Below are 72,089 nucleotides of genomic sequence, written 5' to 3'. Positions count from 1 at the left end.
AGTGGCTTGTGAATAAATGTTCTGCCTGCCTGATGAGTGCATCAAGGGTAGCAATAATGTGCTCTTCTGGAACCCATCAGGTGTCTCTATGGGGCAGCAGGTAAAATGACCTGGCAGGACCTTGGGGGAGCACTTAACATGCAAATGTTCTCTTATTCATATTCATTGGGGATATCCTAAAACCTGACTGGCTGGTGGGCCCCCAAGACAGGGATGGGGACCAGTGTTCTAGAACACTTGCAATGAATGAGGTGACGTCATTCAAAATTTTGCTAATGCTAATTTTAGTTGCATCAGTGGGCTTGAATTGATTTTCCCTTGTGCCAGCAATTGTATGACTTTTGCTAAATCTCTTATCCCGAACAGGTCTGATTGCTTCAATGTCCTCCTTTGGCACAAAGAAAAATTTGATACCAGGGACACAAAGAACACAATGGTGTCACAGGCCAATGCATGTTCCCAACACACTGCTAACATGACATTACCAAAGTTCCTTGTGAAGGTGATACTTTTGCATGTTCAGGCTTGCATGCAATAAAAAACACGGCAGAATAAAATGTCCATTTTGAGGCATCATTTATAAAAGTATGTCGAAGCAAGATGTGTCATAAACTACAAGCAGAGTAGGCACAACAAGCTTCGCCTCCATACCTGGGAACTTTTGACTTCCAGTCAACCTGAGATTACCATGGATTAGTGGAGGAGCTCTTATAAAAACACTCTTACATATTCACGCTTACTTTCACTGCTCATTCTCTCACATTCTCACATGTCCATTTACACCTTTACTTCTGCCATTCTCCCACCAACACACACCCGCTCACGTCTCTCCCTCTTCCATACACACATGCCCACTCACTTTCACACCCATGCTCACTTGCACTCAACTCTCTCCTACTCACCTACATACACTCTCAGATCTCTTCTTCCTACACAAATACACACTCACTCACTCTCACAGACATGCTCATTCATTCTCTTTCCCCTCCTTTCAAAACACACTAGCAACAGCAGACTCTGACTTGGGCTCTTGGAGCAGCAGCAGCCTCTTCCTTCTCCTCCTGTGCTGTGGAAGTGGACGCTGCCTGTTTCTTACTCCTTGTTTGATGCACGGGCAATAAATTGCAATGTCGATTGGCCAAGGCAAACAGGATGGGGCGGGCAAGTGGCTGGACATAGGAAACAGGTTGTGCAGGAGCAGGTGATGTCATGAGGAAGCAAAGTTAAGAGTTAAAAAGGTCCGGAGATGGTAGAAATCACTGTCGAGTTCCTCCTTTTTCAGCCGCACAAGACCATTGATGTTCCTTTCTTTCCGGGTCCAAGCAGATTGGTTTTGCTGCAGCACCCGAAGGTTTCCGGTATTGGCCTGGAGACCCGATAATTCTTTTAGGATTCCGGAGTCTCCAGGCCAAATCTGGAGAGTTCCCAGGTATGTTCACCGCACTGTAGAATTTCATATCTGTAGCTCATTTGCTTATTACACAGCAGGGCAACAAAGATGGCTCTTTTTAACACACTGCACACACACATGCAAATGATGCATATCACTGGGACCGTAAATCTGACCAAAGCAAGATCGGGTCCAAATGAAACAGGGTGACTTTTGTAGAAAAAAAGATGCTCTTTCAAATGACATAAAAAAGAAAAGAATTAAAAAATCTACAGTAGAGATATTTGCACCTGAAAATTGGCCAAAATTTGCATTAAAAAAAGTGTCATCGTGTCTTTATGTAATTATATCTTTGCTTGCAGTTGCCTATAAAGCCTCTAAGTGCAAATCTTCTACGTATATGCCATGGGCCATGACTACTGGTCAGGTCAGGGCTTGAATCAAAGTATAGGTCAGGAGCATTGAGGAGTCAAAGTAGGCCTTAGATTTCTTTTGTAACATTTTTCACATACCTTGCTGGCCCATAAAAAGGGAGCCAAGCTCACGTTATGTTCCAAATTTTGCACTGGGACTTACCACTGGGGTTGTACTAATCCACAAAATTTCAGGCCCCTGAGAGGTGTTGTCGGGCTGCAGCACCTGGACAAAATGGCCATTTTAGGTTGCACAGAGCATGGTACTCAGAGGTGACCTACATTCAACTGCCTCTAGCTCTCCAACCAATGGAGATCCAGGAAAAAATGTACTTTGGTTTTGTTTGAGAACCTAGAGAACATCCCTGCAAAACATTATTTGATTTGCAGGAGGTTGAGTGTGGACCCCTGGTCCTCTTGATATGGAATGACTCATTAGTGGGGTAGTGGAGGGGCAGGGGGCACACGCAAACTTATTATTTCTTTGTCATAATCACACACACGTGCTCTCACAAATATACTCCCTTTCTCTTTCAACCACACACGAGTTACACAGGCTCTCTCACTCACACACACTCACATTCTGTCACATACACTCACACTTGGAGTGATTTTCAAAATGGTATGTGTAAAAATTAGCATATACATGTGTAAAAAGCATCTTCTCTCATACTCTGTATTTTAGAAGGGTTGAAAATATGTGCGTAATTTCACTTTTGCATGCACATATACATGCATGCATAAGGAAGGGGCGTTCCTGGGCAGGGCATTCCTGGGGGTGGTGGTGACCTTATAAACCTAAGCCCCAAATCTTTTTACTAAGCAAAGCCTCTGGACAGGAACTTAGCTACCATGCCCCTCTCCTCTCCCCTCCCCTCCAACAGCAAACAACTTGTAAAATCATCTCATCCCCGTGAACACTGGAAAGTCATCAGATTAATCTTTTCTTTACCGGAAAGATATTGATGCAAAATCGCAGCACTGCTGACTCAAATCTGCACTTTTGGTTTTCGCTCAGAAGAAGAACAAAATTCAATTATCAACAGCTTCCAATTTCTTGACTGCTGTTCAATTCTTAATAGAATTTAAGATATATATATATATATATATATATGTATATATATATTATATATACACACAATATACACACACAATGTGTTTATTTGGGGCATGGTGGTGGCGCTGGAGAAAGATACGCTATTTGGACTGAGACACAGATATATCAAGGGGGCGATTTTCACACTCGTTGCCCAGGTGCAAAGTCCATGGGTCCTTTGTACGTGTGAACCCTGTATCTAAATTTCTAATTCATGTGCGTATGTTGCTGTTATAAAAGGCACTTACATGAGTACATTTGCCAACTCATGTCTTTTACACTTGCTACTTATCTGGCGTGTGTGATATTACACGTGTCTGTTGTGTAGTACTGACTGGGGGGGGGGGGGGGAGTTTGGGTGAATTGGAGGAGTTCAGGCTGAAGAACCAGGAGGGTCTCGATGACCTGGAGAAAGACTGGGTGAACTGGTGGACTAATTGCTAAAACTGGTAATTTCCTTGAGACTCACATGTTTTAAAATTGGCCAGCTAGTGTGCATAAGTTGGGACTTTCGTGAGTAAGTTATACTTTCACACATAAAATATACGTGTGCATATTTTTAAAATAGGAAAAGTACTTACGTTCAATGCATAGACAGATATAGGTGGTTTCTGTGCATTGCATGTACTCGCACGTAAGCCTACATATGTGCGTATATGGTGGGGTTCAGATGTGCATATTTTATAACGTGCGGATGTGATATTCTCAGGTTAGAAAATACCTTGGTAAAACTGTGCACGGCCACGTATGGACGCATATGCTTCCGCGCGCATTGTTTGAAAGTTATCCTCCCTGGCTCTCACTCCAGCTCCACCCCTCTTCAGCTGCCACAGGATGGCATCTCCTGGACCTTGTCTTTGGCTGCTGCGGGATGGAATCCACGGTGGCCCGCTGCCATGCCACCAAGTCATCTCGTGTGGCACTGGCGGCAAGTGTGCTGTAGGTTACTGACCCCTGTTTTATTTTATCATGGGGGGGGGGGGGCCTGAATTGATTGCCCTCAGCTCACTACACGTTTTGAAGTCTTGGGTGGAGGCGGGGGGGGGGGGGGGGGGAATCAGCTGCTGCTCGGTGCAGTAATTTGTATTTTAGTTATTCAGATAACTTTACAATAGCAATTTTTTTGACAAGAATTAGCCAGATGAATATATCAGTATTAGCTGGATAAAGTTCAACCATGCCCTGGGAACACCTCCAGCGATGTCTCTTTCTATCTGAGTTACCCAGACAAAATTTAGCTGAGGAGCAGGTGGTGGGGGGTGTTAATTTTCAAATCACAATTTATGTCTGGGTAACTCCAAAAGTTACTCGGATAAAGCCTTTGATTATTATTCTCTATTTGTTTTTGGTTTCATGGAGAGAGGTGTGATGGAGTGTTAAATAATTTTGTAAGAGCATGGAGTGCTTCACCAAGTGGAACAGAGCTGGTGAGAGCTCCTTGAAGACCACTGACTGTGTAGGAATCAACCCATATATGATGCATCCCCTTTGCTTTTCCTGGGTATTTGTCCATGGGGTTAGCACCCCTTATAAGGACAGCAGGATCTCAGATACACTCAGGTCCTGTGCCTTTACAGGACAGGGAGTAATTATCAAAATGAGGGGTTGGGTGCTGACCTTATGAACCTGGGCCTCAAATCTTTTAAGTACTAAGCAAAGCCTCTGGACAGGAACTCAGCTACCAGGCCCCTCTCCCCTCCAGCAGCAAACAGCTTGTAAAATCATCTCATCCCTGTGAACGCTGGAAAGTCATCAGATTAATCCTTTCTTTACCGGAAAGATATTGATGCAAAATCGCGGCACTGCTGACTCAAATCTGCATTTTCAGTTTTCACTCAGAACAAGAACAAAATTCAGTTAACAGCTTCCAATTTCTTGACTGCTGCTCAATTCTTAATAGAATGTAAGTAGAGAAATATATATATATATATACACACACACAGTATGCACACACAATGTGTTTACTTTATTTTGAGGCATGGTGGTGGCGCTGGAGAAAGATGCGGGGTTTGGCCTGAGAGACAGCTATATCAAGGGGCCAGTTTTCACATTGGCTGTCTAGGTGCAAAGTCCGTGGGTCCTTTGTATGTGTGGATCCTGTATCTAATTTTCAAAGGGAAAATACGCATGTACTTTGCAAGGGAAAATAGTCTAGGGTGCGAAGGTGGCGGACATCATGCATCACCTTGATAGGATTTTAGACAGTGCTGGGGAGGAGCCGGCTTCATGGTACATGTGGGCACCAACGACGTAGGAAAATTTGAGAGGGAGGTTCTGGAAGTCAGATTTAGGCTCTTAGGTAGAAAGCTTAAATCCAGAACCTCCAGGGTAGTATTCTCTGAAATGCTCCCTGTTCCACATGCAGGTCCCCAGAGGCAGACAGAGCTCCGGAGCCTCAATGTGTGGATGAGACGATGGTGCAGGGAAGTGGGATTCAGTTTTGTAAGGAACTGGGGAACCTTTTGGGGAAGGGGGAGGCTCTTCCGAAGGGATGGGCTCCACCTTAACCAGGGTGGAACCAGACTGCTGGTGCTAACCTTTAAAAAGAGATAGAGCAGCTTTTAAACTAGAACAAAGGGGAAAGCTGACAGTCGCTCAGCAGCGCCTGGTTCAGAGGGAGGTATCTTCAAAGTATACTAATGACGCATTAGAATTAGGGCATCCCAACAGTGAGGTTCCAATAATAAGAAACGTAGTCCAAGTGCCTGTAACTAAAAACTCACCTGATGTTAGTGTTCGTGGTAGTTGTGGGTGGATCCTTGGGCCGATGGCAGATGACCACGCCCCCGGGGGAAGATCCCGAGAGGGACCATCGGTTTAGGCTCAGTGTATGGAGACAGACACACACTAGTTCATTTATTAAACAGTATATTGAACCACCAGAGGTGGCAGTAGTGAGCTGGAAGCGCCCGGCTGGGCTGTAGTCCCTCAGATACTGGAACAGCGATCCCGAATAACTGAGCTGTAGAGAAACTGAAGATAGTGAGGAGGCAGGGTATGCAGAGTTCAGGAATAGAACCTTGATGGTAACACTCACACAATAGTCTCATGAGCAGCCCAGGAGCTGGAAAGGATTAGGCCCTCGAGGAGCGAGTACCTGGTTCCAGGGAAGGCCCTGAGAAAGAGATGGTAACTCACTGGTGTAGTAGGCAGCGATGACTTCCTGGCAGAAGTGGTATTCAGAAGCGAGTCAGGGAACGAGGGCCCTCGAGGAGTGAGTACCGGTTCCAGACTGTGATCTGAAAAGCAAAGAGAAAGCGAGGCCCCCGAGGAGCGGGTACCCCTGGTAAGTCCGAGGAGACAGAGTAGCTTAGGTAGCGTAACCCTTGCTGACTCGATATGTTAGCGTTTTCAGAGACCTTAAGTATCCGGTGAAGATGACGTCACTTTAGGGGGACACTCCTGAGTTTCGTGCCATTGCTGGTACTTCAGTCGGGGCCGCACCGCACGTGCTCCCTTAGGCTCTTGTGAATCATGGCGGATTCAGTGTCGAACCGTTTGGGGACACCGGAGGAGAATGGCATGAAGACGCCGCGGCAGGCGGCAGCCAAACTTCCACTTGAGCAAGAGGGAGTCACCAAGGAGGTAAGGAGGGTGGAGTGGAGACGTCGGGCAACGACGGTCGCAACACCTGAGCTAAAAAATTCCAACATCCCTATCAATTAAAAAGCAGAATAAAAATACAAACAAAAAACACACTTTGAAATGTTTGTATGCTAATGCCAGAAGTCTAAGAAGTAAGATGGGACAATTAGAATGTATAGCAGTGAATATTGACATAGACTTAATTGGCAGCTCAGAGACATGGCGGAAGGAGGATAACCAATGGGACAGTGCTATACCGGGGTACAAATTATATCGCAATGACAGAGAGGAGCACCCGGGAGGCAGTGTGGCGCTTATGTCCGGGATGGCATAGAGTCCAACAGGATAAACATCCTGCATGAGAAATCCCTTGTGTGTTGGGGAAGACTATAGTAATAGGGGTATACTACCATCCACCTGGCCAAGATGGTGAGACAGACAGTGAAATGCTAAGAATTAGGGAAGCTAACCAAATTGGTAGTGCAGTAATAATGGGAGATTTCAATTACCCCAATATTGATTGGGTAAATGTATCATCGGGACATGCTAGAAAGATAAAGTTCCTGGATGGAATAAGTGACAGTTTTACGGAGCAATTGGTTCAGGAACTGATGAGAGAGGGAGCAATTTTAGATCTAATTCTCAGTGGAGCAGAGGATTTGGTGAGAGAGGTAACGGTGGTGGGGGCCGCTTGGCAATAGTGATCATAATATGATCAAATTTGAATTAATGACTGGAAAGCAAATCCACGGCTCTAGGTCTAAACTTTCAAAAGGGAAACTTTGATAAAATGAGAAAAATAGTTTAAAAAAAACTGAAAGGAGCAGCTACCGTTTGAAAAATGAAGTCATAGACTACGTCTTAGATTTCTTTGCTTGTCTCTTGTACACCTGTTCGGGAGCATCTCTGCGGAGTGTCCAGCAGTAGTCAGCCAGCATGAATATTTCAAATGCTCACCCTTTCTGACTGGGCTTCATATAGTACACTGCTGACGTCAGCTTACTCAGCAGCAGCATGGCAGTAGAACTGCATTGCATCAGAAAATGATGTAATAAACTCTGGATGAGGTGTGCATGATGGTATTATGCAATATGATGCAATAATTACATCATTCTAGGCTTATTTACAGTCCTACTGGATAAATTTACATGACTAAACATAGAAAGTGAACTATATTAAATATCTTCATAACGAGAGCAAATAAAAACTTTTCATGGTCATATTCGTGTTTAGCACATCAAGATACTACAGAGTAGGACCTTTTTAGGTCAGTAACACTTTCATTGTTGCCCAGTGTTACCGGCAAGGTTAAAAGGTGAGGTGAAAGAGGCTATTTTACCCAAAAGATCTTCATTCAAAAATTGGAAGAAGGATCCAACAGAAAAAAATAGGATAAAGCTTGATTGACAAACTGAAGAGTAGTAAATCACCTGGCCCGGATGGTATACATCCCAGTGTTCTAAAGGAAGTAAAAAATGAACTTTCAGATCTATTAGTAAAAATGTATAACCTATTATTAAAATTATCCATTGTACCTGAAGACGGGAGGATGGCTAATGTAACCCCAATATTTAAAAAGGGCTCCAGGGGCGATCCGGGAAACTATAGACCGGTTAGCCTGACTTCAGTGCCAGGAAAAATAGTGGAAAGTGTTCTAAATATCAAAATCACAGAACATATAAAAAGACATGGTTTAATGGAACAAAGTCAGCATGGCTTTACCCAAGGCAGGTCTTGCCTCACAAATCTGCTTCACTTTTTTGAAGGAGTTAATAAACATGTAGAAAAAGGTGAACTGGTAGGTGTAGTGTATTTGGATTTTCAGAAGGCATTTGACAAATTTCCTTCTAGGAAAAGTAAAAAGTCATGGGATAGGTGGCGATGTCCTTTCGTGGATTACAAACTGGCTGACAGACAGGAAACAGAGAGTAGGATAAAATGGACAATTTTCTCAGTGGAGGGGAGTGGGCAGTGGAGTGCCTCAGGGATCTGTACTGGGACCCGTGCTTTTCAATATATTTGTAAATGATCTGGAAAGGAATATGATGAGTGAGGTAATCAAATTTGCAGATGATACAAAATTATTGAGTAGTTAAATCACAAGCGGATTGTGATAAATTGCTGGAAGACCTTGTGAGACTGGAAAATTGGGTATCCAAATGGCAGATGAAATTTAATGTGGATGTGCAAAGTGATGCATATCGGGAAAAATAACTTATGCTTTAGTTACACAATGTTAGGTTCCATATTAGGAGCTACCACCCAAGAAAAAAATCTAGGCGTCATAGCAGATAACACATTGAAATCGTCGGTGCAGTGTGCTGCGGCAGTCAAAAAAGCAAACAGAATGTTGGGAATTATTAGAAAGGTAATGGTGAATAAAATGGAAAATGTCATAATGCCTCTGTATCGCTCCATGGTGAGACCGCACCTTGAATACTGTGTTCAATTCTGGTCGCCGCATCTCAAAAAAGATATAATTGCGGTGGAGAAGGTACAGAGAAGGGCTACCAAAATGATAAGGGGAATGGAACAGCTCCCTTATGAGGAAAGACTAAAGAGGTTAGGACTTTTCAGCTTGGAGAAGAGACGGCTGAGGGGGGATATGATAGAGGTGTTTAAAATCATGAGAGGTCTAGAATGGGTAAATGTGAATCGTTTTTTTACTATTTCAGATAATAGAAAGACTAGGGGGCACTCCATGAAGTTAGCATGGGGCACATTTAAAACTAATCGGAGAAAGTTCTTTTTCACTCAACGCACAATTAAACTCTGGAATTTGTTGCCAGGGGATGTAGTTAGTGCAGTTTGGGCCGGATTTTCAAACCTCTACACGTGTAAATCCACTGCATAGAGGGGGTTATGCGTGCCGGGCCTATTTTATAAAGGCCCGGGATGCTTGTAAGTCCCGGGCTTTACAAAAGGGGCGGGGCGGGGGCAGGATGGTCCGGGAGGGGGGAGGAGGGGGGCCAGAGGCCTCCAGCACAGCTGCCATTTTCCACTGTGTCGGAGGATGGCGTGCCGGCAGGCTGCCGGCGCGCGCAATTTGCACCTGCCCAGAGGCAACCAGTGAGAAGGGAACGGGGGAAGACTGCAGGCATCGGTGCGCACAAGATGCACTAATGTGCACTCCCTTGCACGCGCCGACCCCCAATTTTATAACATGCGCACACATGTTATAAAAGCAGGCATACATGTGCGCACGCCGGGTAGCGCACGCACATGTACGCCCGCACGTATGTCTTAAAATTTACCCCTTAGCGTAGCTGGGTTCAAAAAATGATTGGATAAAGTTCTTGGAGGAGAAGTCCATTACCTGCTATTAATCAAGTTGACTTAGAAAATAGCCACTGATATTATTAGCAACAGTAACATGGAATAGACTTAGTTTTTGGGTACTTGCCAGGTTCTTATGGCCTGGATTAGCCATTGTTGGAAACAGGATGCTGGGCTTGATGATCCTTTGGTCTGACCCAGTATGGAAGGTTCTTTTGTTCTTACAAAAGCCTGGACGACTTTGCACCCACTTTTGACTGTGGGCTAACTTATGCTGGAAAACATCATCCTAAACACATTGTCCTTCCCACCCCCTGAATACATAATGTAAAGGGCCTGAGTCAATAAGGCTCTTCTCCCATTCTGTGTCTAATTCAGCCCCCTTTCATGTCTGTTACCATGCATCCAAAACATGTGCACGGATGGGAAAAGACCTTGACGAATCAGGTCCACGTTGATGAAAGAAAATACACGTTCAGGTCAGATTACATTTCTGGCCTGGTGGCTGGATAGAACAATTTGCTGTTTTTGCTGCTGTTTCTGCATGGATTTGGTGGCATTCTTTTTTCCTGCTCATTCTTTTTTACTTTCTGTGTCAATTTTGGGAAATGTGCGTCACTTCTAGCTTTATATTTTTGACAGTAGGGGACAATTTTCCAAAGCATGCATTTTGATGCAAAAGTCTGCAGGTGCTTTTTACCCGTAGGCTTTTTACCCGTGGGCATTGCACCAGTTCTCAAAGTGAAAGTTGTGGTAACAGATCTATACATATCTCTTACAACAAAAGTATGCATGTGCTTTCACTTTGAAAATTGCTTCAGGTAAACATAGTAGCAGAAACGTGCACCTGCTCTTTTTGTGGGTAGTTTTCTCATTCAGAATTGCCAAGTACTTGCATTATTTACATTCTCTGCCACTGGGAACACCTCCACACAAGGTGCATATGTTGTAGAATAATATGCATGCTTTTAATTGCATAAAGGGTGGAAAATTTTTAAAAAGACTATTATCCAGGAAAAAAGACTTTTTGAAAATTGCTCCCAAGATGAAGGAATGCATTTCTTGTTTTATTTCTTCAGTGTTGCATTCCATGCAGAGTCTGGTTTCTTAGGGTTTCCAGTTCAGTTTTTGTCAGTATGTTTCTGCTTCTAATCTGTGGTTACTTATTCTGTATTTGGTGAGGGTCTCTCTGAAATCAATATTCAGTAAGCTAGTTAATGGGCAAAGTATCCGGCTAAAGTTAGCCAGATAACTTGTCCTGTATATTCAATGAGATAAAAGTCCTGTTGAATATACTAACCTAAAGTTATCTGACTACATATAGCCAGATAACGTTAACCCTTAACTGGCCCATGTTTGAATATGGCCAGTTAGGTGTAAAATTATCTGGCCTTATGTGGCCAGGTAATTTGCCACTCAACTGGATATCTTCAAAAGATATCTGGTTAAGTGGCAATCGTTTAAAAAAAAATCAATTGTAGACCTCCTGGCCCGATTCTCAAACCCTCCCCCCCCCCCACACTGACCAGGATGCCCCCCTCAGGCCCCTGAAATTTAAAAATAAACCAGATATTAGGGGGTGACTGGGCCTGGCCTTCTAGCCCTCCTCTCCCTTTCCTGCTAAATAAACCACCAAGTATTGCTTTCTCGGCCCCTCAAAACTCCCTGTCCCACATAGCTGCCATCACCCTGAAGCCCTTCCGCCCGCCCTGTACCTGAAGTGGGGCCTCCTTTTTAAACGCAAGTTTGCAGTCCACTATGATCTTGGGCGCTTTCCAGTGTTGCTGTGGTTAGTAGTGCTGGAAGGGTTCTCTATCAGCGGTTGTGGGGTTTTGGGTTTTTTTTTTTTAAACCGCCACTTATCTTTTGAAGATATCCAGTTAAGTGGCAGGTTTTCTGGCTTCTCAAGGCTGGATAACTTGAGGCCTGCTCTGAAGCAGACTTATGGTAAATGGCTAACTTAGCCAGATGTAATTGAAACTTGCGTAAGTTAGCCGGATAATTATGGCATGCCTCAGAATGCCCCTGGAACACCTATTTTTTAATCCAGGTAGATTATATCCAGATTCTGGGTAAGTGGCTGAATATGGGAAATCTTGCCTCTTAGATGGATAACTTGTGAGTTATCCTTCTAAATGGTTTATGAATACTGATCTCCTAGTGTTCTGTCTGTGTGAGCAAGGTGAGGAATACTGCTAGCATGTAGTTTCTGTATAGGTGCCTTCCCAGTCAAGCGTGTTATATTGTCCAATTTGGACCTACCAATAGAAGGTGTATTGTATTCTATTTTCAGTGCTGTCTTTTTATAGGTAGGGTTTTTGTTGTTTGAGCCCTGGGTGTTAGTGCTGGTTTGGTGTGGCAGGTTTGCTACATACAGTCATAAGAGCCGACTTTTGGAAATGATTGGGGGAGCTGAACCCAACACAAATTACAGCGCCATCAGCAAAAAAGAAAAAAAAAAAAACAGAACACAGTGAGTTGTAAATATGACTGACCAGCCAGGCTGAGCACTTGGTATGTCCTGAGAGGTATCAAAAAATGATTCCTCCTTGCCCCCAGGATCAGAATAGCAGGGTTGCCTGTAGGTAATCATGGAGAAATTAGCTGTAACTCTCTCTTGTGTTGGGAAGCAGGCTGTCGATCAGTCCTAGTCTCAGCCTCATTACGGAAATGTGAACCACCTTGGGAGACATGAGTTTCCCCAGGAACTCTTCCACATGCCATACTATGTTAGGCTTACTGTGTTCTCCTCGGTCACTCTGTAATTGTATGTCACGTTGCATTATACTGTGCCATGTCAACAGATTCACTGCTCTCAAGAGCTGGCAGAAACTATGCACCAAGAGCAGTCTTGGAACAGAAGGTTTTCTCTGAAAGCTCAGCACTTGTTTGCTCAAAAGCTCTTTGCTGATGGTTTGAAATCTTAGATGACCACCTTTCAGCTCTTTACCTAATTACAGTGTATTCACTCACTCTGTTCTCGTCATGACCTTTGGATGCAAAATTCCCACCTTTTTAAGCATGGCAGAAGGCCTGTTTTAAGTGCCCCCTGTACCCTTTCATTAACTTTCCCAAGCAGCAAAATCAATATCCTACTTCCCATCTCTAACATACCTAAAACAGGCAGCCAATATTTTAGATGAATCGCTAAGAATCCTGAAAACCTGTATACAAGAAGACATGTTTGGTTTCAGGCTTTTTTCATCCATCCATGATCGTCCTCAACCACCTTAGCATGTTCCCCTCCCTCCCCTCCTCTTCCTCTTCCTTCCCTCCGTCCATCAGCCATCTCGGCCTATCCCTCTCTCTACTCATTGCTACCCGTTCCCTTGTCCCTCCTTACACACCCGGCGTCATCCTCTTTCAAGATAACCCCTACTACCTTACTTACGAGTTAACACTCAACCATTATACTTAGTAGCTAATGCTAATGTTTTTATATCCTGGTTTTGCTCTTACATCCTTTAGGGCCCCCGTTTACGCCCTATTTGGATGGTTCTCAGGTTCATAGCGATACTCTATTTCCTAGCGTGTAACAGATGGACTCAAAACAAGTGGGATATAGTGTGCTCGTGCTAGCAGTTGGAGACGGATCTGACGTCAGCACGGGTACATATACCCCCACAGGAAGTGCAGCAATTCAGTAATTTCCGTCTCCAAAGCAGTTTGGAGCTCCCTCACGCTCGCTGAGCATGTTTCCAAATTCTACACAACTAAATTCATAGAAACCTACCTGAAGACGAGCCCCGCACTCCTGCGGTGATAGCAGTCGGTCCCTCCCCCAGTTGAGTTTCCCGAGGTGATTTCCGTGGTCCCTCGGAGGTAAGTGCCTCGGTCCGGTGGCCGGTTCGTGGCAGGGACCTAGCCCCCGAGTGAGAAGGGCTCGGGTGCGGCATAGAGGCAGCCTCGGTCCCGGCATGGACTTGGCCCCCGAGCGAGACGAGTTCGGGTGCGGCCCAGAGGCGGCGGGTGCACTTCCTCGAGCGCGGCGGTGACGGTACTTACCCTCTCCCCCCGCAGCCGGAGACCGCCCGGGTCGCAACCGGGAAGTGCCGAAGACAAGGTAAGGCGTACATCTTTACTTGGTCTCCGAGGAAGTGAGGCTTTGCAGAGCCTGCCTATGAGGTAATCCGCCGCGGAGGTCGCCATTTTCCTGCCTGGTTTGTTCGACGCGCATACTGTTCCACGCACTGCGTTAGGCACACACTGGTACGCGCACGGCGTTAGGCGCACGCTGATAGGCGTCCGCTGATAAGCGTCCGTTCCTAAACGCTCATGGAGCGTAAGAGAACCCAGGCATCAGCGGAGCTGGCCCCTCCAACATCAGGCATAAGCCTCTGCTCTGCATGCAACCTCAGAGCTACACAGAGCGAGGAAGCAGACTCCCTATGTACCCAATGTGAAGAGGCCCTGGGAGTTCCAGGCCAGGACCGGTCACAGCCCAGCGTACTTGCCAGTTCCTCAGGGAACACCCCGGACCTAGCAGGCAGTAGTGGGCAGCCGGGGACCCCGAGAGACCTGGTACCCCTCAGACCAGATCCTGCTTCGCTCTCCTGGGTGGAATTATTCAAGGGGATTCATGCCTTTGTCTCAATGCAGGCTGCACCCCGAGCGGATCCATACATACCGGATGACCCGGCCCCTGGACCCTCAAGGCCTAGGCACGGCCACGCGCCACCCGGGGCCCCCACTTATGGGGATTCAGATTGCCCTAAGGAGGACGATGAGTACCCCGAGGAGGGAGAACTTCCCTCGGGGATTGAACCATATCGGACCATGAGGCGCTTCTTCTTGAGAGGGGATTTACCAGGCCTGATCTCTCAATGCCTGTCGGAACTGGCTCTTCCGGGCCATGCTGCCCCAGAGGAACCGAGAATGAACCCCCTGTTGGAGGGCCTGCGCCAAACGTCTCACCATTTTCCCTTCCTACAAATAGCTCAGCAGTTAATTGATCTGGAATGGAATACGCCGGAGGACTCATTCAAAGTGGGTTGGGCCTTGGCTGGCATGTACCCCTTAGACCCGGCAACCAAGGAGAAGCTGGCGTGCCCTCAGGTAGACGCCATGGTTAGTGCAATTGTGAAGCACACCACCATTCCAGTGAAGGGGGGGACGGCCCTCAAGGATACACATGGACACCATTCTGAAACAAGCCTTTGAGGTGGCAGCCATGTCCCTACGGATTGCGACCGGCTGCACCGTGGTGACACGTTCCTGTTTATCACAGGCTAGGAGCAACACCCCGGAAGGAGAAATGGAATCAGCTCTCTCATTCCTCACTGATGCAGCCTCCGACCTAGTCCGTACGGCAGCCAAGGGAGTGTCATCCTCAGTGGCGGCCAGGAGACAACTCTGGCTACGTAATTGATCGGCCGACTCCTCCTCCAAGACGCGCCTCACGAGAATGCCCTTTGAGGGATCCCTTCTGTTCGGCAGTGACCTTGAGAAATTGGCCAATAAATGGGGCGCCTCTCCATTACCCCGCCTACCAGAAGACCGGTCAGGAAGGAACCAGCGCCCCTTCCCCAGACCGTCCAGAGGTAGAAACTCTCAGCGCTTCAACCCTTACAGGACTCGCTACCAAGCACCTCGTTCGCAGGCCAGGAACCAGTCCTTTCAGCCCAAGCACAACAAGAGGGGAACCGGATCGGGTTCCGGTCCTGGCCGAACCCCACAATGACAATCAGCCGACCCATCCGGGGGTCGTGGCCATAGTGGGCAGGCTGTCCCTCTTCTACTGCAGGTGGGTTGCGATTACCTCGGATCAGTGGGTCCTCGCCATCATCCGAGAGGAGTATTACCTGGATTTTCTTCGGCTTCCACCGGACAGGTTTGTGGAATCTCCCCTGTTTGCCCATCAAGAGGGCGGCCCTAGAAGTCACTTTGCGGAGGCTCCTGTCCCTACAGGCCATAATCCCAGTGCCTGCAAGGGAGATGAATTCTGGGCATTATTCCATTTATTTCATCGTGCCCAAGAAGGAGGGCACTTTCCGGCCCGTCCTGGACCTCAAGTCAGTCAACCGATACCTACGGGTCCCCAGCTTTCGCATGGAAACTCTGAGGTCTGTCAAAAATTCAGTACAGCCAGGGGAGTTTCTCACATCCCTAGATCTGTCGGAAGCCTACCTGCATATCCCAATCCATCGGGATCATCAGCGCTATTTACGCTTCAAGGTCCTGGACCAACACTTCCAGTTCCGGGCTTTACCCTTCGGGTTAGCCACCGCGCCGCGGACCTTTACCAAGGTCATAATAGTAGTGGTAGCGTCCCTCAGGAAGGAGGGAATCCTTGTCCATCCCTACCTGGACGATTGGCTGATCCGGGCAAAGTCACCAGAGGAGAGCCGCCAGGCAACCAACAGAGTTATAGCTCTTCTGGAAAGCCTGGGATGGGTTGTAAACTTGAACAAGAGTTCCCTACAGCCTTCTCAGTCACTGGAATACCTAGGAGTCCGATTCGACACCCAGGAAGACAAGGTCAGCCTGACCTCCACGAGAAGATCAAAACTCCGGAATCGTCTGCAGGCCCTGCTGAGCGCCACTCGGCCCACAGCTTGGGATTACTTACAGGTCCTCCGCCTTATGGCATCCACTCTGGAGGTGATACCATGGGCACGGGCTCATATGAGACCATTACAACGCGCCCTCCTATCTCGATGGAGCCCACGATCACAGAACTACACCACACACCTACCTCTACCAGCCAGAGTGCGGAGTCAGATACGGTGGTGGTTGCAGCCCGGCCACATGAGCCGGGGGTCAAGAATGTCCTCCCCAACCTGGACCCTGCTCACTGCGGATGCCAGTCTGAACGGATGGGGAGCACATTGCGAAGAACTCACCGTCCAAGGGCAGTGGAACAGAGAAGAGTCGGGGTGGAACATCAACCGACTAGAGGCACGGGCAGTCAGGCTAGCGTGCCTGCGATTTGCCCACAGACTTCGCAACAGAGCGGTCAGAGTGATGTCAGACAATGCCACCACGGTGGCATACATCAACCGTCAGGGCGGAACCAGAAGCCAACAGGTATCCTTAGAAATAGCCCCCCTGATGACTTGGGCGGAAGCAAATCTCCAGGACATATCCGCCGTCCACATCGCCGGGAAGGACAACGCCGTGGCAGACTTTCTCAGCAGAGAAAGCCTACATCCAGGGGAATGGCAGCTGTCGCCCTCAGCTTTCCAGATGATTGTGGAGCAGTGGGGGATGCCGGGCATGGACCTACTAGCGGATAGTTCCATCAAAGTTCAAGTGGCAGCGCTATCCTGCTACGGTACCCGGAGTGACGGCAACAGCATCGCCACACACCCAGACGTTTCACGTTTCCTGAAAGGAGTCAAACACATTCGCCCGCCACTGAAGTGGCCAGTGCCCCTGTGGAACCTCAACCCAGTGTTGGAATTTTTAGCGGGATCCGCCTTCAGACCCCTTCGGGGCCTGTCTCTCCGTTTGTTGACCTTGAAGATGGTGTTTTTGCTGGCGGTATGTTCAGCACGCCGCATCTCAGAGCTACAAGCACTGTCCTGCCGTGATCCATTCCTCAGAATCACTCCAGAGGCTATCCATCTTCGCACGGTTCCTTCCTTCTTACCCAAAGTGGTCTCCCAATTTCACCTCAACCAAACCATATCCTTGCCAACCACGGAAGGTTTGAAGAAGTCAGAAGAAGGTCGAATACTGCGTCATCTCGACATCGGCAGAATACTGGCCAGATACTTGGAAATGTCAGAAGCAGTACGAAAGACGGACCATCTGTTCGTCCTTCACAGCGGGAAGAAGCAAGGAGAAGCGGCCTCACGGCCAACCATCGCCCGCTGGATCAAAGAGGTTATCAAGGCGGCCTACGTAGAGGTGGGAAAACCACCACCTCTACAGGTCAAGGTTCATTCTACCAGAGCGCAAGCAGCCTCTTGGGCAGAAACTAGGATGCTGTCACCTGCAGAGATATGTAAAGCAGCGACGTGGTCCTCCCTCCATACCTTCTCCAGGTTCTACCGTCTGGACTTTCAGGCCAGGGAGGACACAGCATTTGCGAGGGCGATTCTAAATGGACCTCAGGCAGCCTCCCGCCCAGTCCGGGAGTAGCTTTTGTACATCCCACACGCTAGGAAATGTTGAGATTACTTACCTGATAATCTCCTTTTCCTTAGTGTATGCAGATGGACTCAGCATCCCACCCGGCTGCCGGTATACATGGGGATTCGCCGACTCACGGTAAGCCATGTTTGCTTGTATAGGGCTTGCACCCTGCCGGGTGTCGACGCCTTCCGGTTAAGAACACTGGCGGTCTCCAGCTACCATCAATTGGTCAGGGTAATCCTGTTCATTTAAACGATCGGTCAGTCACACATATATCCATAAAAGCTTTTGTAAGGAAGATTACTGAATTGCTGCACTTCCTGTGGGGGTATATGTACCCGTGCTGAAGTCAGATCCGTTTCCAACTGCTAGCACGAGCACACTATATCCCACTTGTTTTGAGTCCATCTGCATACACTAAGGAAAAGGAGATTATCAGGTAAGTAATCTCAACATTAGACGCCCTGTTTTAATGTAACGCCTGTTATTACTGTTTTGCTGTTCTATTTATTTTATTTTATCAGACGCCTCGTTTTAATATAACGTTATGTAATGTTATTACTGTTTTGCTGTTCTATTTATTTTATTTTATTTTATCAGACGCCTTGTTTTAATGTAACGCCTTAGCCGCGATTGTTCTGTTATAATCGAAACCGATATGATTTGATTTTTTTTTTTCAAGAATGTCGGTATATAAGAATTCTAAGTAAATAAATAAATAAATCCATGAGGGCTCATTCTGCTCTGTGATGTTAGTCTGTCGGGATTCCTTTATTATCTAGAAAAGGAGTAGAACTTTTACCGCCGGCGTAGACAGTGATGGAACAGATACAAATTAATTCCTTATCTTAATCCTTTTCTTAGTGGCAGACTATAAGAGTGACACTCATTTGAATTGATTATGCAGTTTGCTTTTATACATGCATTAGTGGGTCAAAAATTACAAGAACCCAGGCTGGAGCTTACTGTGGCCCACTCCAATGAGAAGGATAGTTAGTAGGTATACAATAAATATGATGGATAAGCAGTTTATTTATTAAAAAAAAAAATGTATATACCACCTAACCCAAAAGTTCAAGGCAGATCACATTACGTATGTACTGGTACATAAAAGCAGACTACTTAAAACTTAACATTACATGATGGCCACAACCATATGTAATCTACTATGTAATAGATCAAAACTCTGAGTGCAAGTATGCTTAAGTTGGTTTTCAACTGTTTCCAGAAGCATCTGGTGTTTAGGATCAACCTAATAAGTTTTGCGTGCGACTATGCTTCAGTTTCCTAGGATAATTGAAATAGGTGGGCTTTCAACAATTTCCTGAAGCTTTTGTTGCATATGGTCAACCTAATGAGTCCTGGCAATAGAAAAAGCATGCTCTCTCGTCTCAGACAAACGTGCGGCCTTAAGAGGTGGAGCCATAAGAAGATTAGATTGAGATGAGCGGAGGATTCTCAATGGAGCATATATCTTTAGAAGTGCGCTGATCCATGCAGCCTGTGAATTTTCCAGTAATTTATGAAAAATCATGGTGACTTTGTATTTAATACGTCATAATACAGAAAGCCAGTGCAAACTGTACAAGATTGGGGTGATATACTGTCTTCTGTTTGTGCCTGTTAAAAGCAGAGCGGCAGTGTTCTGCGCGATCTGCAAAGGCTGCAAGGACACCAAAATATAAGGCATTATAGTAGTCAAAGCCTGTAAATGGTAATGATTGAAGAACCAAATGAAACTCGTTTGGTTCTAATAAAGGCTTCGGGTGTCATAAACGTTTTATTTTAAAAAATGTTGCCTTTGCTACAGTGTTAATTTGTGGCCGCATAGAAAGATTGGTGTCAGTAATCACTCTGAGGTTTTTTACTTGGGATACGATTGATAACTGATGACCTTCAAAGACAAAGGTTGCTGGCTTGTCCTGAGATGGAATGCTCTCCAAGATCATGATTTAGTATTTTCTGTGTTTAAGGCCAATTTATTATGATGTAGCCAGGCTTTCATGGATGATAAGCATAGAAAAACCATCTCAAATGCAGCAGACCAAGTTGATATCTGCTTATATCCTGTACATTACACACAAGCAGGGCCGGTGCAAGGGGATTAGGCACCCTAGGCACCTTCTGCCGCTCCCCCCCCCCCCCCCGGTCGCAGCCCCCGCCGACTCCTACCTCTCACGAGCGGCGGCAGCCCCACATGGCTTGCGAGCAGCAGCAAAGAGGAATGGAGATTCGAATCTCGCGTCCCCCTAATGGTCAGCACCCTAGGCCCAGGCCTAGCTCGCCTAATGCTTCTGCCAGCCCTGCACCCAAGCATGAGAACAACCTGCAAATGGGGGCCCAAATATATATATTGAAAAGAGTGGCTCGGAGTGCAGAAGCCTGAGGTACTCCAGTATAGATGTTAATGAGTCAATTCTGGTCTGATAGATATGATCTAAAGCAGTCAAGTACCTCCCCGGCAATTCCGCATTCTTGTAACTGCTGAAGTAAGATTCCATGATTTAGTGTGTCGAAGGCTGTAGTCAGATCTAATAAAACAAGAATTGTGGCTGGAATCCCGACAAATCAGCATGTGACACCTTATCTAAAAAAGTATCACTGGTTGCCTGTTTGGAGAACTAAATTTAAGTTGGCTGTCTTGGCCTTTAAGGGCATTAATGGTTTATTTCCAAGTAGGTTTAATTCAGTATTAAAACTGTGTCAACCTGTTGCGGTCTCGGTCGCCACGGTGGCGTCCGAGGCCTTACCTTCCCTTCCGGTCCCGGAGTCTCGCCGCGTTCCGCGTTCCGCGGACTCGGGACCCCGACCGCAGCTCCCTCCTGCCGCTCCGACCCTGCACCACAGCTCCCGCTCTCTGCTCCGACCCTGCACGGCCTGCAGGGCCTTCAGGCGCCATGCGCCGGCTCCCTCTCCGCCGCCGGCGTCCTCCCGCGGCTAGCCCCGCCCCTAGGCACGCGCGCGCGGTTCAGCCCCGTTTTTAAAGGGCCCAGCGCGGGAAAGCACGGCTCCTCCCTTTCCTGACGTCAGACGCTGCAGGGCTATTTAAGCCCTGCAGTTCCTAGCCTTCCTTGCCTTGCAACAAGGTTCCTTCACCCGAAGAGCTAGTTGCTGTTGTTCCTGACTCCTGTTTGTCTTCAGCCTGCCTTGACTCCGGTCCGTGACTTCGACTCCTGTTTGTCTTCAGCCTGCCTTGACTCCGGTCCGTGACTTCGACTCCTGTTTGTCTTCAGCCTGCCTTGACCCCGGTTCGTGACCCCGACTTCTGCTTACTCGCCGCCTGCCAAGACTCCGGCCCGTGTTCCACTCCTGGGTTCCATCGGCCTCACCTAAGTCCCAGCGGTCCGGGTCCCTACGGGCTCCTCCTGGGGGGACCTCGGGCTTCCAGGGCGAAGACTCCTAAGTTCTAGCGATCCGGGCTCCCACAGCTCCTCTGGAGGAGTCACAGGTTTCCAGGTGAAGCTCCAATTGCCCAGTGGGAGTTCTGCCTTCCGACTGTACCCTCGGGTCGGTCGGCCTAAGGATCCACATCCGGATTTCCTTCATCACAACACAACCCACAAGGTCACTGAGATCTAGCTCCAAAATGCTATTAGACATACCTTCCTTTAAGGTAATTTGATTGGCTGAATCAAGAGAGATTGTTTTATGTGCAGGGACCAACAATTTGGAATTCTCTAGCAGGAAGCTTGAAGGCTGAAGCTGGTCTCCTGAAGTTCAGGAAAATGGTAAAAGCCTTCTTTCAGAAGGCATTTGGGATATAGTAATGGTCGAATGTAGAATGTGTAGCAACATTAAGATGGGTTATTACTGGATTTAAGAGGAAGCAGGAGATGGTGGGTGACACAATGGTAAAATAAGCTTAGATTGTTTATTTTAAAATTTATGTAAATGTATTTATAGTCTGTGAGGTATTAGTCATGTTTGCTAAATTTATGGATATTTTATTGGAAAACCACTTAGAAATGTTGATAAGCTGTTGATAAATGTTATAAATAAATAAATAAAAGAACGTACCGTTGACCAGTGTCAAAACCCTGGCGTAGGACATCAAGGCAGTGTCTCGGTTCTGACAGCCTTCCAGAATCCAAATTGGTAGGTATCAACGATCAAATTGTCCTCTAGATGATCAGTGAGTTGTTAAAGGGCCACAGCTTTGATTATTTTTTTCCAAAAAAGGCAATGAGGATATCAGATGGTAGTTTGAAACACAAGATTGATTTAAGGAAGGGTTTTTAAGAAGTAGTCTTACCAAGGGTTGCTTCTACGCAGGTGGAAGCAAGCCTTCGGATAAAGAAAATTTAATAAGGTTTGTCAAAAAAGGAGATAATTCTTTTGACACCTTTAGAAGTATCATGGAGCAAGTATTTAAAGGAGAGGGAGATGCATTCAATTTTGAAATGATTTGTGCTACCTTGATTATCAACAGAAAAATGTTAATCCTTATTAACTGATACATGCACTAACAACATACACAAGAAACATACAAAATGTTTATTGCTTTCAGTGATAAAATACGAAGAGAAACATGGCCGTAGAGAAGAGATAAAGCTGGAGAGCCTACATTGGTGACCTATAGGCTGAAGAATACATGCAAAGTTATCACCCTGATTTATAGGTCATTTAATGAAGAGGGCGCCCGCCGTCTGTTTGGAAGGGATTCTGTGCTATTCAGGGAAAGTGCTCTTGACCATTCCTACACTTAAGGAAGCTCAGTTAGCTGAAACACACAATCAGACCTTCTCAAGAGTAGGATTCTCTTCCAGTTGAGTTGTGAAGAGAGACGGATGGACTGCCTAACCCTTAGCAAGAAAGTAAAGGCCTTTGTGTTCACTCAATCAAATGGGATGGAGAATTGATGAGGTCTGTGATTTGGATTGTTCACTTAGAAAGACAAGACAGGATACTGATATTTGTGATTTAAACCATTCTTTCAGTTTGGTTATTTTGATATTTTGTCCATTAGCTAAATTTTTTTTATTAAACTGTTTATATTGTGTTCTCAGTTTTTGCACATTTATATGTAAGATTGCCCTTTACATGTTTTTTGTACTCCACCTAGGACAAACTATTTTGATCAGCAGAACAGAAATGTTAGAAATAAATAAATATACAGTAGCAGTAATTTTAGTTTACAGCTCATTAGGTTATTAAATTTTACAAGCATTTTTATGTATGCTCGCTCGTATGCAGATCGTCAGGGACAGGTAGTGCTAGTTCTTTGTTTACGCCATAGAAAAAAGAATATAATGTCTTAAATTAGAAAGCGGCCAGGGTCTGACGCTGCCCCTCCCACATACCTTGCTGCTATTAAATAAATCAGCTTTGCATTTGGGGTATTTCTTTTCCATCTCATAATGCAACTTAGCTTGCCCCCACAACATCTGGGAGTAACAGGTCTTCAGTCTTTCTGTGTTTTTATATAAATTAACCGTAGTTTGTGGTTAAAAAGAGGAAATGGCACATTTGTCATATTTGCATGACTTAGCAATAATATCAAAGGCTGGATTCCTTGCAGGTAAGACTATTATTATACAGTGCCTGGGATAGCGATCAATACCCTGGAGAGGAAACAGGGCTACTGACCAGCTCCAGGGCCAGCTGATCCAGTCCTGGGTTTACTCTGTGGCACGCATGGTTCTCTGGTCCTGCTTTTCATAGGGGAACAAGAACTACAATGCAGTAAAACCAGGATTGCATCAGCTGGTCCTGAAAAACAAGAGAACCAACTGGTAAGCCTTATTTTAGTTCACATCATTTTTGTAATTTTAAAATATACATCAAGCTGTCCAATTTACTACAGCAATATGACAGCTAATTGAGAAAACTGGTCCTTTCAATTCTCTATTCAAGCCTTTAAATTTCCCTCCCCCCAAACTCTAACAGAAGCACATTAGATAACTTATGTTGGTATCCATGTTACGATTTCAACTGCTTTGTAGCCTCATCATACTCCGACTACGATTCCTCCCTACCAGCAGAGGCCTCCGGTGAGCCCCGCTCAAAACTGTTCTCACCATTTCATCCCTGGTCTCATGACTCAGCCTGTCTTGCTTCCTCCCCTTCACCAGAAGACCTCAACGAGCACACTCTCCAGGCTGGCCAAGCTCCTCCTTCCTGCCTGCACAACACCCAGACTCCAGCCCTACATAACCCTGCCTTACCAAACTCAAAATGCTTCAGCATAAAGTTACCCTTGGCACCTTGCCCTAGCTACTTTTGCCTTGCTGCCTCTCCAAGCCTTTCCTTGTTTTGCCTTGTGGCCTCTGGGCCTTCTTGATCCTTGCCTTGCTTTGTGGCCATCCGGCCTTCTTGCTCCAGCCTTGCCTCATGGCCTAAGGGCCTTCCTGCTCCTTGCCTTGTGTTCTAAGGGTCTTCTGGTTCCTTTCCTTGCCTTGTGGCCTATCTAGGCCTTCCCCTGACCTCTGGCCTATCTAGGCCTTGCCTTGCTCTATGGCCGATCTAGGCCTCTCCTTGTCTTGCCCCTCGGGGCCTTCCTGTATTGCAGCCATCAGGCTTTTATGTTCCATGTTCTGTATTGTCCTTGTCTTGCCCAGTCCTGTCCTGTCTTAGTCTTTTTCTGTCCAAGCCTCAGTTCCAGCGTTACTTGCATGCTATTCCTGTCGAAGCCTCAGTTCCGTTCTTACCTGCACACAATTCCTGTCTAAGCCTCAGTTCCAGTCTTACCTGCATACTGTTCCTGTCTAAGCATCAGTTCAAGGCTTACCTGCACACTATTCCTATCTAAACCTCAGTTCCAGACTTACCTGCACGCTGTTCTTGTCTAAACCTCAGTTCCAGACTTACCTGCACGCTGTTCTTGTCTAAACCTCAGTTCCAGGCTCACCTACACACTGTTCCTGTCTTAACCTCAGTTCCAGGCTTACTTTCATGATGTTCCTGTCTAAACCTCAGTTCCAGGCTTACTTTCATGATGTTCCTGTCTAAACCTCAGTTCCAGGCTTACATGCATGATGTTCCGGTCTAAGCCTTGCTCCAGCCTTACCTGCCTGTCCAAGCCTTGCTTCAGCTTTGTCATGCTGTCCTGAGCCATTCCAAGGGTGGTGTTCCTTACGCTCCACCTGAACTGGAGCTATCATATCCACACATGACAAATTCACATACTTAGTTCCCTGTACATACCCAGATCAGTCCAGACTCCTGGGTTTTGCCTCCCTGCCAGCAGATGGAGACAGAGAAAGTTTTACTGATGCTGCTACTAAACCATGTGTGCCACTTGCAGTTTCTCAGTATTTCTCTGTCTCCAGCAGATGGTAGATGGTGCAAAACCTGCAGTTCTGCAGTCTGAGCAATTGAGCCTCCCTCCCAGGGGGTTTTTGGATCCTAGTGGGTTCTTCCCTATCTGGTTGAGGTGGCTGAGTTGGGGGTTAGTGACCCTTTAGTGTGCTCGGTCCTTGCGCTTGTGGGGTATAAATCTGGTGGTCCAGATCCCTCCCTTTCATGAGGCCACTGAGGTGGCTGCAGGCTCAGGGTATTTATTTCTTTTGAGGCAGTCTATTTTTGGAGCGCTAAAAAGCAACGGAGGGCCCCCGCTCCTGTTTCTGCATTGCTTCGGGGTTTGCACCAGGGTGAAGCTCCCTTCCTGCTCAGCGTGGAAACGATGGCCATTTTGAATTCTCTTTCAGCCATTCCCACGTGGTTGTGGGGGAGGAAGATGTTCCTCTGTCATTGTCCCCAGCATGTTCAGACTCCAGAGAAAATCAGGAGGGCTCGGAGGGGGAAAAGGTTCCCATGCTACCCGTCCCTGGTTCTATTCCTACTAGGGCTGGGGCTTCAAAGCTGTTTTTGGCTGTGTTTGTGTTACTGCTGCATGAGGCTTATCTGGCCAAGCAGCAGGAACATTATTCTGGTATGGATTACCAGCCCCAGCTGTCAGAGGGGCGTGCCGTGGGGCCCAAGCCGTATTGTTCCATTAGAAAGCGCGTTTCCCCTGTCCAGAGTGTGTTGGGTCTTCCTTCGGGATCGGGCCAGGTGGGGATGAGTCGGAGGATTCTGAGGATGCCCCAGAGACGGCAGGGTAGCCTCCTGGCCATGACTGGCCAGTCGGTTCAGTGGCAGGAGGTATGAGTCAAGGGGATGATACCGAGGGAATCCCGGTCTCCGGGGGGGGGATGATCTGAAGGTAGTCATCTTTTTAGAAAGGAGGAATTAGGTCCTTTAATTCTTCAGGCTATTCAGGTGTTTGGGGTCAAAATTCCACAGGAGGATTCTGATTTGGGGGGTTGCGGATCCGGTCCTGGATGGGCTGCGGGGTCGCCTGACGACCTTCCGATATCACACGTCAGTGAAGAAGCTGGTTGAGAGGGCGTGGGGAACTCCCGATTCAGGTTTAAAGGTGGGAAGGGCTATGGTGAAGCTTTATCCATTGCCTGAGCTTTTCACCCTTCCTAAGGTCGATGCTGCGGTTTTGGCGGTTACTGAGAATACAACTATTCTGGTGATAGGATCCGCAGCATTGAAGGATGTACAGGATCGTAAATTGGAAGTACATCTCTAGAGGATTTTCGAGGTTCCGGCCCTGAGTTTGCGAGTGGCTATTTGTACTAGTTTAATGTAGCGTACTTGTCTGCACTAGGTGCAGCAGATGCAAGAACATAAGAACATAAGAAAATGCCATACTGGGTCAGACCAAGGGTCCATCAAGCCCAGCATCCTGTTTCCAACAGTGGCCAATCCAGGCCATAAGAACCTGGCAAGTACCCAAAAACTAAGTCTATTCCATGTAACTATTGCTAATGGCAGTGGCTATTCTCTAAGGGGCGGATTTTCAGAGCCCTGCTCGCCTAAATCCGCCCAAAACCGGGCGGATTTAGGCGAGCAGGGCCCTGCGCGCCGGTGAGCCTATTTTACATAGGCCTACCGGCGCGCGCAGAGCCCCGGGACTCGCGTAAGTCCCGGGGTTCTCCGAGGGGGGGGTGTCGGGGGCGTGTCGGGGGGGCGGGCCCGGTTGTCGCGGCATTTAGGGGGCGTGTCGGCAGCGTTTTGGGGGCGGGTACGGGGGCATGGCTACGGCCCGGGGCGGTCCGGGGGCGTGGCTGCGCCCTCCGTACCCGCCCCCAGGTTGCGTCCCGGCGCGCAACAGGCCCGCTGGCGCGCGGGGATTTACTTCTCCCTCCGGGAGGCGTAAATCCCCGGAGAAAGGTAAGGGGGGGGTGTAGACAGGGCCGGGCGGGTGGGTTAGGTAGAGGAAGGGAGGGGAAGGTGAGGGGAGGGCGTTAGAAGATTCCCTCCAAGGCCACTCCGATTTCGGAGCGGCCTTGGAGGGAACGGGGGTAGGCTGCGCGGCTCGGCGCGCGCCGGCTATACAGAATTCATAGCCTTGCACGCGCCGATCCAGGATTTTAGTGGATACGCGCGGCTCCGCGTGTATCTACTAAAATCCAGCGTACTTTTGCTTGCGCCTGATGCGCCAGCAAAAGTACGCCTATTCGCGTTTTTTGAAAATCTACCCCTAAGTGAACTTAATAGCAGGTAATGGACTTCTCCTCCAAGAACTTATCCAATCCTTTTTTAAACACAGCTATACTAACTGCACTAACCACATCCTCTGGCAACAAATTCCAGAGTTTAATTGTGCGTTGAGTAAAAAAGAACTTTCTCCGATTAGTTTTAAATGTGCCCCATGCTAACTGTCAGAACTGTCAGTGTTTGCAAGCGCTATCCCTCTTGCTAAGTCTAGAGGCAGAAAAGGCCTTCAGTCGCCTAGACTGGGGTTTTATGTTTCAAGCTCTTCAGGCCTATGGGATTGATGGATTTTTTATTCAAATCCTTCGAGCTCTTTACGCTGATCCGCATGCCTTCATATGAGTCAATGGGTTCCAGTCTACAGATATTGCTTTGGGCAGGGGCACAAGGCAGGGGTGCCCCCTATCTCCCCTTGTATTTATTTTAGCTTTAGAGCCCCTTCTGCAGCTTATATGTCACAACCCTCAGATACAAGGAGTCCCCTTTCAAGACCACCCATCTTGTGCATTTAAATCAGCAGTGTTTGCTGATGATATTTTACTGCATAGTACACATCCCGCTACTTCTCTCCAGGCAGCCTTACAGGAATTTACACATTACGGTGAACTTGTAGGCCTGAAATTACATTTATCCAAGTGCGAAGCAGTACCCACAGATGATATTGTGAAAACGACCTGGGAGGGAGTGTTCCCAAAGCGCTGGGTGCAAGACTCTTTTGTCTACCTAGGTAGGCTCTTTTGTCTACATAGAGACTTGGACCAGCTGAGTCAAGAAATATCCAGTGTCTCTATACCCAAACTGAAAAATTGTTGCGCAGCTGGCAGGATTTCCCATTGTTGCTGGCTGGGAGGGTTAACTTATTCCAGATTATTATTCTGCCCAAATGGTTGTATATGTTTCAGACTATCCCCTGCCATGTAATGCGTAAAGATGTCTGACGTTTAGAAAAATTAATACGCACTTATTTGTGGAAAGCTGGCAAACCTAGGATGACAATCCAAAGGCTTATGCGCAAATGGAAGCACAGAAGGCTAGGACTAGCAGACCTTAAACTATACATCACCTGTAATCTGCGGCATGTGGCGGACTGGCTTTTAGGCACGCAATTTTATATGTCTTTGTCAACAGAGTGCTTGCTTTTTGCCCCTGGCGATCTAGGCTGCTTACTACACTCTAAACTCATAGTATTACCCACTCAATTGCAACATAGCCCCTTGCTATCCCCAGTACGATGTGCGTGGAGGCAGTTCTGTCACATGTTGCAATTGGATTGGCATATTTCTCAGTTTCTACCCTTACTAGGCAATAGGGGTTTAAACTGGGGCTAACCCAAAAGGTATTTGATCAATGGTCTAAAAGAGGGATAAGATGTATTGCCCAGTTTCTAGAAGAATATGGCACTCTTCATTCTTTCACTGCACTGCAAGAGGAGTTTGGGTTACACAGTAGAGATTTTTTTGCTTACTTGCAAACACAACACTACATCCAATCCTTGCATATGAAAGGCTGGGGGTCTGATCAGAGAGAGTTGCTTTCAGAAATCTTTGATGTAGAAGACCCTTCTCGTCACTCCATTTCTTACTTTTATGCTGTGTTATGTAAACTCAAAGCCAAACTAGACCATGGTACAATATTGAGCAAGTGGTATGCAGAATTGGACATGGATTTTTCATTAATCGAATATGAGCACTGTTTTGGACGCATCAAATCAATTACTACTAATATTGTTCTTTGGGAAATTCATTATAAGTTTTTGCTACGATATTATTACTCGCAGAAACAGGCATACTTAGTGGGAATAGCCCCCACAGACCTTTGTCCTAAATGTAGGGAAATGCCTGGAATGCTGGGACTTCAGTTTTGGGTATGCCCTAAAATCCAAGCTTTTTGGAAAGCTCTTCTCTCTTACGTACATAGAATAACAGGGTTAACTGTCCCTTTGAATGCCAGGGTGCTTCTCTTTGATCATTTAAATAGAATTGCCCCAGGTCGCAGGTTTGTGAGGCTCTGGAATCACAAAGTGCTCATATTGGCTAAGCAAACCATTCTGCGATGTTGGCTTGGTGAAGATCCTCCCAGTTTGACCCATTTGCGGAACCAGATACACACTGTGTGCATTAACGAGAAATATATGGAAATACTTGATCTTCAAACATGTCGCAGAACATTTTTGTTGATTATGGAATAACTATTTGCAGTCCCTCCCACCGAGGGCAAAAAGTCAGATAATAAATGATTATTTTATACTTGAGCGGGAGATGCCTTTGTTTTCTTCCACTTCTGGTAAATGCAGGGGAGGGGTGACTTGGGGGGGGGGGGGAGGGTTGGGTAGTTCCCAATTGTTAATGTGTACCATTTTATTTGTTACTATATGGTTGACACTGTGCAGGAAACACCAGTGTCGGCTATTTTGTTAGTATGGTTGTAATGGAAAACTCAACAAAAAGTTTTGAAATATAAACATAGGATCTCTCCTTCCGTAGAGTATAGTAACCAATCTCCCTTCCAGTGTAGGAAGGTCATCCCTGCAGGTAGGATTAGCCGTGCTCTGGGCTACCTGCTTTCCAGGTCTATCAGCAGCGCTGACACGGAGCAATCACCGCACAATTTTCAGACCATGTGCAGTGCTGCCAGTCCCAGTGGCCCCCTTCCTTCTGCTTTGAAACAGGAAACATTAAAGTAGGAGGGGGCCATGGGACCGGCAACACTGCGCCTGCTCTCGCTCCCTGTAGCCCATAGTGCAGCGATACTCCGTGACTGCGCTGCCGATAGACTTGGAAAGCAGGCAGCGCGGAGCACAGTCAATCAAAGGAGAAACTTATTTTGAATGCAGCAGCTGAGACTCGAAGCACTAATCATCAAACTTGGGGCACAGGTCCTGTGTGCCCAGACCTAATGACACCCCTGAAAACAAAGAGCGTCTCACCAAGACCGCAGAACTGGCGAGAAGCCCTTAATAAGAAACTGGCAACATATCACTGATCGTGTAAGAATAAGTACATCCTCGTCTCTTCCAGTGTGGTTAGTGCTCATTTTTTAAAATTGTTTCCATAAGGCAAACAGGACCTTAGTACACTAATAGGCTGTGTTTTTATAGGATTTTTTTTCCCTTGGGAGGCAGTGGTCTGATTTCTGATATTCAAATGCAATTATCAAAAACTCACCAGAGGGGCGGGGAACCTTATGGGTCCGAGCCACATGGGCCCATGGCCGGAGGATTTTAATTATCTAACAACGCCTTTGAAACAGAGAAGAGACAAGCGAGCTGTAGTGAGAGAGTGGGATGAGAGAGGAGAAGCAAGAGTGTAGGAGGTAGGAGGACAGCTACATGGCCAGAGTGCTGCTAATTTTAATTGGGGGCCAAAATGAAATGAATTTACATATATTGAAAATACCCCAAATGCCAGCAAAACATATGTGATAGGAGAGGAAGAAGAGAAAGCAGGAAGAGCGAGAAAATACGGAAATGAGAAAAGGAAAGAAAATGTAAAAATCTAAAGATTATCCACGTATGGGCTTGCCCAGGCCTCAGGACGGGTGCAAGGGTATTAGGTAGGCACCCTAGGCAAACCTTCCAGCCTTGCTGCCCCTCCCTCCAAGACCTTCCACATACAATAAAAAAAAAAAAAAGAATTCATGTACAAAAAACATTTTTAATGAAAAAGGAACTTCTGAGGTAAAAATAGCTCTTACATCATGTATATTATATTTGCATGCACTACTGTGGTACAAAAAAGGACACTTGGAACCAATGTGCTATTAGGACTATTTTAACACGTTGGATGTGGGCTTGGCCCTCAGAAAACCATAAGTAACCCAATTTACAATTATAATATAATAAACCTCCCATAAACAAAATAACACTAGCTGCCATCACTCAAACAGTAACAACCCTACCTCTGAAAAGGCAATACTGCAAACATTATACTGTTATGACTGTCAAACTTGGGGCACGGCTGCTATTACTCACTGTGTGTTCTGCCTAGAGATGTGAATCGTGTGATCGATCGTCTTAACGATCGATTTCGGCTGGGAGGGGGAGGGAATCGGATCGTCGCAGTTTGGGTTTTTTAAATATCGTGTAAATCGAAAACCGGCACACTAAAACATCCCTAAAACCCACCCCGACCCTTTAAAATAAATCCCCCACCCTCCCGAACCCCCCAAAATGCCTTAAATTACCTGGGGTCCAGTGGGGGGGAGGGGAAGGGGGAGGGCGGGAAAACCGGCACACTAAAACAACCCTAAAACCCACCCCGACCCTTTAAAATAAATCCCCCACCCTCCCGAACCCCCCCAAAATGCCTTAAATTACCTGGGGTCCAGAGGAAGGGTCCCGGTGTGATCTTTTACTCTCGGACCTCCGGGTGCGTTGTAGAAATGGCGCCGGCGCTACCTTTGCCTTGTCATATGACAGGTCAAAGGTAGCGCCGGCGCCATTTTGTTTTTTGTCCCCCGACGTCAGGAGCGTAGGATATCGCTCCCGGACCCCCGCTGGACCCCCAGGGACTTTTGGCCAGCTTGGGGGGGCCTCCTGACCCCCACAAGACTTGCCAAAAGTCCATCGGGGGTCCGGGACGACCTCCTGCAGTCGAATCGTGTTGCCGTACGGCCGGCGCCATTTTGCGCAAAATGGCGCCGGCCACTTGTGTTGCCAGCATCATTATAATTTGAAAGTGGACTATTTCAAGAGCATCATTACAGAGGTACCTAATGATTTATAAGTCTTAGTTCAGGCTCACAGACACGATAGCTGCACTATCAAGCAGCATCGTATGAAGGTACACTCAGTATCTAAAATTAGACATCAATATAACAGGTTATATTTGTTCTCCAAAAAGGCGGCAGACACCCTACCCCCACATCGCTCCTTTGCGCAATAAATTTGCTACCCAGCACAGAGCCACCTCGGGGTAGGATTTATGCATTATCTTTGACTGAAACACAAGCCATGTCAGAATATATTCATGAAAATTTAGCCAAGGGCTTCATCCGACCCTCCAAGTCTCTGCTGGTGCGGGCTTTTTTTTTGTGGGGAAGAAAGATGGCTCACTCCGGCCGTGCATTGACTACCATGACTTGAATAAGATCACTCTGAAGGATCGCTACCATCTACTCTTAATTTCTGAACTCTTCGACCGACTTCAGGGTGCTAAAATCTTCACGAAATTGGACCATAAAGGCGTCTACAACTTGGTCTGATTTTGCCAGGGTGATGAATGGAAAACCGCGTTTAACTCGCGTGATGGCCACTTCGAATATCTTGTGATGCCGTTCGGCCTCTGTAACACTCCAGCAGTTTTTTAGAATATGATGAACGAGATCTTCAGAGACATGCTCTACCAATGCGTCATAGTACACCTGGATGACATCTTGGACTTTTTGCAAGACCTTCAAAGCCACCATCAAGACGTCTGCAGTGTCCTTCTGTGATTGCGGGATAACCAGTTGTATGCCAAGCTGGAGAAGTGCTCTTTTGAACAAGAGTCATTTCCCTTTCTGGGCTATGTGGTCTCTAGCCAAGGCTTTCGGATGGATCCTCAAAAATCCAAAAATATCCGTGACTGGCCCCAACCCACAGGCCTCAAGGCCCTGCGGAGATTTCTGGGCTTCACTAATTACTACAGATCGTTTATTCATCACTATTCTACACTAACTGCTCTACTCATGGCCATGACTCGCAAGGGGGATAACCCATCTCAGTGGTCACCCGAGGCCATGACCGCCTTCCAGGACCTCAAGGCCTCCTTCCTCCAGGAGCCATGCCTATGCCATCCAGACCCATGATGACCCTTCATCGTCAAAGTCGACGCCTCTGATATCGGTGTAGGAGCAGTACTCAGCCAGTATTCGGCCACTCATACCTTGCACCCTTGCTCGTTCTTCTCTAAACGCTTTTCTCCAGTGGAACATAATTACGCAATTGGGGATAAGGAGCTGTTGGCAATTAAACTGGCCTTCGAAGAGTGGCGTCCCTGGCTCGAAGGAGTGCAGCATCAGACTCCTCTATTTACTGACCACAAGAACCTTGAGTATTTGCACCGAGCTCAACGCCTAAATCATCGACAGGCCCGTTGGGCTCTATTTTTTACTCTGTTTAATTTCCTGTTACAATACCATCCAGCTAATAAAAACTGCCGTGCCGATGCACTCTCTCGGTCCTTTGTCACTGAGGATGTCCCTGATGTTCCACAGCACATTATTGACCCAGCTAAAGTCTTCCTTTCTGCCACATTCCCTGTGCCACCTGGGAAGATGGTTGTTCCCCGACAACTTCGATGGAAGATGCTCTGCTGGGCTCATGACTCCCTAACAGCAGGCCACCCGGGACAGTCTAGAACCCTTTCCACTCTCCAACAGTTCTATTGGTGGCCCACCATGAAGAAAAGAAGAAACAAGGTCAGTATATGGAAAACCTTATTCTGACAAGATTCAAGCCATTGACCGACCTTGTATCTTCTGTTCGCTACACAGCCATCTTGGATCGGCTTCCGTTTTGTTTTTTGGATCCACCATTAAGAAAGACACACAGTCCTACGTTGAGTCTTGCCCTACATGCGCCCGTCATAAGCCTCTGGTGGGTCGTCCTTGGGGCCTCTTACAACCTCTTCCCGCACCCAGCGAGCCATTGATGCACATAGCCACGGATTTCATTGTCGACCTTCCTTCAAGTGGCAATAACACGATTTGGGTCACGTGGACCTTTTTTCGAAAATGGCTCACTTTGTGGCATTACCTGGTCTTCCTTCAGCCCTGGAGCTAGCTATCTTGTTCATCCGCCATATCTTCCGCCTCCACGGCCTTCCAGACGCATTCTTTCTGATCGGGGAGTACAATTCACTGCCCGGTTTTGGAGATCCCTCTGCAAAAAGTTTGACATCACCCTGGATCTCATTTCGGCTTACCATCCCCAAGCCAACGGTCAGACAGAACAAACAGGACCTTAAAACAGTTCCTTATAGCTTATATAAATTCATGGCAGAATGACTGGTCCAACCTTCTGCCGTGGGTGGAGTTTGCGCTGAATTCGCATCAGTCCACGTCCACCGGGTCATCACCCTTCCAGGTGGTTTATGGACGCCAGCCGCTGCCTCCTCTGCCGCTCTTGCTTTCAGTGCTGTCCCCAGCAGCACAGGCTACCGCGCAGGAGTTGCACCAACTCTGGGACAACACTAAACAACTCCTTCAGCAAGCCGCCCAAAGATCCAAAAAGTTCTATGACGCTCATCATTGAGAAGCTCCACAATTTAATCCAGGAGACAAAGTGTGGCTCAGCACTCAGTTTATCCATCTCAAACTGCCTTCTGTCCGGTTCACCCCCAGATACATTGGGCCTTTTCCCATGCTTCGCCGGCTGGGCCCAGTTACCTACAGTCTTCGTCTGCCTTCATCTCTCAAAATCCACAATGCTTTCCATGTCTCACTTTTAAAACCTCTGGTACTATCCAACTTCTCAAAAAAATCGCCTGAGCCCCAACCTCTGGCATCAGAGGCGGATGTTACCTATCAAGTGCAAGATGTCTTGGACGTCATAAAGTGTGGGAAAAAGTGGGAATATCTCCTCTCGTGGAGGGCTTTGGGCCCGAAGAAAACAGCTGGGATTCTGCGGCCAACATCCTTGACAAGGATCTAATTAGGCAGTTCCATGCCTCACATCCGAGAAAACCCAAACTACCGGGGGGAGTCCTAAGAGGGGGGGGGGGGGGTACTGTTATGACCATCGGTCGCAGATGGCTGCGACCGCTATTACTATGTGTTCTGCCTCTCTCTCTCCCTTGGGGAAACTCGCGGCCAGGCCAGCCGCTTCTGTCACTCATTGCTCCGTTCCTGGACTCCCTGGGGCGATGAGGACGCCGCCGATCGCCATGTCTCCTCTGGGCCTCCCTAGGTGTGCGCGCGCACTACATGGCCCCTCTTATAGACGCTAGGGTGGGGACCTCAGGGGCATCTCCCCTTGATGACATCACTAGCCCTGGACTCTTAAGCTCCATCAGGGCCTGGCCCTAATCGACTTGGCAAAGAGTTCCTTCCTTGCTGAATCCTGCTGATCTCTCTATAGACATCGGTTACTGGTTCCTGAGCCTTCTGGCATGAGACATTCTTGGGTACCCGCTCCTCCTGTCTCCGGCTATCTGCTCCTCGGAGGGCCCTACGCCTTGGACTTTGCCTACTACTCCTGGAACCTCTCCGCCTTGAGAAGACTCTACATAAGTGTATCCCGCCCTGTGGGCCACTGCCGTCCTACCCTCCTTCGTGGAGACCTACGGAGGTGTACCCTGCTCTGTGGGCCATTGCCTTCCTACTCTGCTTCGTGGACCCATCGGAGGTGTACCCCGTCCTGTGGCCATTGCCTCTCTACTCTGCTTCATGGAGACCACCGGAGGTGTAACCCATCCTGTGGGCCATTGCCTCACTACTCTGCTTCATGGAGACCACTGGAGGTGTAACCCATCCTGCGGGCCATTGCCTCACTACTATGCTTCGTGGAGATCTACAGAGGTGTACCCCGCTCCGCTGGCCATTGCCTTTCTTTGTGACTGTGTCGCGCCCCCCCGCTCCTTGGGGCAGCGTGTAGTGTATCGTATCTTGTTTCTGTGCTGCGCTTCCCCGCTCCCTGAGGTAGCGCCTTGAGTTCCCTTGTGACTTCACCTTGCTCCCTGCTCCTCGGGGTAGCTCTCTGTCTATCATCGCCAAAGACCCCTGGGCTTCCCACTCCTCGGGTAAGCCTACGTCATACCTTCCCGTGCTGATGCTCTCTGTGGCTACGCCCCTGGGAACGCTCTCTCTCTGCACTCCTCCTTACTCAGCTTGCATCCTTGTGCCTCAGGGGTCTGCTCAGCACCTCACCACTAGGGGGAACTATCCTGGCAATTGTATCCACATCCCTCTCTCTGTACTCTCTAGGCTGTCTCTCCTATTGCTGCTGACCTCACCTCCCGACGGTGAGGCCCAGGGGAGGGCTCCTCCCCGTTGGCAGTACCAGCTCTCATCTCGGGCCAAGGGTCCACTAACCCACGAGTTCTAACATACACAAGGCCCTAAAACACCAATATGCCGCCTATTAGGAAAATAGAAAAAGCCAGGCTGCTATAGATCCCTACAAAGAAAATATGTGCTAGCTGAATATTTCACCTTGATCACACATGCAAAACAGAGATCCTCACCAAATACAGGTGACCATAAAGAGACCATAAAGTATAAACAAAAATGTGCAGACAAAAACTGAACTAGAAACCACAAGACGACAGATTCACTATGCAGTGCAACAATGGAAAAACAGAACTATTACCATTCCTCATGAAATATCAAACAATAAAATCAAGAATCATAAAACATCAATCATAACAGTGAAACCATAATAATAAAAATACATATTTCAAAACTGATGAGTAGAACATTCAATAAATAAAAACTCATATTCAAATATCTTAAACTTTTCTAAATAGCAATAAAATGCTTTAAAATGCAGACACATCAAATAACACCCAACAATTACAACTAATAAGGATAACCCCCCCCCCCCTCCATACCTGGGAAATTTTGATTTCCAGTCACCTGCAATTGTCATGGATTAGTGGGGGGAAGACGGAGGCCATAAACTTTTTCCTCTCTGTCATATACACATACTTCCTAGCACTCATGCACACTCACACATACACAAATTTGCACATTCAGAAGTTGGAGGCCCAAATAAGCATGCAAAAAGTTGATATGGCCATGACAGCAGTGGCCCATCCCATTCCACTGCCTATTAATACACACATACTCATTCACATGCATGCACATTTGCTCACACACACACACATGCCCATAGATGCTCGTTCACACATACATGCATATACTCATTCACACACTTGTTCACAGATGCATAAATGCTCATTCACAAACATATGCTCACAGACATACACGCATTCATTCACTCATGTACGTGAACATACACACATTCACTGATACACATGACCGTACACACACACTCATTCACACAATGCCCACAGACACACAGATGCTCATTCACACACACACATGCCCCGTGGCACAGCCAACACCATTCTGACTCATGAAGCGTATTTTCTCTGTGCCGCACGGGTCCAACTGATATCGCTGCTGCTGCTGCTTCATCTGTGTGGCAGCCGGCCCCACAGGGGCCCAGCTTGGTACAACAGTGGCACCTAGTGGCCGGATTTAGGGACCCACAATGGCAAGGTTTTGGAAGGCATAGTGGTCTGTGGCTCCTAGCCAAGGATTGTCACTGCAGTGACTGGGCTGAATACATTGGGAGGGGCCATAATAGAGGACCTCCACTCACTCCATCCCCTATAGTGCTGAGGCTGGAAGCCCACAAGCACAGAAGGAAACCGCTGGATCAATTCATTCAACCAGGATGCCCAAACTGTTCATTGCATGGTGGTGGAAATTATAACACAGACTGGAAAGATTTTCAATAAAAATGAACTTTGCACATACATTAATAAAAAGCTAGCTGCAAATTTATGACATATATCCCGGAATATTAAAAAAAAAAAAAATCTGGCATCTCTTGAGGCAGAAATTCCCCTTGGCATGCGGCTGGGACCGTCCAGGACAGGGAGAGGGGAGGACGACTGTTTGAAAGGAAGACGAAACCGAAAGTGAAAGTGCACTGGGGAGCGGACTGGAGGGTGAATGACGAGTGAGTAAGAGCAGAAGCGATGAAGGAAATCCCGGGGAGGGGAGGAGGGTGCTGGGAACTTTCTTGGTATAAATCGGTAGGGGTGAGAAGGCTGAGGCGTCTTTTCAGCTCTGTACAGGAGGGATGTGGGGGTTTCCAGCCCCCAGAGTCTCAGCCCTGTGGTTCCTCTCGTATCTCATTCAGCAGAAGTCTCTGAATAACTAAGTGAACTGTGGCTGAAAAAAGTTTGATTATATGTAAAAAAAAAATTGTAAGTAAAATAAATTAAAACAGAATGATACATTAGTTTCACACATAATATACATAAATTATTTCAACCATTATAAAAATTAAAAAAAAAATTGTTTTTAATCTAATTGTTCCTGGATGGGGGGGGTAGTACTGACACCATGTTTTGTAATATTGATCATAAAATAGGTACGCCTTACATACAAGGAGTAACAAGATTTGGATGTGACCCGTGGTGTTCATTGTGTGAAAAGAGAACATGTCACACTGGTATTTTATACATAAAAATAACCTAATGTTCAAAATTAGCATGCACTTAGGTTCTTTGAAAGCACACACTGTGTACTAATATGTATATTATGTGTGAAACTAATGTATCATTCTGTTTTAATTTATGTTGTGCCAGGAGGTGGACCCTTGGCATTGTGCAGGATTAGTAGGCTCCCTGGTCGGACCCAGAGAGTGCCTGCCACCAGGAGGCGGAGCACAAGAGGTGACAGAGGCTAGCTGGAGCTTCGCCACTAGCAACCCTTGGGTACCCGGGCCACCTGGTCTTAGGTGGGCCTCGCAGGATCTCCTTGACAGGAAGTTCAGGGGTGTGCCTACCACGATCAAGGGTGTGCGGTCGATAGGCCATAAGTCGTGGGTGCCTGAGAAGGCCAGAAGAGAGTCTCTGAATGTATGGCAAGGATCAAGGCCAGAATCAAGGAAGTGTGGTCAGCCAATGCAAGGGTCAGAGCCAGTAGTCAGTCCATGGATAGTCAGGCAAAGCAGAGGTCAAGTTCCAGGAGACAGTCAGATGTGGTCAAGTTCAGGCAGAGGTCAGTTCCAGGCAGCGTGCAGACGTGGTCGTGGAAACGGGCAGAAGGTCAGAGGCAGGCAGCGATCAACGTAGTCAAAGGGAAGCCGAGGTCAGTACCGAGAAGACAGTCCGAAAGGTACTAACTGGGGAGACGAGGAGACAGAAGGACTCTGGAACCGAGGGATGCTGGAACAGAAGGACGCTGGAATAGGACTGGAACAAAGGCTGGAATGAGATTGGAACAAAGGCTGGAATGAGATTGGAACAAAGGCTGGAACGAGACTGGAACACAGACTGGAACGCAGAGGCAAACTAGAAATCACTAGGCTCGACCTGATTGCCAAGGCAAGGAAGTGAGAGTAGGAGCTTCCTGTTACAGTGCGATCAATCAGGGCGCGCCGCGGAGCTTGGATCCGCCCCTGGCCCTTTAAGGTGCCGGATGGTCCGCGCGTGCCTAGGGGCAGGGCCGATGCCACGGAGGATGCCGAGCCCCGCCGTGAGGCCTGGCTGGAGGAAGAAGGTCCGGCGACTGCCGCTGTGGGATGCCGAGGCCTAGCTGTGCTTGCTACCGCTGCAGGGGAGGATGACCCAGGACCCTTGGAGGAGCTGGAGAGGTGAGCAGGCCTGGGCGCAGGCCGAGCATGGATGGGACACCCAACAATTTATTTTACTTACATATTTTTTAATATTTTTTTTACATATAATCAGTCATTTTTATTTGTGTCCATGTGTGTATTATATTTATTCTTATTATTTATGGTATTTGTGATGTCTAAACATCTTTATATGTTTTTAAATGGTTTTATATTTTCATGTTATGTATGTTTTAATTATAGCAGCCCCTGAGGCAGCTCTATCAATAGAGTGAAACTCGGCCAGAGTCGGGCCCATATACTGTGAGAATAAAGAATTTTGCAAATATACCAATCTCATTCTTCTTGGTCGCTACACAGCTATATTGGTTCAGCTTCCGTTTTGTTTTTTGGGACCATCCACAAATTGGTGTCATTTGATGTTGAAGGATTGGATGAGATTACAGGTCAGACGCATGTTGAATAGTATCTGGGAGAGGACTGAGCCCTGGGTACTCCATTGGTGAGCTCAGTTTGTTGGTCATATAACTGATTGTGTTCTTTTGGAAAAGAATGATTTAAATCACTTTAGGGCAGTGCCATCGATGCCAGTCATTTAAATGTAGAATTGAGTTGGTGATCAATAGTGGTGACGGCAGCTGAAAGATTAACTAGGACAAGGAGAGAGTCACCACCTTGGTCCAGTTGAAAATTAATACTGTCTATGATGGTCGATAGGACCAATTCTGTTCCATGGTCTTTCCTGAAGCACGAGTGATAGTGATGTAGGACAGTGGTTCTCAGCCTTTTTTCTGGTGGGACACACTTGACAGATAATGCTCACATGTGTAATGCACAGAACACATAACCATCACGGGCTAAATGTAAACATATATTCTGTATCCATAGGAATCCTCCACTCCCCAACAATGGGTACAGAGCAGAACAAGGACATTTCCCCATACGACTCATCATACAAAAAAAAGATATTTTGATTCTGGTATCATCTCAGGAACAGCATCACAAACTCCTTCTACTACCAGGTGCATTGTAAAATAATGCAAAACCTGAAAAAAAAATCCTCAGCAAATGTGTAGCAGACCTGTCATATCATAGCGGTACTAACGCCACAGACTCAAACTGCAATAGCCCTACCCATGAAAGGGCAGCAGTGCTCCACCAATCCATATCCTATGGGGAAAACACAACAAATAAGACTGATACAAATCCCTACCTGCTAGTAAAATACCTCACCTCAGTCACATATGCAGATCCAACCTTCACCAAACACAGACTAAAAGACCACACATTTCAAATGTGGAGGCAAAACTGGAATGGAAATCTCAAAAAGCCACTCTGCATGCAGCGGGGAGAGCTGTAACAGAAATCCATTTATTTTATTTTTTTGTATCTATTTGATTTGTATTCTGCTTTTTCAGGCACTTCAAAGCAGATTTCATTCAGGTACTATAGGCATACCTGGGAACTAGGGGGGGGGGGGGGGTGTCAACTGCACAGTGCGACTGGATGCTCACAAATTTGCTCTCATAAACACTCTTACCTGTTCACACTTACTTTCACTGCTCATTCTCTCACATTCTCACATGTCCATTTACACCTTTACTTCTGCCATTCTCCCACTAACACACAAATATTCATATCTCTCCCTCTTCCATGCACACATACCCACTCACTTTCACACCCATGCTTACTTGCACTCAGCTGTCTCCTACTCACCTACATAAACTCTCAGATGTCTTCTTCCTACACAAATACACACTCACTCACTCTCACAGACATGCTCATTCATTCTCTCCCCCCCTTTCAAAACACACTAGCAACGGCAGACTCTGACTTGGGCTCTTGGAGCAGCAGCAGCCTCTTCCTTCTCCTCCTGTGCTGCGGAAGTGGACGCTGCCTGTTTCTTACTCCTCATTTGATGCACGGGCTGGAAATTGCAATGTCAATTGGCCAAGGCTGGATACAGGAAACAGGCTGTGCAGGAGCAGGTGGTGTCACGAGGAAGCGAAGTTAAGAGTTAAAAAGGTCTGGAGATGGTAGAAATCACTGTCAAGTTCCTCCTTTTTCAGCCGCGCAAAACCAATGACATTCCTTTCTTCTTTCCAGATCCAAGCAGATTGGTTTTGCTGCAGCACCAGGAGATTTCCGGTATTCGCCCGGAGACTCCAGTAATTCTTTTATGATTCCAGAGTCTCCGGGCCAAATCTGGAGAGCTCCCAAGTATGACTATAGGTACATTTCCTCCTACACTAAGCAAAGTACAAAATCAGAAGAAATGCACATTCCCAAAACTGACATACCCATGCTGCCATCATCCCTCACTTCTCCCAAATACTCCCTTTCAATCATTCCCCCCACACTCTCAAATCCCTGCTCAGCATTCCCGACCCCTCCCCCTTGCATCCTCTTCCTTGTGCTCGCTCTCTTGCCCCATCCACTCCCCTTTCCTGCTCACTATACCACCACTAACTTGTTTCCCACCCCATCAGAGGCGGATTGGCCTATCGCGGGATCGGGCATCCCCCATTGAGCTGGTCACGTGATCTTCATCTCAGCTCCTGCTGAGATGAAGCCACGGAACTGGGCCTTTGGTGGGGCCGCCACAGAATCCAACCTATTGCGGCCTGAGGCTGTCATGGCCTGAGGGAGATCTCGGTGGGGCTGTGACAGAGCCCAACCCATCACGGCCTGAAGGAGCTCTAGATGGGGCTGCAAAAGAGCCCAATTTGCTGCGGCCAGAAGAAAGGCTTACGGCCCAGGGTCGGCAGAAAGTCACATCTGGTGGTAGCAGGGCCGCCTCCTCTCACCTCCCCTCCTCTAAATAATAGGCATCATGGGTGTGGCCAAGGTGCAGAAGAAAGGAGGACACCTGAGAGGGTGTTTGTGTGTTTACATAAGAGAAAGAGCTTGCATGTGTGCATGAGAGAGAGATCCTGCATGTGTGTATGAAAGAGAGCGACTACATGTGTATATGATAGCACCTGCATGTGGATGAGAGCTGCATGTGGAGGAAAGAGAGTGCACCTGCATATGTGCCTGAGAGCCTTCGGATGTGTATGAGAGAGAGAGCCTGTATGTATGTATGAAAGAGAGAGTCTGCATGTGTGAGCCTGTGTGTATGTATGAGAAACAGAGAGAGCTTGAATGTGTGTGTGAGAGCCTGCATGTATATGAGAGAGAGAGGATAAAGATTGTGTGGCCCTCTTCACCCAAATCCACAACAATCTCTGGGAAATCAAAAGATGCCAGGTATTTATTTATTTGATATATGGAGAGCTGGAGATTTTTTAATTATTAATTATTTTAAATTTTGAGGTGTTATTTAATGTGTCTGTTTTTAGAAAATATTTTATTGGTGTTTGGGAAATATTAGAACAAATTTATATGACTTTTTAAATCATTAGGGGCCCAATATTGAAGATGTCCTTTTAAGTAACTTGGCCAGATACGACTTATCCGGCTAAATTACACGGTATATTCAGCAGCACGGCTAGATTGCTGAATATACACATAGCTATATGAGTTATAACCATCTAATGTAGCTGGTAAACTTATGTGGCTAAGACCGAATATTGCTACTTAGTTGCATAAGTTAAGCGGCTAAGTCGCTCCACCCACAACTTATGTGTTATGGTTTTGGTATGGATGTGAACCCCTGGGCCGAGGTGAGAGATGACTCCACCCACAGGAAGGAACCCTGTGAGTCTCACCGTCAGTTGGCGTGGTCTCAGTATCAGGACACAGCTGGAAGTCAGACTTTATTATGAATGAGAGAGAAAGGAAGCATAACCCGATGATCAGGGAATGCAGTAAAGGAACAGGTCTGAGCAGAACCCGTGGAGTGGGAAATGCTGTCAAGTACAGTTCTTGAACTGAGGGTAATACCGGTAGTGGCCCGCGGAGCGGGGTACGCCGAAGATGACTTGCACGGTGATGAAGATGCTGAGGTTCTGGAGCTCAGATGGTGTTTGAGAACGATGAAGCAGTATCCTGCAGTGCAGGGTAGGGTGTAGCGAATCCTGCTGGTGAAGATGTGGTAGTGGCCCGAGGTCTGAGGTATGCCGCAGAGAATCCCAGCAAGCTTGCAGAGAGATGAAGTAGAAGTACTCACAAGGGTTGGTTCCAAGAATACAGGCAGGGTGGCCTTCCGAGGAGCGGATAGCCTATGAACGCAGAAGACCCCCCAAGGAGTGGGTACTCAGAGCGGTCACCCAGTGAGACAAGAAGTAGGAACCGGAGCTTCAAGGAGAAGCGGATACAGCAAGGAGAAGAACTCGAAGGTGTGGAATAAGCAGGAAGGAAGTCCTTGCTAACTCGTCTGAGTGTCGGGCCAGTCAGCTAAAATACAGCAAGGCGCTGACGTCATGCAGAGGGGACGCCCCCGAGGTTCCCAGCATGACGTGTACTAAGATGGCCCGTGCACGCGTGCTAGGAGACTCCAGGAACAAGATGGCGGCCAGCATTGTCCACGCCATCCCGGGGACGCCAGGGAGGTCAGTGTTCGCTGGCAGAGGCCGCCACTCTTCCGAGAATTAACAAAATAGCAAGAAAAGAGGTGAGCATGAGAGGTCACAGCCGCCTGCGACCGGGCGCAACATTATGCAGCTAACTTTTTAGCCATATAAAGGAATTATGTGGCTAAGCAGCATCCACTAAACGTAAGCGCATATTCAGCGGCCGCTACTTAACCAAAAAAGTCCTGCTTATCTGGCTAAGTAGTGTTGGATGCACTTTGAATATCTGGCCCCCTATGTTTGGCTATTTTGATATTTTTATTCTTTTCATGGTTTTAATATTATGAATGATGTCTTATATCTCCTGATTTTACTGCTTGATGTTTTGTGAGGAGCGACTATGTTTCAGTTTTTCTATTGTTGCACTGCATAATAGTCAGGCTTGTTGTGGTTACCAGAGCATTTTTGTGAGCGAGAGAGAACACGTGAGCCAATGAGTATATGTTTGAGCAAGAGGACTATTTAAGCCAGTGGGCCTATGAATGAGTAAAAAAGAGAGCGACTGAGCCAGTGAGCATGTATGAGAGACAGCATGTGATCTAGTGAGCATGTATGTGAGAGAGAATATAAGGGAGTTTGTATGAGAATGTACATTGTGTTAGACAGAGAAGAACGTTTGTGCATATCTCCTGCCCCTTACTAATCCATGACAATCTCAGGGTAACTGGAATCTAAAGTTTCCAGGTATGGAGAGTAGGGGATTTATTTTAGCTTTATTTTTAATTATTGGATATTCTTTGCTGTGCCTGCTATTTTGAAATATCTTATTGATGTTTGGGAAATTTTAAAAAATGTTAAGCCTTATGCTCACATTTGATGCAACTCCAACATTACTCTCTGCATCAATGGCAGGGAGTGGCAGGAAATTTGAATCAAACAGTTACCAACAAGGACCCTAAACTTGGTGGTCAGTGAAACAGCTAAGTATGGGAAAATAAGTGTGGGAGCTTGCTGGGCAGACTGGATGGGCCGATTGGTCTTTTTCTGCTGTCATTTCTATATTTCTATGTAATCATTGGATGTTCTTTTCATCAGCTGTTTTGAAATATTTATTCTTTTTATGAGGTTGGTTTTACTATTATGATTGATGCTTTCTATTTCTTGATGTTATTGTTTGATGTTTGGTGATGAATGATATTTGTTTTTCCATTCCATATAGTCTGGCTTGTTGCAGTTTTAAGTTCAGTTTTTATTTGTATGTTTCTATTTATACTTTATTATCTCTTCATTTTATATTTGTGAGGGTCTGTCTGTCTTCTACATGTGTGACTGAGGTGAGGTATTCTGCTGGCGTGTAGCAATGCTTTCTCTGAGTGACTAGTTGTGTATACAATTTTTTAAACAACAGTTTTTGACCAACAGCATTAGTGTTCCATTTCTGTATATAGCACAAAAAAATGTATTTGAGTGGTCAATGAGATTTTAGTAATTCCAATGGGCATTATTCAGTGTATTTTAATTTTTGAAGTTTTAATTTTACTTTATCTTATTTTATTTTATAACTATTCATTTGCATTTTATATCAGCTATCATGTTTTTGGGACAAAGTAAGAATGATTTGTCCCCAATTTAATTTATTTGTAAACCGACGACGTGCAAACAATATGTTTGGTATATAAAAATGTTAAATTAAATAAATAAATACATAAATAAATAAATGTAAAACCTGTAAGCAATGCTCTAAGATGTATGTGCTCAGCTTAGAGGGAACTATGGCATGTACTTTATATGCAGGGCTCTATAACAGCATGGTTTGTTCTGTTTTCCTAATAGCAGGTGTATTGGTGTTTTAGGGTCTGATGTAATATTTGCAGTGTTGCCTTTTCATAAGTAGGGTTATTACTGTTTGATTGCTGGTAGTTAGTGCTGTTTTTGTATGGGAGGTTTACTATATTGCAATTCAGTTTACTCAAAGCTTTCTGAAGGCCAAGCCCACACCCAACACCTATTACAATAAGCTGCCTTTTTTGCAGGGTTTTCTGGTTGATGCCATGGTGCATGTAAATAATATACATATTGTACGTGATATTTTTTACCTTAGAAGACTGTACTTTGAATGTTCTTTTTCATGTAAAATCTGTTATTATAAATTACCCTTGCACTAGCCCTGGCTGCACAAGAGAAAGCAGGATTCCCATCTGGAGCTCTCCCTTGTCTTGGCCAGGGCTTAAGTTTTTCTTTTTATAAGCCCAGAGAAAAGTATGGATCACGTCTGGTCCCCTATCCCCTGGACTAGGTTGGCAGAGTCAAGCCTGGGGAGCCATAAAAGCAGCAGACTGTATAGCGTGCAGTCAATGGGAATGCACTGGATTGGTGGGAGGGTGGCGGAGAAGTGGAGGCAAGCTATAGGCACAGGAAGGGAGAGAGGGAGCCAGAAGGAAGTACCTGTGCAATGTTGGGGAGGCTTCTGTCTGAGGTGACTGGACTGAACTGTGAGAGGAACAGTTAACTGTGGAACTGTCGCAGAGGTGTGGACCCTTGCCCCGAGGTGGGGTTAGTGCTACGTGAGAGAAGGCCCCCACGGGTCCCCACCGTCGGGAGTCGAGATTGGACGGGAAGCAGAGATCAGTTGAAGCTTCGCCAGTACCAGCCCTTTGTTCCCCGCAGGTTGAGTTCTTGGGTGCCGGGGCCAGCTGGTCTTAGGTGGGCCTCTGCGTGGATGATCCCAGGGATGGCCAGGCGTGGAGCGAGACACGGAACAGCGAAGATCCAGTCCAGGGGCCACCGCAGGCAACAAGAGAAGTCAGGTCTGGTCCAGGGGTCAGAGGCAGGCGGCAAACTCATAGTCGGGTCCGGTTCGAGGGTCAGAGGCAGGCGGCAAACCCGAGGTCGGGTCTGGTCCGAGGGTCAAGCCAAAATCAGTCCGAAGAGCAGGGCTGAGGAACTAAGGCAGGGCAGGAAAACGGAGAGTGGAACTCAAGATCAGGAACAAGCGAGAACGAAGACTGGAACTCAGGATCAGGAACACGGCAACTCAGGAACTACGCTCAGGACAAGCGAGGTGACCTGCCAGTTAGAGCTTGCCTTAAATACTCTGAGCCGCTGACGTCATCAGGGGGGCCGGCGGAAGGAAAGTTCCCTCTGAGGCCGCTCCGATTTCGGTGCGGCCTCGGAGGGAATGGAGGGAATGGAGAAAGCCATTGGGGCTCCCCTAGAGCTCGGCCCGTGCAAGGTGCACTAGTGTGCACCCCCTTGCGCGCACCGACCCTGGATTTTATAACATGCGCGCGGCTGCGCGTGCATGCTATAAAATCGGGCGTATATTTATGCGCGCCGGACAGCACACACAAATGTTCCCTGCGCGCGTAGGTTTAAAAATCCGGCCCATTGTGTTCATAAAAAACATGATGATGGAGTGGAAGACACTGCCCACTAATTTGAGCACGATTCCTCTGCTCTCCCAAACTGGGAATACGAGGAGAAGAGCAGTGTAAAATAGCAATGGGAAAACTTGACATTGTGGTAAGATTTGAAGGCATGTCTGTCTGATTGTATTTGGAGGACTGGCTTTCATTGCATAGTACTTCCGACACTGCAGCTTTAGAAACAGCCAACAGAAAAGCACTGTGGAATGTGTGGGCTAAGAGATCAGGTGAAGGTCTGCCAAGGAGAACAGACAAGATGGCTCACAGCCAGCATAGAAACGATTGATGGAATGGACAAGTGCAGATTTTGTGGAACAGAACTGTAAATGGTTACATATCCTGTGGCAGGATGTGATGTGCTGATGTCAGAAGGCCTTTATACAGAAAAGCAAAACAAGGCAGTAAGGCTTGTCCGTTGGAAACTGGGTAAACATTATAACATCGATGTACCAAATAAACCCTAAAAGAAGAGAAGAGAACAAAGAAGTTGTGATCACCTGGGACATTCCTATTCCCACCGACAGGAAGAGCAATCCTAGAAAACCAGATATTGTGGTGAAGGAGAAAAACATAATAGCATTGCTGATAAAGGTGGCAGGACCCAGTGACAATTTTGCAGATCATATGGAGAAAGCTAAGATCCTTAAGTACCAAGAGATGCAATCAGAGATCAAGAGATGTGGCAGAAAGCTATAGAAATAGTCCAGATTATATTGGGTGCCACTGGCTTGATTAAGCATTAAAAACAAATTACACCATATGAACTTCAGAAGGAGGCTCTCATTGGCTGTACTAAGAAGGACATTAGCAGTAAATTTGAGACACTAAGGGCCGGATTTTAATAGATACGCGGAGGTGTAGATTTGTGCGCGCAATCCGGCCGAGCCCTAGGGGAGCCCCGATGGCTTTCCCCGTTCCTTCTGAGGCCGCTCCGAAATCGGAGCTACTTGGAGCTACTCGGAGCTACTCCGTTCCCTCCCACTCCCCCCTCCCTTCCCCTATCTAACCCGCCCCCCCCCCAGCCCTACCTAAATCCCCCCCCACCTTTATTTTCTTATTTATGCCTGCCGGCGCGCGATCCCCTGGCATGGCCGCTGTGCCAGAGGCCTTGGTCCCGCCCCACCCCTGGACCTTCACGCCCACTCCCCGCCCCTTTTTTCAAGCTTGTGCGCGTCACCGGGCCTATGCAAAATAGGCTCGGCCCGCGCAGGAGCGGGTTTAAAAGGGTTACGCACGTATATTACACGTGTGACCCTTTTAAAATCCGCCCCTAAGGCTGGGGTCATGTATGGAGCAGTAAAAGGTTATTTAGCAAGGATGGTCTACGTTTGTCCTGACGAGAAATTCAGTTCATACATTATCAGGCATTTAAACTAGAGGGTGGGGGTGACAGGAGGTGGCCAATGAAATTGGCATGTCACCTCCAAGCGATATAGGAAGTGAGAGGAGAAAATAATAATCAGCTCCCAAAAGCAGAAGAGGTGACTAGGAAGAGCAGCAAACCAAAGGAGAAAAGCTGGCAAGCTATAACCACAAATGCTCATAGTCTGGGCAATAAAATCCATGGTGGAAGCAGACTTGGACAATTTTTACTGTTACAGAGACATGGTTCACTGAGGCTCATGATTGGGATATGGCCATCCCACGCTATTACTTATTAAAGAAGGACAGGGAGGACAGAAAAGGGGGAGGAGTAGCAATTTATGTCGAAACAATATCCACTGTAATAACAAACCCACGAGTAAAATACAAAATAACAATAAACAACCAAGAAATTTTACTCAAAACACCGCGCACACACTGATGAAAAATGAATTCCAGAGAAAATTATTTAAAGACCATCGTAAACATGCAAAGGGACTGCATTAATGAACTTAATGACTGATGTCTCAGCAAGCACGCAGGATGTAATCGTAGGTCATTGGCAATGCCTTTAAACATAATATCTTATGATTGGATGTAGATGATACCACTATAGTATTTTCTGGGGGATTTTTTATATGCACATCAAAATGCCTTAATAGACTGCTTAATACATTTATCTGAAATGCTGTTTTGATGTTGAATGACTCAATTGATGAAGAGTGACCGATTTTAAGGACAATCGGATTTCATGATGTCATTAGATGATTACAGAGAAATACAATTTAAGCAATGTCATCTGGGGCCTACCTCAAATCCAAGTCCTGATGAGTTTACAAACTGATTGACTGACAGGAGACAGCGTGTAATGGTAAATGGAACCCACTCTGAGCAGAGAACAGAGTTAAGTGGAGTGCCACAAGGATCAATCTTGGGACTGGTTTTGTTCAATATCTTTGTGAGTGACCTTGTGGAAGGGATAGAAGGTAAAGTTTGTCTATTCGCAGATAATACTAAGATCTGCAACAGAGTGGACACACTTGAAGAAGAGAGAATGAAAAGTGATTTAAGAAAGCTTGAAGAGTGAATGCCAAGAAATGCAGAGTCATGCATCTGGAATGCGGTAATCCAAAAGAGCTGTATGTGATGAGGGATGAAAGACTGATGTGCACGGGCTGAGAGAGGGACCTTGGTATGATAGTGTCTGCCATTCTGAAGGTAGTGAAGCAATGTGACAAGGTGATAGCTAAAGTCAGAAGAATTCTGGGCTGCCTAGAGCGAGGAATAACCAGTAAGAAAAAGGAGGTGATAGTGCCCTTGTACAGGTCCTTGGTGAGGCATCACCTGGAGTATTGTGTTCAGTTCTAGAGTCCATATCTCAAAAAGGATAGCGACAGACTGGAGGCTGTTCAGAGAAGGGTGACCAAAATTGTGTGGGGTCTGTATCAGAAGACATGAGGAGAGGCTGAAGGATCTAATTATGTATATCCTGGATGAGAGGAGATGCAGGGGAGATATGATACAGAACTTCAGATACCTGAAAGGTTTTAATGATGAACAAAATTCAAACCTTTCTGTTGGAAAGCAAACAATAGAACTAGGAGTCATGAAATGAAATTCTACGGGGGACAACTCAGAACCAACGTCAGGAAATATTTCTTCACGAAGAAGGTGGTGGAGGCCTGGAATGCCCCTCCAGAGGAGGTGGTGAGGACAAAAACAGTAAACAAATTCAAAAGGGCATGGGATAAACACCATGGATCCCTAAAGGCTGCAGGATGGAAATGAAGAAAAAGGGGGTAACCTGCATGGAGAGGCAGTTTCTACCCTTAACAGAAGGCATGGGGGTTACTACCAATTAGCTTTCATGCTTTTGTCACAATTGCAACATCGCTCTCTGCTTCAGCAGGGGTTAAAAAAAAGGGAATTGGATTCAGGTGAAAGCCAATGCTGGGCCCTGACTTTTATGGTCTGGTGTACAGATATGCAGAAATTAGGAAAAAAGCGCAAGATTGCTTCTATGGCCAAGTCCAAAAGCAAAGCACGTTCAAGCAGCACTGTCTGAATCATCAAGAAGGCTGCTCACCCTGTAAAAATGATGCTAACAATAAATTTGTTATGGGTGAGACCAATGGTTCTCAACCTTTTTTCGGCCGGGACCCACCTGACAGATGGTTCTCACATGCGTGATGCACTGAACATGTGACCGTCACGGGGCTAAATGTAAACATTTATTTATTTATTTAGAGATTTTTATATACCGCAGTACGTAAGGATATACATCACCGCGGTTTACATTTAACAATAACTTAGCAACAGGCTTTACAATTGACATTATTAATAAGTATTAATTAGAATTAATTACAAATAACGGGATTGACGGAAAAACAGGCTGTACAGACCGTGGACCATCCATTAGTGTTTAAAATACAAAAATAAAATTGAAGTAACTAAAAATATTTACGAACCAACACTCAAACCATAGAGCATATAATACAATAACGGTGCTGAGAGGGAATACAAGTTCTAGATTGAACAGAGAATAATTCTATTATATAAACATGCACTCTGCATCCACAGGAACCCCCTCAACTCCTATCAATGGGTGCAGAGCAGATCTAGGGCATTACCCTGTACAACTCCCCATACAAAAAAGATATTCTGGTTCTGATTACATCTCAGTAAAAGCAAAACCTCTCTTTACTACCAGGCACAATAAGCACCCCTTATGAAAAGACACTAATTTACCACTAATGCATATCCTATTGAGAAAACACAACAAATAAGATTGATACAAATGCCTACATGCTAGAAAGATGCCTCATCTCGGTTACACAGACAAAACCGATCTTCACCAAGTACAGAAAGACCACAAATTATAAATATGGAGAGAAACTGAAATGGAAAACCAAAAAAGCCACTCTGCATGCAGTGCAAACCTGGACAAATGGAAATAGAACCTAACACAGTCCCAGGATTTGCAATAATGCACACAAACTAATCCATACAATACACCTGTATTATGGAACACACTCAAACAGTAACAACTCTACCTATGAAAAGGCAACACTACAAATATTAAACCAGGCCCTAAACACTAATACACCTCCTATTAGGAAAACAGAGCAAGCCAAGCTGCTATAGATCCCCACACAGAAATAAGTGTAAAACTACAGGGAAAAATAACCCTTGCTGTAGTTACACAATGTTAGGTTCCATATTAGGAGCTACTACCCAGGAAAGAGATCTAGGCATCATAGTGGATAATACTTTGAAATTGTCGGCTCAGTGTGCTGCAGCAGTCAAAAAAGCAAACAGAATGTTCAGAATTATTAGGAAGGGTATAGATAATAAAACAGAAAATGTCATAATGCCTCTGAATCGCTCCATGGTGAAGACCCACCTTGAGTATTGTGTACAATTCTGGTCACCTCATCGCAAAAAGAAATAGTTGCGATGGAGAAGGTACAAAGAAGGGCAACCAAAATGATAAAGGGGATGGAACAGTTCCCCTATGAAGAAAGGCTGAAGAGGTAAGGGCTGTTCAGCTTGGAGAAGAAACAGCTGAGGGGGGATATGATACAGGTCTTTAAAATCATAAGAGGTCTTGAACGAGTAGATGTGAATTGGTTATTTATACTTTTGGATAATAGAAGGACTAGGGGGCACTCCATGAAGTTAACAAGTAGTACATTTAAGACTAATCGGAGAAAATTCTTTTTCAATCAATGCATTGTTAAGCTCTGGGATTTGTTGCCAGAGGATGTGGTTAGTGCAGTTAGTGTAGCTGGGTTTAAAAAGGTTTGGATAAGTTCTTGGAGGAGAAGTCCATTAACTGCTATTAATCAAGTTGACTTAGGGAATGGTCTCTGCTATTACTGGCATCAGTAGCATGGAATCTTCTTAGTGTTTGGGTACTTGCCAGGTTCTTGTTACGCGCCCCGCCCGCGGCCATCCCACACACGGGCCTGCTCACCTTCATGGTTCCACAGTGGGTCCCGGGACGACCTCCCTCGCCGTAGTTGCCAGCTCTGCCAGGCCTCGGTGTCCCGCGGCGGTGTTGCGTCCGTCGGTCTCAGACGGCTTCGACCTCTGTGCCTCACCTTTCTTCCTTCTCTCTCCTCAAGCCTTGGGAAGATGACTGCTGCCGCGTCTTCATGCCGCTCTCTCCGGCGTTCCCGCAACGGCTACGGTGTTCGCCATGATTTCCTGAGGGCCTCCTAGGGTGCGCGTGTGCACGCCACCCTCGTCTTTATCCACGTCATGGCGGGAACCTCGAAGGCATTGCCTCCGACTGACGTCATCACATCCTGGTATTTAGCCTGCCCTTCGTCTGCTAACAAACTGAGTTAGCAAAGATTGGATTGGATTGGAATGCCTCCGGTCTAAGCTGCTCTGCCGCTTCCTTGCTGCCGCAGGAAGCTCTCTCTGCCCTTCGGGGTAATTCATCGCTAACCTGGGTCCCCGCTCCTCGGGGACCTTTATGCTCTCTTTCAGGTACCCATCTTGGGATACCGGGTACTCGCTCCTCGAGAGCCTGCTCTCCCTAATCTGGTGCCTACTACTGAACTACTTCTGCCTGCCAGGATCTTCATCAATACAGCTGTCTACTTCAGTGAGTACTAACCCTGTCAGTCTGTCTCACCTTCAGCTGCAGCGCTCGGTCTTCATCCGGGGCCTTCCTCTGCTACCCTGCGATGCCTATTATCTACTCGAGTGTGAGATTGGTCTCCTCTGCTGAGGACCCCTGGACTACTTCTACTGGTTTACTTCATTGCTGTCCACTCCCCGGGCAGTACCATCACTGCTGTACAATAAATACAAATTCTCTGTTACCTTATTGATGTTGTTTTGTATGTATTCATGCACATATGGTATTTCCATTTATTTTATTTTTTGTACATTGTATTGATTTACTTTTAGTAAGATATTTTGATTAATCAAACCAATAAATAATAATAATAAAATGTTCCTAATTTTCTGATATGTTCCCCCTTCTTTGTCACTGGGGATACTGTACCCCTCAACTGCACTTTTGCTTTAGAAGTCTTGCACTTAAATGCCTAAATAATGAATTTGTACATGTGTGTGTGTGTATGTGTGTGTGTGTGTGTGTGTGTGCAGGGGGGTGCCCCTTGGAAAAGAATTCATGGGAGCAGCTTGCTGGTGCAGTGGTTATTACCTTTAACCAATAAGCCTTCACACTCTTGATGCAACTCCGTCATGGCTCTCTGCTTCAACGGCAGGGGGGGAAAGGGGAATTGGATTCGAACAGTAACCAAGGGCCCCAACTTTTACGGTCTGCGGAAACAAATAAGCAAGGGGGTTACTTGCTAATGCGGCTGTTACTACCCTTACTAATGAGCCTGATACTTTGATGCAACTCCAACATTTCTCTCTGCTTCAACGGCAAGGCGTAATGGGGAATTGGATTCCAAGAGCAACCAACGGGGGCCCTGACTTTTACAGTCAGGGAAACTGATAAGTATGGGGGGGGGGGGGGGGGTAACCTGCATGACGCGGCAGATACTATCATAAGCTCGCTGGGCAGACTGGATGGACCATTTGGTCCTTTTCTACCGTCATTTTCTATGTTTCTAATATTGCAGAGGGGTTAGAAGAAAAGTTTGCCTTTTTGCAGATGACAGTAAGATCTTCAACAGAGTGGATAGCCCTGAAGGCAGGGCCGATTTATCCCAATAGGCAAACTAAGCAGTCACCTAGGGCACCAGCCATCAGGGGGTGGCAAAGAGCAGCCATGTGGGACTGCGAGTGGAGCCCATCTTACTAACGGCCAAGAGGAGTAGAGACTCAGCGGGTTGCAAGCAGCACCTAACTTGCTTGCAGCCAAGAGAAGCAGAGACTCAGCGGGCCATGAGCGGTGCCTCTGTTTGTGTGTGTGTGTGTGTGAGAGAGCAGTGGTGTTAGTGAGGGAGACCGTCACTAACCCTTTGAAAATCCACCCCAAAGCATGCAAATCTATCTCATGCATATTCATGGTAGATATCCTGAAAAGCTGACTGGTTAGGTGTGGCCCGAGGACTGGTTTGAGAAGCACCAGTTTATTGGATGGGGAAACTGACTGTGATGGGCAAAAAGCATTTGAGAAATATGAAAATACTTGGAAGCCTTTACAGTCTTCTGTTCTTTGACTTATTTCCTATTTCTAAGAATATGCTCTAAGGAGGACCCTGTGACTCTCGGTGTGGATAGGGGATGGGTGGAATGGGTTGATCAGAAATGTGTGCATATGTTTTGGTTGATACCACGCTTGTTGTGAGTGAATAAGTGTTTGAACTTGTTCCCAATAAAAAATTAAATTAAAAAATAAAAACAGAAGGGCGTGGGACAAACACAGAAGATCCCTGCTGACTGGAGATTAGAAATGAAGAAACAGGGTAAATTTCCCAATACACCTGATGTTTATATTGTATTTATTTAAAAAGTCTTATTTTCCACACCTTCCAGTTAGTTCGGTGCAGATAAGAACTCCTGCATCCATTTCTGCTTGGGGGTAACTTGCAGGGGAGTGGTAGTTCTTACTCCCCTTAGCAGAAAGCTTGGGGTAGCCTGCATTGAGCAGTAGTTACTACTACTGCCCTAAAAAACTCGCTGCGAAGACTGGCTGGACCAGTTTGTTCTTTTTCTCCATTTCTTAGGTTACTCCATTCAGTCTTGCTAACACTTGTCTTGTAATTGTTCGAGTAGGCACTTTAAGCACGTGCAGCGAGCTTGTGCTCCTGTCATCTCTTCACCTTTTTTTTTTTTTCTGCTACGGATAATCTGTGCCTGTTTGAATCTCCCCCTCTGGCTTCGGTGGTATCAGAGCTGTCAGGAGGCAGATCTGAGGTCGCTGTCAGTGATGTCCGCCCTTGTGCTGGGGACTCTGCTCCTCCCCAGACCCAAGTGCTGCTGAGGCTTGGCACGAGGCCAGACTGCAGTCAGCGCTAGGAGGAATGCATTGGGCTTTTACACACACTGGAAATTCCCCACTGATGAAAGGAAAATGAAACAAAATGTATTGAAACATGATCCCTGGCACACTCATAAAAAAAATACCCCACACCATGCTTTCTCTCCACCTCCCAGTGTATACAAACACTGTGTTTGATTGGAGGGGAAGAATGGTGGTAAGAGATAAGGCAGGAGAATTTAAAGCCAGAGCAAGCCTTGCAGATGTAAATTCATCTCTAAGGACTCGGACAGGTAGCAGCCAGGCAGTTTCAGCTCCGGAGAAAGCCATGGGATCCTGTCTCTGTTCTGTCAGCGGTAAGAATATAGGTCACAAGTGCCTGCTGTGTGCACACAGGCTGCGACACACTGTGCCTCTCTCACTCCTCTCATTTGTACAGTATATGCTGTGGAGGGGTGCCTCTATCACTTCTCCATCCCATGCAGTATGTGCTTACGGGGGGGGGTTCTGTCAATGTGTGTATCTGTGTGCACACGGACTGATATAATGTGCCTGTATCACTCCTCTCTGTTGTACATTATGTGCTGGGGGGAGGGGTGATGATGTCTATAATGTGTGTCTGTGTGCACATAGGCTGCGACACACTGTGCCTCTGTCATTCCTCTCATTTATACAGTATGTGCTGTGGAGGGGTGCCTCTATCACTTCTCCATCCCATGCAGTGTGTGCTTCTGGGGGGTTCTGTCAGTGTGTGTATCTGTGTGCACACAGACTGATATAATGTGCCTGTATCACTCCTCTCTGTTGTACATTATGTGCTGGGGGCCAGGGGAGGGGTGATGATGTCTATGAATGTGTGTCTGTGTGCACCCAGGCTTAGATATAAAGTGCCTCTGTCAATTCTCTCTTGTATGTATTGTGGGGAGTGGGAAGAGAAGAGGAAGACTGGATGTTTGTGTGTGTGCGCGAATGTGAACATACAGGCTGAGATACAATGTGCCTCGACCACTCTCTCTTGCACAGTATGTGTTGTGGAGGGGACTGTGACTGCCTGTGTATCTGTGTGGAGGCTGAGACACAATGTGCCTCTATCACTTCTCCATCGCTTACAGTATGTGCTATGGGGGAGAGGGAGGGGCTCTGTGAGAGTGTGTGTTTGTGTGCACACAGGGTGACACAATGCGCCTCTGTCATTCCTCACTCCTAGAGTAGGTGCTGTGGGGAGAGGGAAGAGGATGAGGAGAGAAGGTGACTGTGTGAATGCTTGCATGTCTCTGCGCTTCTGTGTGCACACAGGCTGAGATGCAATGTGCCGCCATCACTTCTCCCTCTTGTACATTATTTGTGCTATGGGGGGACTGTGAGTATGTGTCTGCGTACATGATGTAACTATCAATAATCCTTCTCTTGCACAGTATCTGCTAGGAGGTGAGGGAGGGGGGCTCTGAATGTTTCTTTCTCTAGGTATGGAGGGTCTGTGGGAGGGAAGGGGAGGGGGTTTCTGTGTATGAGCATATGTTTTCATAGGATAGGGCTGCCAGTACACCCCCAGGTCAGACTGATGCAGTCCCAGTTTTACCCTCCTGCATACAAGTAATTGTAGTTCTGATTTTCTGAGGCAAATCAATGGAAAACAATTGCAAATAGATGCAGGAATGGGGCAGCCAGTTCTGTGGACTGTTTCCAGGCACACACTGCCTTCCCCTGAGCTTGCAGGAGAGCTGTCAGAAGAAGTTTGTTTTCATGAAGCTTTGGCCTTCTTTCAACCTAAACAGCTTGATGACAGATGATTTGCTTGTTTAAAAGGAGCTGGTGCCAAGTGGAACTGAATTAATGGATCCAGACATATTCCGATCCTTTCAGTTTCTTTATTACTGTGGAGATATTACACCATTATATCTCACGGGGCTAATCAAAACCCTTGCTTTTAGTTTCAAGTTTACTCTTCAGTAGGTCCCATGTTTTGCAGCTTATCTTGCCAAAGTTCAGGGAAGATTAGCACCCTGAGCTGGGGATATTTCCAGGGCAGGCAAGAATGACACCCACGGGTGGAGTGAATGAATACAAAGACCAGGATAGCTCTCATCCCAAAAGAAGGTGGTCTCAGATAATTCAGTCCCCTCTGTGTCCAAGAGAAAGGTAGAGTTTGGACATCTGGTGTCAGTAATGTGCTGCCAGTAATTAGCAGGGTCTTTCTCATGGGACCTCTTCTTGGATATAGTACAGAACTGGAATAGCTGTATCTGATAGCATTCAATGTGCTCTCCAAAGTTCATGTAGGGCAAAATATTTGGAAAGTTCTTGGTCTCTTTAACAGCTCCAGAGCCTGAAAGTAGCCTAAGTTATCTCCCGGGATGAAGAACCAGCATTCAGTTCCCAATCTTTTGCCAGACGCTGCCCTCTTCTCTGCATTCCCAGGCTCCTCTGGTCTCCCGTCTAAACTCCCTGATTTCTTTTCAGATGGTGGCACTTGCTGCAAGAAGACTCCCAAGCCTCTCTTCTTCCACCCCTTCACCAAAGGATGCAACATTGTCATGGACGAGCTGCACGGCTATGCCGAGAGGAAGAGCTCCTTCCACAATGCAATCCTTTTCACCAACCGGCCCATCCGTCTCCAAGAGGTCGTAGCACTGAAGATCCTTAAGGTGGAGGAGCACTGGAACGGCGGCGTGAGGGTGGGCTTCACCTCCGTGAACCCCTCTGAAATTGACCCTCTGAAGTTGCCTCCCTTTGTCTGCCCCAACCTCACCGTGTTGCATGGGTTCTGGGCTGCCGTCATACCTGATGAGTTTGCACAAGAAGGAATGGTTACCCAGTTCTGGGTGGATAAGAAGGGGAAGGTCTTCTGCAGTAGCGATGAGAGGATAAAAGTCCATCTTCTGTTTGATGGAGTGCCAGTGGACTATCCGCTCTGGGCCATTGTGGACGTCTACGGCAGGACCAAAGCAGTGCAGCTGCAAGGTAAGAGGGCAGGACTAGCAGGGCATCGTTTTTCTGGAAGAATTTAGTCCCCTCACAGTCAAGAGGTTGGGGAAAAGGGGTCTCGACATCCTCTTCCATTCTTCTTTGAAATTAGTTTCATTCTTTTTTTCAGAACAGGTTGATACAAGCTCGTTTTCACTCCATAGCGTGCATGAATTTTGAGTTTTGATTTCCTTAAGGAACCGAGCGCTACAATTCCATGCAAAAAGTGGGATACAACCAGGATTGGATCAACCTGTTCTGAAAAAAAAACCCCAAAGCATGACAATCTTCTAATAACTATGTTATATAGAGAAGATCTAATGTAGGTACAATGGGGGGGAGGGGAAGGGCACTAGATTTCTTTTCATCTCCTCTAGGACCCTGCTTCTCCGATTCTCTGGGCTTCATTCCATGAAGATTTTTTTCTGTAGGCACACAATAGGGAAAGACTCCACGTGAATAAGGCCTTGTAGTTTCTTTTCTTCTTCTAGTAATGCTTTGTACACCTACAAAGGTGAGGCTTAGCATTCTGCACCTCATTTGCTTAGCTTGAGCTTAGATATTTTTGGACAAGGTTTCTGATCCCAGAACACCGTTTTGATAAAATTTTAATTTGTAAAAACGGTATATAAATACTTTTAAATAAATAAAATAAAATAAAACGCCTTGAACATCCCAGGAACTTCTCTCAAAAATCCAGAAATAATGTTAATTTTATGCTCTGACCTCATCCTCCCCCCCTCCTCCTACACTTCTCTCCTCTGCCTTCCTCTCTTTCTGCCCTTTCTTCTCTTCCTCTTCTCACCCTCCTGTCCCTCTCCCCATCTTTATTCTGTTCTGTGGCCTTCTCTCTCCTCCCGTCTGTCCTGTTTTCCCCTCTGCTCTTACACATATTGTGTTCAACACCTTAAATCTTGTTTTCTCTTTTAGACACTTCCAGGGTCGCCCAAATGAAGAGGCTTCCTCCTGCCACCTGGTCCAAAATCCCAACACTGCCTAAAGGTTTGTGCCTCTCTTTAAGAGCCATCATCCAAAAAAAAACTTCCCCGCTGGCTGGAATGCAAAATGCAGCACTTCTGTTAACATCATAAGAGACACCATTCACAGAACCTATTCAATTCTGTTATATTATTATTATTTATTTGTGTGGCACAAACCAAATGTATGCAGGTACACATAATAGACCGTCCCTAGTCCGTGAAGCGTACAATAAATTATAGACAGACAACACATACTAAGCAAACAAGAGGCTTTGCATACTATGAGGCATCACTGACTGCTCCTGTTCCCCAAGAGTGGTTTCACTTATACTGTAGTTTGAGTTGTCAGTTTTGTTTTCTTAGTCTTTCACCCCAAGACTGCAAGTGAGACCTCTTATCATACTAAGAGTGCCTCTTACAGAGGCATTAATAGATTAGCGTGACCAGAACTGTTGAGGAAAACCCCTCTTCCTTGAGATGATTTTTTTTCGTGGACCACTACAATGACAGCTATTTGTGTTCCCACAGAAGCTGCAGAGTCCGTGAACTGGAAGTGCCTCCTGCGATACGGTGATACGGAAGAGTGCGCCATCTGCTTCAGAGCGGGTGCCGATGCCATTATCTACCCCTGCAGTCATGCCTCCATCTGCTTTCCCTGTGCCCAGACGGTGTTCCAGACCACCGCCGTCTGCCCGATGTGTCGTAGGAGGATGGAGTCCGTGCGCCGGGTCCCATGCAGCAGCAGTGCCAGGGCCAGAGGGGGCCAGGATGTAAGCGGAGAGTGACCAGTGGCAGGGGACTCCAGCCTTTTCCTGCCACCTTCACCCACGGAGTGAAGCAAATCCTGCCAGGGGAGCCTGGTGAAAAACGAGCACCGGGGAGTGACGCATCACACAGACTGGGACAGGCTCCGTCCCACGAGGACATGCTGGTCAGATGCACTGAGAATAGTTATACCAGTTAGGAATGTTGGACTTGAACCATGAGAGCATCAGAGAGAACAATGAAAATGTTTTATATGTATTCTTATAGGTCTGCTTTTGTGTTAATAATCATTTTAACAGAATGGATGGTGGTTATACAGATGAAGTCAAAGAGCATGTGTTCCTACCAAATGTTGAAATAGGGTTAAATTACCATGAACGTGCAACAAAATATGTAAACATATTGCCTAAAATTTACAAACTTTTACCAAGGAACTATGTAACTGCAAACTAGATGGTTTTGATATGCTGAGAGAAACTGCCTACAGGTTTGGCTGTTGCCAATACATATGGCACAGATGTATTGCAGATCTTTTCCAGAATAAACTTTGCTAAAAAGATATTAACGTGTGTGTTTGTGTCTTATCTCATCCTCAAATCAGACTGTGTCAAACCCAAGGTCCAGCAACAACCAGAGGATTTGTCAAAACCGCTCCAGTTTTAAAGATGTGAGCCTGTTGACAGTTGTGGTATCCTAACCAGACAAACCCCTTTTCTCCATTACTGTAGCCCTCTTCCCTCTTTGGATTGCATGCTCAGTATTATGCAGTGTATTGATGTAAGTGCATGCTATCCTAGGAGGGGTGGAGTAGAGATTGAAATTTTAGTATTGCGAAAGCCAAGCTTTGTTGTTTGGGAAGGGGAATGGTTCTCCATGATGTGCTGAGAAATGAGTGAGGATAAGGCAAAATGGGCAATATGAATGAGAAAAACTATTTTTTAACTTCCTTAACTTCTGAACACCATTCCTTGTAAATTCTTTATTAATATGCATATGTAGTTTTATTATTACAACAAAAATAATGTTTCCCACTGCTTCCTATGGAGCAGGACGTAGCAACTGAAGTGTGGGCAAACAGTTTTGGCTTCATGCCCTTAGTTCAATCTAACATCACAGTAGGAGAAATGTGTTTCTTCTGTCACATTCCAGACACTGATGTCAATATTGGTATATTGGGGGAGCAGTCTAAAAAAAAAAGGCATATGAAAGGGGCTTACATGATTTCCCCAAGATCCAGAGGGCTCTGAGCTGTATTTTTTAACATAGAATATGATTGTTTTTATTGACTAAAGTTAGCAAATATCTTTCTGCTGGAAATTGTCACAAAACTCAAACATGGGTAAATTGAGTCCCTTCTTAATAAATTGTATGAATATTTTCCACTTGTGGATTCAGGGTTGGTTTTTGGGTTTTTTTTTGTGAGTTCCCTGTATGGATTTTAACAATAGGGTTAACAGTATTACATTCCCCAAGAGTTGGAGACTCAGATATGTATATCCTGCCAGTATGAAAACTTACTCCTGGGCAGGTTACAATAAAACCATCAATCATACACATAACATAAAAAAGCCAAGATACCAGTAAAACAGAAAATATGGCTGGCAACAAAAGCCAAGAAAAATACAGAATACAGGGGCTGAAAATGCCAGAAAAGACGGCAGCAAAATACAGAGAGCAGAATGCTCTTAGACAGCTCGAGCTTTTAATGCTGCTTTCAGTGAAACAGGGTGGTGGGTGTGAGGGGGAAGGGGTGTTTATTGCTAACAGACCTCCTTTACCACCATCACCCACATCCCCCTTCCTTGTCCAAACACATTTCCCCAAATTAACATTTGAAGCATTTAAGTTGACAGGTCTGTCTGGTAGGATGTGCAGGGAACCTAAGAGGTTGGATGTTTCATTTACTTTCATTTATTACATTTCTTCATCATCGAAAAATATGCGGCCAAGGCAAATAACAGTAAAATAATAATAAACAGAGTCAGTACAGAAGGCAGCTACTAACTTGGTCGTCATTGTAAAACTTAGAGGGCAGTCTTAAAGATCTAAACACGCATACCTGGTGGCAAGGCAAGATAGGATACAGACATTGAAATATCTCCAAGGGCTAAACGCATAGGAGGCTAGCGCTTTCAAAGGAAAGCATGAGAGGTCATGGGATGAGGGTGAAAGGGAGTGGCAGTACAGCACTTTGGCTGTGGGGGAAGAGGCAGCGCTTGGCAGCAACCGTTCCTCACCCTGAGACTGAGGGGATTGGGAGGGAGTGTGGAAGGCATAAGAAAATGCCATACTGGGTCAGACCAAGGGGCCATCAAGCCCAGCATCCTGTTTCCAACAGTGGCCAATCCAGGCCATAAGAACCTGGCAAGTACCCAAAAACTAAGTCTATCCCATGCTACTGTTGCTAATAATAGCAGTGGCTATTTTCTAAGACAACTTAATTAATAGCAGGTAATGGACTTCTCCTCCAAGAACTTATCCAATCCTTTTTTAAACCCAGCTACACTAACTGCACTAACCACATCCTCTGGCAACAAATTCCAGAGTTTAATTGTGCGTTGAGTGAAAAAGAACTTTCTCCGATTAGTTTTAATTGTGCACCATGCTAACTTCATGTAGTGCCCTGAAAGAGTAAATAACCGATTCACATCTACCCGTTCTAGACCTCTCATGATTTTAAACACCTCTATCATATCCCCCCTCAGCCGTCTCTTCTCCAAGCTGAAAAGTCCTAACCTCTTTAGTCTTTCCTCATAGGGGAGCTGTTCTGTTCCCCTTATCATTTTGGTCACCCTTCTCTGTACCTTCTCCATCGCAACTATATCTTTTTTTAGATGCGGCGACCAGAATTGTACACAGTATTCAAGGTGCGGTCTCACCATGGAGCGATACAGAGGCATTATGACATTTTCCGTTTTATTCACCATTCCCTTTCTAATAATTCCCAACATTCTGTTTGCTTTTTTGACTGCCACAGCAGCAATCATTCTTCAGGCCCATGGACTTTATCTAAAAAGAGGGATCATGGTTCTTGTTTGGCCCAGCTGGCACCTCCTAGTGACCACAGGAGCTGCACACCCCACTTGCCAGCACTGGAGAGAGAGTGCACTGCCCACAATCTTGCTCGCATGTGAACTGTGGCTATTCCAAGCACGTGCAGCTGACAAGAAAAGGAAAAATCAAAGAGTATCCAGTACGGTAATAATTGCTGTACAAGTGAACAGGGAAGCACAGGGTTCTGTTCTAGAGAAGATTGTCGCCAAACAGTTTGAGCTGGCGCGCTGAACCCAAAACTGTAGCAAGACCAGTATCCAGACAGCCTGCATGGCTATATTAGAAAATGTACAAAAGAAAGGTACCACTGAAAATGTAGGAAACAATCACAAATGATTCTTATAGACACAGGTGGGACAATTGTAAAACTCTTTATCTTTTTTAACTTGGGCAGTTTCTGCCTGCTGCTTTGTGTTTCTAGCTCAGCCGGTTCCTGAATTAAATGGGCTATGGTGCCATGAATCTTCATTCCTAACACTGTAACTCGGGAGGGAATGCCAGGGTGGAGGGAGAGTTTAAGGGTTTGTTGGGAACAGGGTTCAGAGAAGAACAAGCAGTGAGCTTAGAGGAGGTGAGAAGATGGGCAGTTTCCTCTTCAGAGATTCTGGAAAAGGAGGAAAGGGTAGCAAGGGTAAAGGAACGTGTCAGGTCCAAGACCTCCCTGCTGAAAATGAGTTCACTCCGGTTTTCAAAAGTAGAGGGAGGGGTTTAGCCAGAGACATTTAAGCAGAACCGAAAACATCAACGTGATTCACATTTCTGCAGGGTGAGAGTATACAGCACAGGGACAATACAAACAGTTATGTCAATCCTCTACCCACCTGACACAGTCAAATTTCAATAAGACCTCCACAATACTCTATTTACAGGTAGAGGTATTCAGTGACATAGGTATGAGCATTCATAGGGCTCTCTGGGTTTAACGGCTCAGCTCAGCCAGCTAGCCATCAAGTTGCCAGAACACGTCATGCTCCCAGTAATTTCTTTTGAACCCCTGAGGACCAATCAGGAGCCTCAGGGGTGGTGCCACGTAGCAGGCTAACGGCTATCTAATCCCGCCTCTGCTTAAGCCACTCCGCGGCCTTATACACAAGGCACTGGCTTCTGACGGAGCCGACCCTGGTTTGCAGCCAGCTAGAGTACTTTTTGCCCTGACAGGAGAGGGGAGGAGAGGGAAGTGAAGTGGTGGTCTGGTGGAGCTTGAGATTACTTTGCCAAAGTTTGGGCAGAAAGTGAAGAGAGGGAGAAAGCAGTGGTGCCTGGAGGAAGGCGGATCATCAGATGGACATGGTAGGTTTGCTCGTTGAGTGCAATTGCAGACTAGAAGAAAATGAGCATGAATTTGGAATTCATGAAATCAGCGGGAGGGTAGAATTTTGGCCAGGGGCGTTCTGCAGAACGGGTACAGTAATGTAGGAAGCAAACCCTGGAGATGAGCCAGAGTTGGGGTGGGCGAATCTTCGACTACCTGGGCCCAGGGCAGCACTATAAGAGCGCCCCTGTGAGAAGCTGAATAATGCCACTGAGGGTACCTGGCACCAGCTAGGCCCACTCCTTACTTTCTGCCCTGGGCCTCAGTGTGTCTAAGCTTGGCTCTGCCTGGGTGGGACCACATTAGTTTATGTGCTATAATCCTAGTTAAGAGACTTTGGGGTCGATGCAATAAAGTGTGCTCAGCCGAGCGCACTGTTTAACTCGCTGTTGGACGCGGGTTGTATAGGCACTACCTAATCCCCTTATGCAATAAGGGGATTAGCGCCTGCACAATGCAAGTCCAACGGGCGGCAAAACTAATAGCGCTCAACACGTGCAAATGCATGTTGATGAGGCTATTAGTAATCTTCTGCAATGCAAAAATAAAAATGCGTCCAAGACGCACATTTTTACGCTCAAAAATTAACGCCTGCCTAGAGCAGGCGTTAATTGCTGAGCACTCTCAAAGGTTGTATAGAAACGCAGAAAATACTGCTTTTCTGAACATCCTCCTACTTAATATCATTGAGTCCTGCTGTGCCTCTTATGTAATGTGAAAAATCTGGCAGAGATTTTCTGTGAAATGCCATGGGTATGTGGGGAATGCATCGCAGTGATCTGTTTCTGTTCAATATTTTTGTGAGCGATATTGTAGAAGGGAAGGAAGGAAACGTTTGCCTTTTTTGCGGATGACACTAAGCTCTGCAACAGAGCAGACACCCCTGAGGGAATACACAGAATCAGAGCAGGCCTTAGAAAACATTGCGATATTAAGTAGGAGGAACAAAATCTTAAAACAAATTAAAAAAAAAAAGTTTTAAAAAAACTGCCGGCGGTCGGGTTCAGGAAACGGACGCTCAGGTAACAAGCACCCGTTTTCTGAACCCTGGCTGTGCGCCGATTAGGAAAACGGATGCTGATAAATTCGGCGTCCATTTTCTAAACCGGCGGACAGCCGACCACCCGCGGACTCCCGTTGTCAAGGAGGCGCTAGGGGCGCGCAAGGGACCCTAGCACCTCCATGACAACGGCGCTCCTAATTTAAATATTGCATGGCGCCCCCTGGAGGGGTGCCTGGGGGCGCGTTAGGAAAGCGGGTGCTGAGTGTTCAGCGCCCGCTTTCAGTGCATTTTAATTGCATCGGCCCCTCTGTAACTATTATAACATAAAATAAGAGTCTGTGCATGGGTTTGGTTTAAAGTAAGATTCTTGATTACATCTGACTAACTGAAAAATTTGCAAATATTTGGGAGACCCAGTAAGAATTATGTGACTTGGTTCACGTGAAATTGGCATAATTTGAGAGCTTCAGCTGTGCAGGCAAGTTTGTTATCGTGAAGTGCGCCACAACTTACTATTAAGACAAACTGGAGTCCTGCTGTGCCTCTTATGTAATGTGAAAAATCTGGCAGAGATTTTCTGTGAAATGCCATGGGTATGTGGAGAATGCATCGCAGTGATCTGTTTCTGTTCAATATTTTTGTGAGCGAAGGAAGGAAACGTTTGCCTTTTTTGCGGATGACACTAAGCTCTGCCAAAGAGCAGACACCCCTGAGGGAATACACAGAATCAGAGCAGACCTTAGAAAACTTGTAGCAGTTGAATGCTTGGCAGTTAAGAGGCAATGAAACAACAATGCCGGGTCATGCCTTTGGGGTGCAGAAGTCCAAAGGAACGGCACATGATGTGGGGTGGGAAGCTGGAGACCTCGTGGTGACAGCGTCTGATGTTCACCAGGTAGCAAAACTGTGAGATTAGGCCATGTCCTATTGGGGTGGAGTCATCTTGAAATAAATGAGGCATTTTAATGGAAAACAATTGGGAGGCTTTGTCGTATAGTTTAATAATCCTGGGTACTAAATATTTAGTGGTAAAACAACTTAATGAATCTTTATTTAAGAGGAACCTGCATATTTTCAGAACAGATAACTACTATTTTTTCATGTGTGATGTGTGTGCATGTATGTGTGTTCTGTTTATGTGATCAGTGCAGTATGTGTGTGTGTGTGTGCTGCTGACTGTGTGACCAGTGCAGTGTGTGTTTGTGATGTCTGTGTGATTGGTGCAGTGTATGTGTCAGTGGCTGCTGCAGTGTATGTGCCAGTGGTGTAGCAAAGGTTCCAGCACCTGGGGGCCAATTAGGGTTGCCAACTGTCCAGTTTTGGACCGGACAGCCAGGTTTTCAGGCATTCTGGTCAGTGTCCAGTCAGAACTACCGACCAGATGCTAAATGTCCGGTTTTGCAGGTGGATCCTCCTTTTCCCCACAGCCTCTTAGTCAGAGGAAGAGAGAGGCAGGTCGGAGCGTATCAGAGGAGAGCTGTGCTGTATCCCTGCCTCCTTTCCCATGTTGTGATTGCACGGCCCGGCCCTCAGCTCTCGGTTCTGCAGATACACAAATACACTGTTTAGGCAGTTCACTGGCAGGATCTAACATGTATGCACACGAGGGGGTACCATTCCCCCATCCCAGCCCCCTGGTCCTCAAGTGTCCAGTCCTGATCTATGGAAAAGTTGGCAACCCTAGGGCCAATACATTTGTGTTGCCTTCCCTACTTCCCACCACCCTCTTGAAGAAATGCTTAAGGTCATAGAAACGGCAGACATTTAAAATAACACCTTCTTCTCTTTTTCTGCCTGGGTGCAGCTGAAAACAAATACTCTGGGCACCCCCTCCAGCCTGGCGCTGCGCCAGGGCAGAGCTCCTTTTGCCTCTGATCCCGAGCTAAGCAGCAACCCTAAGGAATGTTAACCTTGATCTCCTACTAATTGGGAATCTCCGCAGCAGATATTACTCAAGTGGAGAAAGGGGATTTCCACCTCCTCCAATATCACATTTCTTATTGTGTAATCTGAAGAAAGTTCCTTCCTCTGTGCTCTGATCTTCCTCTCACAGAGCTCCCAGGCCCAGGGGCGAGGGACAAAGCTTGTACATTTCAGGTGAGCGTGCCAGGGATCCGGGGCTTTTGTCATATGACTGAGCTTAATGACACTCATTAAGGAGAAGGAAGCTGACTCATTGCTTGCATGTGCCAGATTTTTCATGTGCTCACAGTCAAGGTTTGTCCTGAAAAACCTCTAGTAAAACGGTGAATGGCATTTTTTTAAAGGGTGATGTGATTTTACTTTTTTGACCTGATAGTTCCTTCTTTCTCCTTTTTCTTCCAGCTCAGGTCAGAACCAGGGCTGGCATTCTGGCCCCATGAGCCTTCATTCGCAATTCCCCTATTTTAATAGTAGAGCTCCCCCCACCCCCAACTTTTCCACAGACCAGGATTGGACACTGGAGGAATGGTGGGGGAAGGAGTGGTGGGTTTAATGCTCATTTCCACAAATTTTAATAAATTTGCATAAATGTTAAATCTTGCCTGGAAGGGCTGATGCCAGAGTCAGGTATACCAGGCTCTGATTGGCTGTATGCAGCCAGCACAATTCAGATGCTGTCCTAGAACCATGCAAGCAGCTTAGACCGGACATTACAATGCCCAGTTACCTCTGTACAGTTAGCTTGAAAACTGGACAGTCTGGTCCAGTCCAAAACCAGGCAATTGAGCACCCCTCCCCCCCACCCCCATTCTTACTCTGCTCATTGCTGTAGCACTCGCTGAGGCCAGGAACTATGCACCTGAGCTTTTTCCAAAACATTCTAGCCCAAGCTATCAGATGTCATCCTTATTGATAACTAGGACTCCCACCATAGCATTCCAAGCCCCAGCCAACCCAGGCCACGGAAGACCTGACTGAATTTATACATCCAGAAAGAAAAGCATCCAAAATTATTCATATATCAATAACCATCAATGACAATCTAACAAACAAATTTAATGAAAAGGTACGTGATCTAGGAGTAATAATCGATAATATATCACAAAAGGTTAAAGAAGGATACGGAAAATTAATGATTTTAAAACGATTAAAACTATTATTGAGCCTTAAAGATTTTAGAACTATAATATAGGCACTTATATTTGCAAGTTTAGACTACTGTAATGCACTTTTATTGGGTTTACCAGACTGCACTATCAAACCTTTACAAATATTACAAAATGCGGCAGCACAAATTTTAACAAGAAGTAGAAAAAAAGACCACATTACCCCGATATTGGCGGAACTACACTGGCTCACCATAGAATACCACATACAATACAAAGTGCTGAGAATATTACATAAATTGATATATGACGAACATGCTACTTGGCTGAATTCCATAATACGATTACATACTCCACAGAGAGCTCTGCGATCGGCAAACAAAGGTCTACTATCGATTCCATCAATAAAAACAGCCCTTTCAGGGAAAGGGCCATCTCACTAGCTGGCCCAAAAATCTGAAATGTAATGCCAACAAATCTGAGATTACAGCAGGACCATAAGCAATTTAAAAAGGACTTAAAAACGGCTATATACACAGGCTTTTAAACAAATGGAAGAAGAAACAAAGAGCAAATAAGTGGCATTTTACTAGGTTTTAAGGATTCAGAATGTGATTTTATTGATTTGTTTTCTTTTATATTTTTAGTGATTTTATTTTATTACATATAATAGTTTTATGTGGATATTAGTATTTAAATGACTGTTTTTACTATTTTAGTATTTTTATTTGATTGATAAGATTGTTTATATTTTTACTAAATGAATTGTAAACCATTGTGATAGCACCCCAAACAACAGTATAGAAAATCTGTCTAATTAATTAATTAATTAATTAATTTAACCGAACCGGGGGACCCTCTGCAGGGCAGGGTGCAGCAATGCCACAGGGCCGGCTTGGAGTTTTATTTTTAATGCATGTTTAAACAAATGGATAGAATGTTAATTCTATTCTGTTCTTTAAAAGAAAATAATCTACCATCACAAAATGAGCGACCCATTCAAGATGTATTCATTTGACTAAAAAGAAGTAAATGAGGATAACTGAATTAATTGTGCAAACTTTGGCGGCCCTATAGTTGAAGGTCTTGGCTCACGTTGTCTTTCTTCTTAAAACTTGACACAGCAAATACAGACTGAACTATAGTTTCCAGAAATGTAGGACATTAATGACAAATTTCTACAATACACTGGATTCACCATTTGTTTTTGGTTTTTTTTCTTTTTAAGGAATTCCCTGTGAATTTTCTCCAGGGCTGTTTCTAGCAGTGTCCTGGAGGTTGACTTTTCAAATGATTGGCATAGAAATCTTAACAGGAATGCCAGTGGAATTTTGTATCTTCCTTTCTGTAGGACCTTTGAATCTTTATTACCTGGCAGGGGAAGTTGAGGGTGGGATTGAGGGTGGGATTGGAGGGAATAGTAAATAGGATCAGGATGGGGTGGGGGGAGGTCTGTAGTGGAGAGATTTATACAACAATTAATTGTGTAATGCACCATGGGGGGGCCTGTTCATTAAACTGTGATAAATATTGCAGAAATATAAAATACAGAAAAATAAGTGTTTTTACCGTATTCAATAGGAATTCTATCGGATACCAAGCAATCTTCACACCCACCAGCCACTGAACTGGCTACGTTCCTATTGATTGAATCACAATCTCTCCTGAGCACACATCCTCATGCACCAACGACATAGGAAAGTGTGGAAGGGAGGTACTGGAAGCAGAATTGGCCTCGGTGCATTTAAATAAAGAGCGGACAGAGATAAATGATTCTATACTACCCATGTCAACTTCTAAGCAGGTTATGAATACAATTAAAAAACATACTTTCTTTTAGTAAAGTATCAGGATTCTCTATCAATTGGGACAAAACTGAAATCCTTAATATTACTTTACAAGATACACAGGAAAAGGAACATAGGGAAAGCTTCACCTTTAAATGGGCAAAGGAAAAAATTAAATATCTAGGCATCTATATAGGGGCCAGAAAGGATATCTTTAGTCTTAATTATACACTGCTTATCACAAGAATTTACCAGGAACTAGAGGAGTGGAATCAGTATCATATATCATGGTTAGGGCGCATTGCAACTTTTAAAATGAATATTCTACCCAGACTCAGCTATCTATTCCAGACCATTCCATATAATATTCCTGCACCCATTTTGAAAAAATGGCAACAAAGATTTATGAAGTATATTTGGAAGGGAAAACATCCCAGAACAGTGCAAAAGATTCTTTATCTATCTATAGTGCAGGGGGGACTGGCTGTTTCCAATCTAATATGGTATCACGCGGCAGCACAATTACAGGCGGCTGTAGACTGGCATAGGAAAACAGTCTGTAAACCCTGGGTAATTTTAGAACAGGAATTGATAGGACAGATTCCCCTAGCAGCCTTACTATGGCAACCCTGGAAAAATTGGCCAAGGCTGTCCACACTCCCCCTTTCCACACTACATACACTGCAAATATGGAACAAATGGAGAGTAGCCTTAGTAGTTACTAAAATTGGATCTATTAACTCAATTCCATATTACCACGCAGACTTTCGAGGGAAGAGCACCTTCTATTTTCAGTATGTGGCTAAAAAGGGGTATACACAGTTGTGCCCAACTTTGGGAAAATAATAACTGGTTAGATTTCCCGACTTTACAAACTAGGTATGCGCTACCATAGTCTGAGGCTTATCATTATTTGCAGTTAGGAAATTATTTACGTACCTCGGGAATGCAGCAGGATTTAATGATATATTAAGTATATATATATTTATTTTATTTTATTATTATTTATTTTATTATTATTAAATATTTATTTTATTTTATATATATGTATATATATATAAATATATATATTTATATTTATATATATACATATATATATATTTATGCCTCTGTTTGTGTCATTCCATAAGAAAGGCGACGTAGATACTGTATGATGAGATATAATAAGTGTTATTGTGCATTCTATGGGAAGGCGGGGTGGGGGGAAGGGAAGTTAGGGAATAAATGAAACTGAGACTGCTCAGTTATATAAGTTTATTAACATTGTAAGATTATATAATAACTGCTTGGTTTTGATATATGTTTATTTGTCACTTGGAAATGTTTGATCACTAATAAAACATAAATAAAACAACAACAACAACAACAAAAACATACTTTCAATTGTCTGTATGTGAATGCCAGAAGTCTGAGTTGGAATGTAT

The 72,089-nt window shown here is 45.9% G+C and overlaps 1 protein-coding gene across 2 annotated transcripts; it reads left to right on the top strand.

Annotated features, from left to right (window-relative positions):
* Window positions 1–37,910: 37,910 nt before the first annotated feature.
* On the top strand, window positions 37,911–61,041 carry NEURL3 (neuralized E3 ubiquitin protein ligase 3). 2 transcript variants are annotated; one of them, XM_029604297.1, is made up of 4 exons: window positions 37,911–37,994; window positions 58,232–58,732; window positions 59,666–59,737; window positions 60,244–61,041. In XM_029604297.1, exons 1-4 carry the CDS (start codon window positions 37,988–37,990, stop codon window positions 60,498–60,500), a joined length of 837 nt encoding a protein of 278 aa, XP_029460157.1. In that variant the 5' UTR covers window positions 37,911–37,987; the 3' UTR covers window positions 60,501–61,041. The 2 variants fall into 2 exon arrangements, with proteins under 2 accessions (XP_029460157.1, XP_029460156.1); XM_029604296.1 differs by lacking the exon at window positions 37,911–37,994 and adding an exon at window positions 56,008–56,127.
* The last annotated feature ends 11,048 nt before the right edge of the window (window positions 61,042–72,089 follow it).

This window comes from Rhinatrema bivittatum, chromosome 5, assembly GCF_901001135.1.
Source record: "Rhinatrema bivittatum chromosome 5, aRhiBiv1.1, whole genome shotgun sequence".
Lineage (NCBI taxonomy): Eukaryota > Metazoa > Chordata > Amphibia > Gymnophiona > Rhinatrematidae > Rhinatrema > Rhinatrema bivittatum.
The sequence above is the reverse complement of the archived record's forward strand: the minus strand, read 5'-3'. Positions and strand labels throughout refer to the sequence as shown.

Coding starts and splice junctions, on each gene's coding strand:
- NEURL3 (XM_029604296.1), top strand. CDS start 56,100: ATGGGATCCTGTCTCTGTTCTGTCAGCG. Junction 56,128..58,231: donor CTGTCTCTGTTCTGTCAGCG/GTAAGAATATAG, acceptor ATTTCTTTTCAG/ATGGTGGCACTTGCTGCAAG. Junction 59,738..60,243: donor AATCCCAACACTGCCTAAAG/GTTTGTGCCTCT, acceptor GTGTTCCCACAG/AAGCTGCAGAGTCCGTGAAC.